Raw genomic sequence first — 53,254 nt, forward strand, 5'->3', positions numbered from 1 at the left:
CGGTGACAAAGGGCAGCCTTGGCGGAGTCCAACCCTCACTGAGAACGAATCCGACTTACTGCCGGAAATGCGGACCAAACTCTGGCATCGATGATACAGGGACCGAACCGCCCTTATCAGTTGGCTCGGTACCCCGTACTCCCGAAGCACCCCCCAGAGAACCTCCCGAGGGACACGGTCGAACGCCTTCTCCAAGTCCACAAAACACATGTGGACTGGTTGGGCGAACTCCCATGCACCCTCGAGGATCCTGCTGAGGGTGAAGAGCTGGTCCACTGTTCCACGGCCAGGACGAAAGCCACACTGTTCCTCCTGAATCCGAGGTTCGACCTCCCGACGGACCCTCCTCTCCAGCACCCCTGAATAGACCTTCCCAGGGAGGCTGAGGAGTGTAATTCCCCTGTAATTGGAACACACCCTCCGGTCCCCCTTCTTAAAGAGGGGAACCACCACCCCAGTCTGCCAATCCAGAGGCACTGTCCCCGATGTCCACGCGATGCTGTAGAGACGTGTCAGCCATGACAGCCCCACAACATCCAGAGCCCTTAAGAAATCCGGGCGGATCTCATCCACCCCCGGGGCCTTGCCACCGAGGAGTTTTTTAACTACCTCAGTGACTTCAACCCCAGAGATTGGAGAGTCCGCCTCAGAGTCCCCAGGCCCTGCCTCCACAATGGAAGGCGTGTCGGTGGAATTGAGGAGGTCTTCGAAGTATTCTCCCCACCGACACACGACGTCCCTAGTCGAGGTCAGCAGCACGCCATCTCCACTGTAAACAGTGTTGACGTTGCACTGCTTCCCCCTCCTGAGACGCCGGATGGTGGACCAGAATTTCCTCGAAGCCGTCCGGAAGTCATTCTCCATGGCCTCGCCAAACTCCTCCCACGCCCGGGTTTTTGCCTCAGCAACCGCCGAAGCCGCGTTCCGCTTGGCCATCCGGTACCTGTCAGCTGCCTCGGGAGTCCCGCAGGCCAAAACGGCCCGATAGGACTCCTTCTTCAGCTTGACGGCATCCCTTACCGCCGGTGTCCACCAGCGGGTTCGGGGATTGCCGCCACGACAGGCACCAATGACCTTACGGCCGCAGCTCCGGTCGGCCGCCTCAACAATGGAGGCGCGGAACAAGGTCCACTCGGACTCAATGTCCCCCGCCTCCCCCGGCACCTGGGAAAAGTTCTGCCGGAGGTGGGAGTTGAAGCTCTTCCTGACAGGGGATTCCGCCAGACGTTCCCAGCAGACCCTCACAGAACGTTTGGGTCTGCCAGGTCGGACCGGCATCTTCCCCCACCATCGGAGCCAACCCACCACCAGGTGGTGATCAGTTGACAGCTCCGCCCCTCTCTTCGCCCGAGTGTCCAAAACATGCGGCCGCAAATCCGATGACACGACTACAAAGTCGATCATCGAACTGCGGCCTAGGGTGTCCTGGTGCCAAGTGCACACATGGACACCCTTATGTTTGAACATGGTGTTCATTATAGAAAATCCGTGTCGAGCACAGAATTCCAATAATAGAACACCGCTCGGGTTCAGATCGGGGGGGCCGTTCCTCCCAATCACGCCCTTCCAGGTCTCACTGTCATTGCCCACGTGAGCATTGAAGTCACCCAGTAGAACGATGGAGTCCCCAGAAGGAGCGCTCTCCAGCACCTCCTCCTTATTGGAATTGTTCTTTTTTTTTTTTGCAGATTAAAAAGAATGGCAACATTTTTTATTTTTTCACAAGTGGATTTAAATGGCCGATGAGGGGCATTGAACTCCAACATGTCAAGTGCTGCAATGTTCCAACTGCAGACAGAATAATAGAAAATATGAACTGTTTTTGTCTTTCAGACATTAACCCGCTCAATTATTCTCCAAAGAATAACGTAAAGCTCGAAACTAGCATCAAATAAAGTTGATCAGAGCTTGTCGCGGGTGAGAGGCGCCGCCGTGTGGTCACATAAGCAAACTACATGTTAAGATAAAAATAAAGTACAGTGCCGCACTGCACTATAGTGCAATAAAATTAAGTAAAATAAAACAAATGTAACTTAAAATGTAAAACCTGAACACATGATAAAAGCTAACTAAACCCAAACGTTGAGATTGAGTCTTAAGTTCGAACTGGTACGTCTTCTTGAAATGACCTTAATACCTTCGTTTTGACGTCTTGCAGTAGCCGCAATGTTACACAGTTGCTAAATTCGAAAAATAGGACAAAAATGAATTCAATGATCGCTTGGGTGTAGAAATGAAACATTGCCGAAGCAGGAGTAAAACAACTCTGATAGAAAGCAAGTAAAAGTGTCAAACAGCTTAAAGATATAAAGAAAAGCGTTTGCAAAGAGTCTAAACCATATGTGTGTCAAACTCAAGACCCGCGAGATCATTTTATATTATTGTTACTAATGGCCCGACGATATGAAGCGATGATAACACAATAAACTACAGATCCCATAATGCAGTGCTTTCGCTGCCTTGCCGAGCGTTTTTCCGCGGCAATCAGGACAAGTGCTTGTTGCTGCAAGTTATTGCGAAGCTAGCCCCTCATGATGCCGAAGAGAAAAGTTGATTCTGAAAACAAAGCCTTTAAAAAGGTTGAGTATATGTTTACTGACATTGCCGGTAAGCCCGTTTGTCTCATGTGTGGCGCTAATGTGGCTGTATTGAAAGATTTTAATCTAAGACGGCACTATGAAACAAAACATCTGGATAACCTGAAAGACCTGAATGCAGAGCAGAATGACAGAAGGTAGAAGAGTTAAAGAAAAGGTAAAGAAGAAGCTGATATTCCAGCAGACGTTTTTCACCCGTTCAAAATCACAAAGTGAAGCTGCTGTGAAAGCGAATTTTATCGTGGCAGAGGAGATCGCCAAAGCAGGTTGTTATTGCTGAAAAGCACAAATTGGTGGAGAAGAAAGATCTCAGCAACCTCGACGATAGGGGTGTAAATCGCGGGTTTTGTCACGATACGATATATCGATATAAAGAACTACGATACGATATTTGCCAATATCTTAAAGCCTGCTGCGATTCATTCACGATATATCGCGATATAGTCCTCTACGATCGATGTATACATTTTTTTTAATAAAAACCATAGAACAATATCCTGATTTATAACAATTCATACGCAAAATCAACAAGGTACTGCAAACTCTTTATTTAGGAAATTACAAGAGTATTGTAGTATACAAATTGCTTACTTTAACACTGAACTTTGATGTCGTGTTTTTTCTTTAAATGTGCGGCGAGATTTGTGCTCCCTGAATATTTGATCACCGCATGGCAGGATTTACAAACTGCACGTGTCTTGTTCGTTGAGCCATCTTTTCTTTGGAATCCAAAGTGCTTCCAAACGAATGACTTGAAGCCTAAAGGGGAGCCAATTTCCTCGTCTTTTTGGACACTAGCCATAGCACCAGCCCAGGAGCCGCGTACTAGTTGTCGACTCCCCTTTCACGTGCAGCAACGCCGCGCACTGCTCCCTGCTCCCTGCTCCCGGAAAGAGGAAGCAAGCAACAATGAACTGGATTTCAAAATAAAGTCGCGTCTAATGTCCGGGGTCAAACACGGCGATATAAATCGATGTTTACCTTTAGCATCGATGCCAATAAATCGTAGAGCATTATATGGATTAATCGATGTGTATCGATGTATCGTTACACCCCTACTCAACGACCGTCTGCAGCTGGAGGTGAGCAAGCTGAGGGAGGAAACTCCACACAGGTAGGGCCAGAGGTGGAATCGAACCAGCACCCACCTAACTGTGAGGCGGACGTGCTACCCAGTGCCCCACCGAGCCGCCCTTAGGATCCATCCGTTGCATAGTTTCTTTGAACCATTGCAAAGAGTGAGTTGTTTTTTTTTATGTGTATTTACAAAGGAACCTTTGTTTGACTTTGAAGAAACCTCTATGCAGTTTCTTTGATAAGTGCAATCAGGCATTGGTGTAATGCATGACACTGAGTCTTTCCTGGATCAGCAGAAGCAAGCTCGAGATGGCGACCCCAGAAAACATTCCTCAAGGTGCAAACAACGCCCTCTCCCAGGAGGTGGAAGATCTCCGCAAGCTCAACGACCTTCTGGGCATTTACGTCGACAACGCCCGTTCCCGGGAAGTGGGGAACGCCGGCTTGCTTTTGCGCATCACTGAATCCGAAACAGAGGTGTCCCGGCAGCTGACGGGCCTGAAGGCCGTTTTCGAGACGGAGCTGGCGGATGCCCGTGCGACTCTGGACTCTGAGGCCAAAGAGCGTGCACGTCTGGAGCTGGAGGTGAGCAAGCTGAGGGAGGAAATCAAGGAGCTGAAAGCAAGGTGAGGCCCGGCCATTTTATCAAAAATATGCCAACAACAAAATAGATGCTGGATATTAGTGCTGACATAATTGCTTTGCTGCTGGGGCCACACCCCAAGGAAAATCCTCCTCGTGACTAATTGCAGCTCAACATTGGACTTCCAGTTAACCATCCCATAGTCCAGGGGCGGGCAAACTTTTTGACTTGCGGGCCGAATTGGGTTCTAAATTTTGACCGGGGGGCCGAACCAGGAGCAGATGGATGTAGTGTTTGTGTGTAAAGGTCATATAAATGACATGTAAAGGTCATTGCATAAAAGCTTTTTACTTTTAGCATGGATTTTTTGAAAACAAATGCATTTATTAACAGCATTAAAAAAATATTTCACCAAAAAACTACTATCAGTGATTCTTATTAAATACGACATTTTTATGATGTATAACATTTTCCATCACTTCAGCGCCTGCAGGTCAGATTTATGAAATATGTTTATCTAATGAGGCAACATCACATCCAACGGCAAACATTCTGACCAAATACATCATCTTGAAGAATCAGTGAAAGAATACATCTAAATAAAGAAATCAATAGTATTGTTGGTTTCCCTTTTTTGCCAGTGCATCATAGTCTGGAGTAAAATTTGTTGTGGTAATTCTTAGGATAGAGCCGAGGTGTCGGTCCGTTAACCTAGATCTGTGACCGGCTTTGTTGACGTTCATGTGGCTGAACGTCACGTCGCGTACGTCGAGCCAAATTGGCCACTCTCTTTTAAACACTCGGCACTGTGTCCACCTTGCTTTTTCTTGGGCGACTCATTTTAATAGAAGGATTCCAGGGGAAGGTTTGTGGGTGGCTTTAGCGTAAAACTGTATCTGAAAACTCAGCACGCGAATTACGAGAATATTGACGTCACAGCCTACACTCAAAATTCGGCACTGATAGATGAAATGACTACGTACTACTGAGTACGCACATGTACTTGTGAGTGTGCACCGAGCTTTCTGACGGCTCCCGGGAGTAAATGCGCGGGCGGGCGGGCGCTTTCCCATCTACTGGGGAAACATAGTAATTGTAGGGAAAATGACCCCCCCAAACATTTATAATACACTTTATTCAGGTTTGGCGGGCCGGATTAAACGGCCCCGTGGGCCGGATGTGGCCCGCGGGCCGTAGTTTGCCCATGTCTGCCATAGTCGCATATCAACATAAATAGCACATTTGACTGCGTCCATCCATTTTCCATATTCCCAGTTTATTACACGATTATCATCACTATCGCTTATTTTTAATTCATGAGAATAAAGCTGAGTCATTCTCACGTCTCACATAGGAGTTGCGCAAGGTCAAACGCCGGCACGAGTCTCGCATGGTGGAGTTTGAAAACGCCCCCCAGGAAGATTATGAAAGTAAACTGCCCGAAGCCTTGATGAAGATGCAAAGCCAGCATGAACTTCAAATTAAACTCTACCTTCAAAAAGAGGTAACCATTTATCATTTGGACCTTAGAATCTGTCTCAGCTGCAAAAGTTTAAAAGGTCTGTGTTGACACTAGCTTGCAGCCCGTGATGCAAAAGTGAAAGATCTGGACGAGGCTCTGTCTCCAAAGAGGGGACACCATGCGTAGCCTCCTCAGGGAGAAAGACCGAGAAATGGCCGACATGTGGGAGCGGATGCACCAGCAGCTGGATGAGTATCAGGAGCAAATGGAGTTGGAAAACGCCCCCCAGGAAGATTATGTAAGCAAACGGATGAATTCTGCAGCAAACTTGAATACGATGGGAGCAGAAGATCCAATCTGGAGCTTCACCTGCCAGTTCCCCAAATTCTGATCCTAATAGTTGAAATTGATCTCAACAGGTTAGTCGTTACTGGAAAATGTGCAAATTTCGTAAGATGTTCCCCTGTGACACATCCACTGACCTCATCAACTGTATTGCGGAGTCTGACATATTTGCCGTACGAGTCCACCTCATCCAGAGTGACCTGCTGCTCATCCACAGTGACCTGCTGCTCATCCACAGTGACCTGCTGGGCGATTTTAGGACGAGGCACATTGCATCCGCCCGAGCTCAAACCCTCGCTGTCCTTCGGACGTTTCCTCTTTTTGCTGGCCGACATGGTTTGGCGTACCCTGGGGACAAACGTGGAGACATTAATTGCTATGAGAGCAAACGTTGTGGTATGTTCTAAAGCTGTAAAAAGACCTCTCCTCCTTGTTCTGGGTCCGCTCCCTCTCTGTAGACAGAGCCTCCTCCAGATCTTTCACTTTTTGGCCGGCTTCCAACTCCACCATGCGAGACTCGTGCTGGCTTTGGACCATGCGCAAGTCCTACGTGAGACGTGAGAATGACTCAGCTTTATTTTCATTAATTAAATAAGCGATAGTGATGGTAATTACCGACCGCGGAATGCAGCTTCTTTTCAAACTCCAGCTCATCTTTAAGGATTTGAATGTGATGCGACTTCCTGAGCAAAAACAGTATTAAACCCTCGACGCAGTCAAATGCGCTATTTATATTGATGTGCGACTATGGGATGGTTAACTGAAAGTCCAATTGAGCTGCAATTAGTCACGAGGAGGATTTTCCTTGGGGTGTGGCCCCAGCAGCAAAGCAATTATGTCAGCACTAATATCCACTATCCATTTTGTTGTTGGCATATTTTTGATAAAATGGCCGGGCGGGCCTCACCTTGCTTCCAGCTCGTCAAAATCAATCTTCAGCTTGGACAACTTCACCTGCAGACGTTCACGCTCTGTGGCCTCTGAGTCCAGAGCCGCACGGGCTTTCGCCAGATTGGATTCTTTCTTCGTGTCCCTGTGATGACAGATATACACATAAACTGAGAATATGGAAAATTTCGGGCAGTCGGAGAAATCAGCGTGAACAAACAAATACATACAGCCGAGTTAAAAAAACACCAGAACAATCAAGTCAAGTCAAGTTTATTTGTATAGCCCTAAATCACAAGCAGTCTCAAAGGGCTTCACATAGACAGAAATTGACAATTATTCTCAAAGCATCCCCTGATCTTAAGCTCCCAAAAGGGCAAGGAAAAACTTAAAAACCCCTACCAGGGGAAAATGAGAAACCTTGAGAAGGGACCACAGATGGAAGGATCCCCCTTTCAGGATCACCAGGTTGAAATGGATGCAGAGAGGGCACAAATGATACAACATGAAAATCAATTAAATAAAAAGTGGATGTCCATGTCATAGCAGAGGGCTGCCGAAGGAGCCCTCAATTGTCCTGGCAGTGTCTTCGAGGAGGTTGAGCTGCAGTTCCCCCATCCTGAATTGGCCCACGAGAATCCAGATAGCCGCTGTCAGCATGGGTGCCACCTAACCACCTCCCCGGCCGGGGAGGGGGGAGGGAGGGGGTGGAGAGGGAGACAAAACAAACTCCAGCCGAATCGGCCACTACAGGTTAGTTAAAGGCCATGTCATAGAAATGTGTCTTTAAACGTGTCTTAAATGTTTCTACTGAGGTAGCAGTCCTAATATCCATTGGTAGGGCATTCCAAAGCTCTGGAGCCCGAATAGAAAATGCTCTAGAGCCTGCAGACATTTTCTTGGCCCTCGGTGTCGCTAAAAGGGTAGCGTTTTGCGAACGAAGGTTACGAGACGGAACATAAGGAACAACTAGGTCGACGAGATATGAAGGCGCTAAGCCATGCAGCGATTTATAGGTTAGTAGAAGAACCTTGAAGTCACATCTTAAATGGACCGGGAGCCAATGTAAGTTGGCTAGTATTATCACCATGACAATTGCGAACACACAGAAAGAAAATAAATAACTGGAACATCACTCAAACACCGGTGATCCCATCGTGAGTCCCACATATGGGACGGTTAACTGAAAGTCCAATTGAGCTGCAATTAGTCACGAGGAGGATTTTCCTTGGGGTGTGGCCCCAGCAGCAAAGCAATTGTGTCAGCACTAATATCCACTATCCATTTTGTTGTTGGCATATTTTTGATAAAATGGCCGGGCGGGCCTCACCTTGCTTCCAGCTCGTCAAAATCAATCTTCAGCTTGGACAACTTCACCTCCAGACGTTCACGCTCTGTGGCCTCTGAGTCCAGAGCCGCACGGGCTTTCGCCATATCGGATTCTTTCTTCGTGTCCCTGAGATGACAGATATACACATAAACTGAGAATATGGAAAATTTCGGGCAGTCGGAGAAATCAGCGTGAACAAACAAATACATACAGCCGAGTTAAAAAAACACCAGAACAATCACCATGACAATTGCGAACACACAGAAAGAAAATAAATAAGTGGAACATCACTCAAACACCGGTGATCCCAACATCACCACAACAAATTCAATGTCGGTCACACCCTGAACGTATTTCTTTTCCTGGGCCGCAATGTGACTTTTGACACAATACCTACGCCGCCACCACGTTTTGTAGCCAAGTCAGGACAGTTTGTGTAAGAATCACTTCGGTTCCTGCAAAACATCGTGTAGCCTTCCAAGCAAGCACGTCCATCGGCCACTGATCCTTGGAGGTGTGTCTCTGTGAAGCACAAAACATCAGCGAAAAGCAGTTCGTGATGAGACACGATATCTTGCACGTGACAAGACAGCCCTTCGGTGTTATGATGGACGACAACCAGGTGATTTGCCCGATCTACCGACGGCATCACGTGAAGGAGGGGCATGACGCTCTCCAAAGAATCCTCTGCCATCTCAGCAAGAGCAGCAGTGATTTGTGGATTTGCATGAAGCCTTCTCTCATCCATATGCAGAATATGCAGACCACTGAGCGAAGTCACTCTACTCAGAGCTACGTACCCCATGCCGTGTTCGAAAACACCTTTCAGCGAAACTGCAGCCTGTGACGTTGTCATGCCTTGTACCTTGTGGATCGTGCAGGCAAAAGCAAGCTTGATGGGAAACTGTCGGCGCGTCACTCCAGCCTTGTTCAGCTTCTCCTCCAGTCTGTCAATGTACACGGGGTTAGCAGCACGCGCTGTGTTACTCACATGATCGAGTTCCAACCCAAGTTTCTGGACACGGGCTTCATTTGGATAGTTCACCAATTTGACAACTTTTGCAAACATCCCGTTGCACAGACCTGATTGAACATCAACGTTCCGTGTGATCATAACACGAGCACCCAAGGCAACTTTGATTGAGTCTGGTAGCTCATTCTTAGCGCCTTGCACAGGGGAAGCTTGCCTTGCCATTCTGCCAGTTCCTTTGTCTTTCTTGTAGTCATCCGCGTCAATCTGCACAATGTCCTTATGAAACAGTTCCAGCATCGCAGAGTTATGGCCATCCACCTGTTTATTGGTGGCAAAAACATGCAGAATATGCTTTGGACACATTTCTGGGGAAGTGTACCTCGTGGCAAGGAGAGCTCTGTCCATTTCCGACAGTTCATCTGACTTTTCTTTGACGCGGAGTCGGTTCAGCAGTTCGGCAAAGGCGACATCGTCTTTCTGCCTCATGATGGCGGTGAGCGTGATCTTTTTGAAGTCGTCACGCCAGTGGTCCAGCCGCGTAGGATCGTACACGCACAGAGGTTTGGACTGTCTCACGGGAGGGAGCTGAAAGAAATCTCCAACAGCAAGAACAGACATGCCACCGAAAGGTAAATTAATTCCTTTGATTTGTTTCAACCTGGCATTCACGTAGGCAAAGAGGTCTTTCGACACCATGGAAATCTCATCGATGATGAGTATTTCGGCGATGGACAGCTCGGCTCTGACTTCGTCCAGTTTATTGCCCAGCCCGTGGTACGGGGGTTTGAGACTTCTCGGCAGTTTGAGTAGACAATGCAACGTTGCCCCGGAAATGTTGAACGCCGCCGTGCCAGTGAAAGCTGCGAGAACAACCGTTTGCTTGGAAATGTCGGCCTCCTCAGCCAGTCGTGGTAGTCTCTGCAGTATTTTGGTAGCCTCTGCGTGGATACACTTGATCAGATGCGATTTGCCGGTCCCGGCGCCACCGTTGATGTGGTAGAAGAACTGCTCAATGGGCTTTGAGCTACACACACGTTTTATGCACCAATCTCTGACCTTGTAGAAGACGGACGCTTGCTTTTGGTTCAGGTTACGATACATGTCGTGTAACACTGCGGGATCGATGGCTGCAGCCTCTGTCACGATGGACATTTGCGTTGTTTTGGACCTGACGTTATAGTCCGGGACATTTTCCTCCACGTTGTCGTTCGGTTCATCTCTCGCGTTCATTTCCTCAACGCATTCGAGTCTTTGCAACTCACTCTCGGGAGCCAGGTGGCACCATTCGTTTATGACGAGCCCACTCTCCTCCACCTCTTGGATGGCGTTGTCAATGTCTCGACTGTATTTCTCATACCTTTCTCTGTTCCTTCTGACAATTTGGCACACGCGCTCCACAGAGTCGTTATACGGTAACTGTACACAGGCGTTATCATGAAACAACTGATAGGAAGGACAGCGTTCAGATTTTAATTGGCAATCAGCACGATGAGGCAGGTACAGCTTGAGCAAGGAGCAGTAATATTCCTCCGGATTCTTTTGTTCAGAGTATTTGCAGTATTTGATGACCGCATGTTTTTCTGTTCTTTTCTGGACAAAGCCCATGTCGTTCAGCAGAGGCAAAACATTCTTACCTTTGGCTTGTTTGCCATAAACAATTCTGCACATTGATGCAAAATCAGCCAAGCACATGACTTCAAATTCCTCTGTTTGAGGTCTGGATTTGTATTTTTCCGGCAGGCCAGTCATCCACACTTCATGAGATTCCTGCGTTTTGCCCTCAAGGAGCGAGAGAGGATAACTCATTTTCAGCGCATTGTCACTCGTTTGTACAAATACCACCACCATGCGGGAGGACTGTTTCATATGCAAGCCGCACGCACGTGCGACGCATTCCTGAGCACTCACTTCTCTTTTCTTGGAGTACGCTTGCATAATTTGCTTCATTTCATCGCTCTCGTTGACATTTGCGCAGCGGGAGTTTTCAATGACCGATTTCAGGTATTGGCTCAGACCGTGTTCAGCCTTGCTGATGTAGCTGCAGATGTATGCGATGCAAGAGTAGGCAGTCAGGATGTATTGGATGTCCAGGTTTCCATCCCAGGCAAGAAGCAAATGGCGGTTGTAGTTGTTGACCCAGCAGTCTTTCGGTTCTCGCTTAAGCACGACAGAACTCGACGAGGCCGTCATGCGCAAACAGTTCATGTACTCGTCACCGGTGAGCTTACATTTAGCCAGTAGCTGAGGCAAAGTCAGGGATGCCGTTTCAGGCTCATTCAGCAGATTTAGCACGGGAACAAGCTTGGCATTCGACGCCAACCGATCGTCATTGCGTTGATCTCGATTGTCGTCGTCGACGGGCGCAGGTCTGACGATCATTGTTTCATCGCACGGTTGTTTGGGGAATCCAAAGCGGCAATTTGCACCTTGGTGTTTGACGCACGATTTGGAGTGACTTTTGCTGTGCATCTGAACCTCTGTGACCTTTTTGTACAATTCCGGTTCCTTCTGCGGGTCTGGCAGCTCGGCCGAGATGTAGCGAGACACAAAATGACAGATGGCTCCATCCGTGGCTTCCTCAAATACAGGGGCACCTCGAACCCATATGAGGCAATGAATGTGAGGACTTCCTCTGTGTTGAAACTCCAGTCGGTAAAAGTAGTCGACGACCTCACCAATCGGTTGCGCCGGAGAGAGGATCAAATCTCTGAACAGAGCTTCCACACGCTTGTCAAACATGCGCATCGTCGTCACAGGATTGCTGCGTAGGATCTCACACTTGGTAGCCCAGTCAAGTTGGGCGAAATTCACTACTTCACCTTGTTGCGCTTTGATGGCGGTGATGACCTCTTCCCAACGCATTTCGGCAGCAGAAAATGTGCAAAAGAACGTGGGTGTGCCCAGCTGCCGGATCATAGCAAAAAGATCTTTGGTGGTTTTCTCCCAATAGGCCGGCGTACCTCTCAGCGGTGTCATGAATCGGACAGCATCTTTGCTGCGCACCAGTTTCTCAACTTCACGTTTGTCCTGAAGCATGGCATTGTTTACCCTTCGACCATCCCTGGTAAAAGGCTTACCTTTGCGCAGCTGTATTGTCATGCTCGACGTTGCCTGGTAAATTTCAGTCACAAACTGGGCAAAGAACAAGTAGTTGGTATCTCGAGCAAAGCGTTCATCCACGCAACACAGACGGGTTTTGAAATATTTGCTTGGTGTGAGTTTTATTGCTCTCTCTTCATCGAGGGTGTTCTGACCAGTGGGAAACTGCACCGGAAAAGCCATGGCCTCAAGCTTGGGAGTCTTGAAAAAACTTACTGGGTTGTTTCTTTCTGCAGGAGCAACACAATAAATGCCCTCTGTAAAACTCATAATTTCCTCTGCCACATCATTGGGTTGGAGACATGATTCAAGTATCACTCCACCATTTGGTTGATCACCGTCTTCCGAATTTTCTTGTTGCTGTTTGTTACTACTGTTGTCATGTTGAGAGTCACTGTTCATCCCACACAGAGCATCACTTTCAAATCTGTACATCTCCTCCAGAGCTTCCTCATTGTACTCACTGTCGCTCATTTGCGCTTCATCGGAGCTGCTCTCATCATCAGTGAGGGTTGGGTCGCAAAGGTCCGCATCGTCGCGAATGGTTATGTCTCTGTACTGTGGATGGACTTGTTTCAGTTTCATCAGAGCGCTCATTAGCTTAGACCAAGTGACAGTTTGAAAAAACTGATGGCCTTTGTAGCAAAGCCGTCTCTTCAGTTTCACTCTCAACATCTGTGACTTACTTCTTAGTCTGGGCAAGACATTGACCGTCTCTTGTACTTCCGATGGCACGCACACCACATTTCCACGAATGGCTCGTTGTTGACCTTTGGGAAGAGGTACAATTTTGGCAAATGATATGCATTTGGAAATGAGGTGTCTCTCCAGTATGTTCAATCCACACAGTTCCTTTGGAATATCAGAGAGTGTGAGATTGTTCGCAACAGCAAGTGCAGGCATTTTACCATCTTTGAGGTGACTATAGCAAGTGTGACATATCCACTCCAGTTTTCTTTCAGCTGGTACGCTGCACGAGGCCTGACATTCATCATCACAGATATGGACAAATTGTCCCGTGAGACAACTTGCAACAATATGTCTGTTTTTCTTATAAAATCTACGTTGACAAGCGCGTACTTGGTTCGGAAACAATGCTCTGTGGCAAACAGTGCAGACAAATGTGGGGCCATTCTTAATTTGGGCTTTGAATACCTCAACAGCTTTCATGAGCACACAGTCATTTCGCTCCCTACATAGTCGGTTTATGACTTAGTATTTTTTCAAAAGCGTACTTACTCTGCGCATTGTTTTGGTCTTCAGTGAATCAGATTTTTTTGCCATTATGCGCCTCATGATTTCCTGATGTTTTAATCGGAATTCAGGGTTGTTTAAATAACGGCGTGTCATGTAAGAGCGCTGCCTGTTTCGAAACCCAACATCGTCACGGTAACGTTCTGTGATGTAAGCGCGTCGTCTCATCGTAAAACACTCATCTGTCCTATAACGACGTGAGAAACGGGAAAGGTTTTTCTTCTTAAACTCATGATCCGTCTGACAACGTTGTGTAAAATAGGACTTTTGTTTGGCACAAAAACGCTTGTCCTGTTGATAACGGGTTCTAATATAACCCAATTTCCTTTGTCTTACCTCTGCAATTTGACTGTACTGTTCCCTCTCTTTAGAGTTTTTCATCATTCTCTTTAGTTCCTGTTTTTTACGTCTCACTTCCAATTTTTCTTTTAACTTTTCTTGTGCTTTTATTTGTCGTAGGAACTTTTCTCTACGAGATTTTGGAATTTTTGTCACATTTGCCAGCTGTTTACCTGTAGTGAAAACCACTCCACTGTCGTTATCGGTAAATTCTTGGTGGTGACGTTCACCTGAACACCGTCTAGTGTCGCTCGTCTCAACAATGAGACAATCTCAGCAACAGGTCTGCTTGCGGCAACACGGATTTGCGTCATCCACTGCTTCTGTGTCAGCGTTTTCTCTCGTGTGTCTGTCTGTGCATTAAAACTGAGAGATGAATAGAATTCAAGTCGACGTTGCAATGTGATCAACTGCAATTTTCAAAACCGCAAAGGCTGCAATTTGAAAAAGAAAATGTGCGTATATTTATTTATTGAATGACTACCATTTCAGTCAAACTGTTTTCTAAGTTGTATTTGAGGTAGTGCCCTTTTTTTGTATTGAAGTTAATGTATCGCTTGTGTTTGGTAAATATGTAGAAAGAGAACCTTAAAAAAAATGGCAGATTAAGTCAAAAACAACAATGACATATGTATCGTTGGCTGTTTTTGCTTCGTTTCAGTTTACTTTGGGGTTGAAGAAGGATGACGTGCACCTGCATCAACAACCTCCACCCGAAGACCACGACGAGTTGGCCACCTGAAAGTCAATTTGGTCTGAGATATTTATTTGTTATTGTTACGACATTGTCTTGAAGTCTGTTCCATGTTTTTGTCAATAAATGTCTGACAGTAAAGCCCATAAGTGGCCTTACGATATTTCAGTTTTGCAAATATATATATATATATATATACGATGTCTTTGAATCTCAGAAAAAGAGATTTCTGTAGTTCAATCTAATAAGTGAAATTCTCAAAAGACACCTGCCAAAGTGTTATAAATCAAGCAGTTCAATTCACAAGTAAGCAAATAGTTTTATTCATGTTTTAAAAATACATTCCGTTTAAAAAATAAATATAATTATCATGACTTCAAGTATAAAAACAATAATATGTAATAAATATCTTCTTTAAATAATTCATACGACTGTTTGCAATAAATAAGGTCTTAGATTCACAATGGCTTTTTTGAATGAGCAATAAATAAGTTATCTACAGAATAAAAAATTTAAAAAACTCAGTGCGTCATGCAAAAACAAATACATCATCAATCCGTCAGTGGGTTACGACACGTCAGTGCAGATCCAACAACTTAATTCACTTCATGTTTTGCCCAACATTTCCGACGGGCTTCAGTGGCGGACGTGACTACCGCAATAAACTAAACATGGCGAAGACCTTGGCATGTTTTCCCCTTCGCCGTTCTTTGCGCCTCAGCGCCCTCTCGCCGTCAACAATGAAGATGTAGAGCTTCCGCAGGATGTTGTGCGCCGTCATCTTTCTGTGGAAAGCATCGGGGTGGTACAGTGACCTCAATAGGCTCTCTTCCTCATTGCTACTCAGGCCTGTGACCTCTTCTGGTTTTTTCATCTGCCGGACAAGAGTAAGCAACACAATGTCAAAATAGGTATTATAGTAACAGCAAAATTCATTTCCTATCCTTAAATTGTCACACTGGCCAACCTTTTGTTTGATATTGTAGAGCAGGAGTTCAGAGTAGTGTTTGGCCTCAGACAGAATTTTACTGCCGGGATATTCCTTCTCCACGTGCTTGAGAAGAATTATGTAAGTGGACAGACCTTGGGCCAGCCTGTGCAGGCAAGCCTCCTGGAAAAAAGAATATTTAGGTTAGTTAAAAAACTAATATCTATTCAACCTACGCATAAAAGTCAAGCCGATGCTAGCAAACAATTATGGAAAGTGTCAGTGTCTGTATTTTCTCCCACCTCTGGTGGTTTTCCATTTCTGGTTCTTACCTTGCTAAAGTTGGAGCTGGGGCAGTTTGCTGGAAACTGAGGTGCTTTGTAGTGCTCCAGTAAATGAAAGTTGACATTGTTTTGGAATTCATCATCAAACTGATATTGAAATTAGTCACAAGTCAGATATGTTTTACAGCCAGGAGAAGACAATGAAGGTGCTTTCTGAATTTCCACTTACAGCTTTCTGGTGTTCTTTAGGGGTACCCAGAACCGAGTCCCAAACATGAGCAGAGGTCAGCAGGTCAGAGGGCGCCGTTTCCTCCTCACTTGAGGTGTCGCTTGATGGCAAGACGGTGGTCGCTTCTGTCAACGGAGCGCCATTGGCTCGCAGTACTAGAAAAGCCACCAAGCCCACCGCGAGAATTTGCGTGTCTAATGCGGAAGCAGAAGAAAATCATGAATGAATGGCAAAAGAGGAAGAAAATTCAGGAAACATTCATCACTGACTTACACATGTTGGGCATGTTGCGTCGAGATTACTCTTGCCTTGACCGCCTGCTCTCGTGGAACATGTCTTGACTTCTCATTGCACAGCCGTTATATATTCTACTGACCGCAGGGATTTCCGAATACCTTACGGTTTCAATTATATACTGATGAAACCGATATTACACTCTTTTTTTTTGGTGCATACAGCAGAATGTAATTACACAGAATGAAAAAAGACGAATTCAATCATTTTTAAAGAACAACAACTTTATTTCAATTATTTCAATTAGATTTCACAACAGGTCGGAGCAGATTTTATTTAAAAAAAGCCCATTTAATTGTATTGTTATACAATATTTTTATAATGTGACCATGTCAAAAGTCAAAGTCTGCTTTATTGTCAATCCCTTCATATGTCAAGACACACAAGAAACCGAAATTCCATTTCCTCTATCCCACGGTGGAAGTGGAATTTCCATCATCATCTTCCAAACGTGCGCCAGTGGCTTTGCTCATCCTTATTTCCTGGAAGAAAAACGGACGTCAAAATAGAAATATTGCTTCTTGTCGCTTGAAAGATGTGTCACCTCTCCGTTGGCGTTGATCAAGGTAAAGTGGACCTGGCCTACGGGTCCCCAGTTGGACTGTGTCTCCCAGACTAGATCAGAGGGAGGATTGTGGTTTCGGCCAGCGTCAGCCGCCCAGATCTGATGCATGTAAAGGTCATTGAAATATTGAGCACCTTGTATCTGAGATCTTCCAGATAAGATTGATTACCGTGACACTCTCGTGGGCCTTCAGGATGAATTCTGCGGCAAACTTGAATACGATGGGAGCAGAAGATCCAATCTGGAGCTTCACCTGCCAGTTCCCCAAATTCTGATCCTAATAGTTTAAATTGATCTTAACAAGTTAGTCGTTACTGGAAAATGTGCAAATTTCGTAAGATGTTCCACTGTGACACATCCACTGACCTCATCAACTGTATTGCGGAGTCTGACATATTTGCCGTACGAGTCCACCTCATCCAGAGTGACCTGCTGCTCATCCACAGTGACCTGCTGCTCATCCACAGTGACCTGCTGGGCGATTTTAGGACGAGGCACATTGCATCCGCCCGAGCTCAAACCCTCGCTGTCCTTCGGACGTTTCCTCTTTTTGCTGGCCGACATGGTTTGGCGTACCCTGGGGACAAACGTGGAGACATTAATTGCTATGAGAGCAAACGTTGTGGTATGTTCTAAAGCTGTAAAAAGACCTCTCCTCCTTGTTCTGGGTCCGCTCCCTCTCTGTAGACAGAGCCTCCTCCAGATCTTTCACTTTTTGGCCGGCTTCCAACTCCACCATGCGAGACTCGTGCTGGCTTTGGACCATGCGCAAGTCCTACGTGATACGTGAGAATGACTCAGCTTTATTTTCATTAATTAAATAAGCGATAGTGATGGTAATTACCGACCGCGGAATGCAGCTTCTTTTCAAACTCCAGCTCATCTTTAAGGATTTGAATGTGATGCGACTTCCTGAGCAAAAACAGTATTAAACCCTCGACGCAGTCAAATGCGCTATTTATATTGATGTGCGACTACGGGATGGTTAACTGAAAGTCCAATTGAGCTGCAATTAGTCACGAGGAGGATTTTCCTTGGGGTGTGGCCCCAGCAGCAAAGCAATTATGTCAGCACTAATATCCACTATCCATTTTGTTGTTGGCATATTTTTGATAAAATGGCCGGGCGGGCCTCACCTTGCTTCCAGCTCGTCAAAATCAATCTTCAGCTTGGACAACTTCACCTGCAGACGTTCACGCTCTGTGGCCTCTGAGTCCAGAGCCGCACGGGCTTTCGCCAGATTGGATTCTTTCTTCGTGTCCCTGTGATGACAGATATACACATAAACTGAGAATTCGGAAAATTTCGGGCAGTCGGAGAAATCAGCGTGAACAAACTAATACATACAGCCGAGTTAAAAAAACACCAGAACAATCAAGTCAAGTCAAGTTTATTTGTATAGCCCTAAATCACAAGCAGTCTCAAAGGGCTTCACATAGACAGAAATTGACAATTATTCTCAAAGCATCCCCTGATCTTAAGCTCCCAAAAGGGCAAGGAAAAACTTAAAAACCCCTACCAGGGGAAAATGAGAAACCTTGAGAAGGGACCACAGATGGAAGGATCCCCCTTTCAGGATCACCAGGTTGAAATGGATGCAGAGAGGGCACAAATGATACAACATGAAAATCAATTAAATAAAAAGTGGATGTCCATGTCATAGCAGAGGGCTGCCGAAGGAGCCCTCAATTGTCCTGGCAGTGTCTTCGAGGAGGTTGAGCTGCAGTTCCCCCATCCTGAATTGGCCCACGAGAATCCAGATAGCCGCTGTCAGCATGGGTGCCACCTAACCACCTCCCCGGCCGGGGAGGGGGGAGGGAGGGGGTGGAGAGGGAGAGAAAACAAACTCCAGCCGAATCGGCCACTACAGGTTAGTTAAAGGCCATGTCATAGAAATGTCTCTTTAAACGTGTCTTAAATGTTTCTACTGAGGTAGCAGTCCTAATATCCATTGGTAGGGCATTCCAAAGCTCTGGAGCCCGAATAGAAAATGCTCTAGAGCCTGCAGACATTTTCTTGGCCCTCGGTGTCGCTAAAATGGTAGCGTTTTGCGAACGAAGGTTACGAGACGGAACATAAGGAACAACTAGGTCGACGAGATATGAAGGCGCTAAGCCATGCAGCGATTTATAGGTTAGTAGAAGAACCTTGAAGTCACATCTTAAATGGACCGGGAGCCAATGTAAGTTGGCTAGTATTATCACCATGACAATTGCGAACACACAGAAAGAAAATAAATAACTGGAACATCACTCAAACACCGGTGATCCCATCGTGAGTCCCACATATGGGATGGTTAACTGAAAGTCCAATTGAGCTGCAATTAGTCACGAGGAGGATTTTCCTTGGGGTGTGGCCCCAGCAGCAAAGCAATTGTGTCAGCACTAATATCCACTATCCATTTTGTTGTTGGCATATTTTTGATAAAATGGCCGGGCGGGCCTCACCTTGCTTCCAGCTCGTCAAAATCAATCTTCAGCTTGGACAACTTCACCTGCAGACGTTCACGCTCTGTGGCCTCTGAGTCCAGAGCCGCACGGGCTTTCGCCAGATCGGATTCTTTCTTCGTGTCCCTGAGATGACAGATATACACATAAACTGAGAATATGGAAAATTTCGGGCAGTCGGAGAAATCAGCGTGAACAAACAAATACATACAGCCGAGTTAAAAAAACACCAGAACAATCACCATGACAATTGCGAACACACAGAAAGAAAATAAATAACTGGAACATCACTCAAACACCGGTGATCCCAACATCACCACAACAAATTCAATGTCGGTCACACCCTGAAGTATTTCTTTTCCTGGGCCGCGATGTGACTTTTGACACAAATACCTACGCCGCCACCACGTTTTGTAGCCAAGTCAGGACAGTTTGTGTAAGAATCACTTCGGTTCCTGCAAAACATCGTGTAGCCTTCCAAGCAAGCACGTCCATCGGCCACTGATCCTTGGAGGTGTGTCTCTGTGAAGCACAAAACATCAGCGAAAAGCAGTTCGTGATGAGACACGATATCTTGCACGTGACAAGACAGCCCTTCGGTGTTATGATGGACGACAACCAGGTGATTTGCCCGATCTACCGACGGCATCACGTGAAGGAGGGGCATGACGCTCTCCAAAGAATCCTCTGCCATCTCAGCAAGAGCAGCAGTGATTTGTGGATTTGCATGAAGCCTTCTCTCATCCATATGCAGAATATGCAGACCACTGAGCGAAGTCACTCTACTCAGAGCTACGTACCCCATGCCGTGTTCGAAAACACCTTTCAGCGAAACTGCAGCCTGTGACGTTGTCATGCCTTGTACCTTGTGGATCGTGCAGGCAAAAGCAAGCTTGATGGGAAACTGACAATGTACACGGGGTTAGCAGCACGCGCTGTGTTACTCACATGATCGAGTTCCAACCCAAGTTTCTGGACACGGGCTTCATTTGGATAGTTCACCAATTTGACAACTTTTGCAAACATCCCTGTCAGGTTTATTTCAATGACTGAATAATTATTAAGAGAAGAGCAACAGCAAACAAACCAGAAGTGAGACAGAATATTAAGTCTTTTCTCGCGAGGAGAACGATAGAGAGAGGAAACTCGGTTACAATCTCCATCAATTCTGAGTTCTCCCTCCACGTGCTCCTCTATTTAATGTTTTGGTTGCCCTGGTTACAGAGGCGTTGCTACACTAAAGGGAGGGGAGATTGTGTCTGTAGCAACGCTGATTAGCTAAGGAATGTAGTGTGGTGTGAATTAGCACTTCATTGTCGGCCCGTGACCCCCGCAGAGTTTGTCCATCTGTTCTTCTCCATTTGTTGGCAGAGTCGTCCGCGAGCGAGATCGATAACTTCAATTGCCGCTTTCCTGTGGAACAATGCAACTAAACCTTGGCTAGACTTTATCTACTTAGTAAATTAACACGCAATAACAATTAGTAACTTGTCCTAAACACTAAAACAAATGTTAAGTAAATGTAAGGTAACTGGTATGCAGAAGAGAAAACCTTTGACCTCAAGTAAAAACATAGCAAGGGAAGTTTTACGACATTGTGTAGGATGCAACAAACTAAGTTATTTATTACTGGTTATATACATTCCAACCTAATCCTACGATCAAGATAGTTAGGAAACCCTGACTTTAATGGTCGCTTGGAGGTTCATCTGGGGTGCAGGACAGCAATGAGGCATGTTGTCTAACAAAGTGGTCTTTGTTAGAAAGGAACTGTCCTTCCGTGGTACATCATAAAAACAGCAAGGCCAAACAGCAAGCATATAATGCAGTAATATTTCGGTAAGGCATTGATTAGAGAACGCATGATAACATATATATACATTTTTCTAACAATTCCCTCCTGTTTATCATAAGTTCTCAGAGTCCATCTTATCACCTAAAAGCGGCCATTTCAAAAAAGATTTTCAGCCGTAGGATCACAATTCATAAGAACAAATTTAAACCCGGGAGGAGATCGAACCTTAATAATCAATGTCAGAGTCGGGAAACAAATCGGACAGGTTTACCAGAGGAGCCTCAAAGATGGAGCCATCGCTAGAGCGACAACCCTCGTCAGTCGCAAAGTCTTCCCCTTGGAGCAACGGAAAAGTCTCAGCCGCTGGAGAGATAGCAGTTGTAATTAACCTGTCAATTAGAGATCGGAGACACGGAATACAACAACATCCACACAAGGTCAAAACAGCAGAAAAAACGGCAAGGGAGACTAGGACCGAGGACACCAGGGTACGGTACTTTCCGAACACGTTTAGCCAGTCGTTCCAAACCTCCGTGTTCACTCCACTGTGTTCCTTCATTTTCCCATTCAAGGTCCTCAGGCCCTCAAGGGCCTGGGACAGGCTTCCACCAGCGGCAGTATTATTTGGAATGAATGTGCAGCATTGCTCACCAAACATGGCGCAGACACCACCCTCTTTTGAGAGTAGCATATCAAGGGCCATTCGGTTCTGGAAAGCCATGAGGGAAGTCGCGGCCAGTTGGGAGTAGACCGCCCTGAAACCCGCCTCGGTCCAATTTCCAAGCCTCTGCACGTTGTAATGGATGTAGTTGATCCTGTCGACATTTTTGTTAAGAGTACACCACCAACACAGGGTGGATTCAAAACCAGCTGCTATCTGATTCACCAGCTTACACTTATCCGGTACTCCTCTGGGAACACCAATTGCATCAATTTCGGTCAGATCATCGTCGGCTGTCAAATTCAAAGATATTTTGGTTTTTACCAGCTTTTTCTTTTTTCAGGTCTTGGGATGTTGATACATATACAATTTAGCTTGACTACATTCTCTGAAAAAAATGGCTTCTTTTTTCTTTCTTCAATGGATATTACTATAAAGAATGCCCTGTCACACATTTCATAATCCAATATACGTGATAGATTTCACACAATCTTTGATCAATGGTGACGGTACAACATAAGGCAATGGTCACAAACCCATACATATGACATATTAAATTTTGTTTGTCTTTACAGCTTGTTTTGCCATTAGCAATCAATTGCTTCGTTTAGCAGTTTACTCTAATACTAGTTACCTGAAACAAATTATCCACATTCACTTTAGATATATTCATCCCATTCTTTAACATCTACAGCGGTTGTTGACAAAGTACACATATAAACATCATACTTTCATGGCAGTCCAGATCTGACACAGCAGATCATCCTGCAAAGGTCAAATTGATCTTTTAAATCGCTACAATGCAGCATAATTTTTTTTGGAGTGATCAATATAAGTTGTTCACTCATCTCTCCCCTACTCATTAGGACTTAGTTCCCACAAATACCATATTGCTGAAGTTAACAAAGTGGCAACAAAGATAGCCACCTTACATGCAATAACGTCATTGTTCCATTTTCTTGTTCCCGGCATTTCTCTAAGAGGTAAGGCTCCCTTTGGGTCACTTTTTCCCGATTGAACGTTACCTCAAAAGAAATTACCCTTTTGTAATTTGCAAGGACCACCTCAACTGACCTTTCTGCTATTTTAATGACAGTTGATGTAATTATCAATATTCAATGTGGCCCTTCCCCCGTGGAAGAACACCAGCGTTTTGTTTTCAATGCTCTTAATGAGAACGTGCTTTGTTCTTTTTGCCTTTAAAATATTAATTATAAATATAAAATGTAAATGCCAAATTTGAATCATCCTTAGTTTCCCACTTGGTTTTAAAACATGGTAATCTATATTGTCGCCCAAACAATTTTTCATACGGGGTTAAACCCACAGTACTTGTAATATTTAGTACAGTTTGACCAGGTCTAAACATTTTGTCCATGATCTTCCATTTTTCCCATGCACATTTTCACACTTTATACCAGTTCTGTCACGAGAATTAATTTCCGAAATCCCATATCTCGGTATTATTTCTTTACATAACGTTTTTTGCCACTGTTAAGGCATTCAGTGTTTATGTTGAAGCCAATTCAAACCATTTTGAGAATGCATCTTTAATGACCAGGCAGTATAACCCTGTGGATTGCATGTTAAACAAGCTCTTCAAAAAAAATTTTTTTATAACTGCTTAACTGTTTTGAATATGAATCAAATTCACATGATGTATAAAGCTGACTGAACTGCCCCATTATCCCTCCTCTTGAGCCATGCGACACACAACCATGGCTCAATATTGCTGCCCGCTTGTATAGGTTTTTTGGAGGATAGGTCAGTCTTCTGGTCATTTATAGATGCCATTCTCTACTCTTGCCCCTCTCTTTGTCCATGATTGACTTCCAATCTATGGACTTTGTCGCTGCACATCTTTAAAAATGTATCAGTAATTCAATCCGCTTCTTGTGTGTATAAAATTTGAAGCGTCTTTTGCACTGCAGCTATGCGGTTCCGTCCGCAAGCTTGTTACCTCTTGACACCTTATCAGTCTCGTGCGTGCCCTGCACACGTGCACATAGCTATTTGTCGTGGCAATTGGACTGCTTCCACAACTAGCCTAGTTGTAGTTTCTTGTAGTTTCTTTTCAATCAGTTTCTCATCGTTTATCACAAGAATCTTAGTAATTTGAACAAAAGTCAAAAAGTATGTTTTATTTTACTCAATTGTACGATTTAGAGAATCCATATGTAGTAAAGCGTTGTATTACTACATATGATTTCATCTTCATTTAATTTTGACACACCTTTCAAAATGCTTCTCAGTGTCCCAGTGCACACATGCTTTGCGTGTGTAACTGGTTGTCTCAACCCGTGTTCCACATCCTAATCTTTCCTTCCTCAAGGTGTCAAACCAATCCACTAATTGGAAAAGATAAAAATCAACAAATTAACCATCAGTAAATTAATATAATAGTTAATTGTTGTTGTTTCTTAACTTTAACTAACTCAATCACTCTCTTATCCTCAAATGTAAAAACTTGTGTAGTCCTTACACAACCAATCGACTATTTCTTCTAAATTTAGCTTTGAAATGTTGTTATTTAATAATTTTGCTTCATCCAATTCCAGAAAGCAAGTTCTTTCCAGCTCTCAAATTTGGTTTCATCAGGGATAGGCATTAATGCAGTGTGGACCAGTTCCTGCCCACAAAAAATTGCTTGCCTTTCTGTTCTTCTTATTTTCACAAAATTGCTTTTGTTTTGCGGTGCAAATCATATAGACTACAATCTAGTAAATTCTTTTGTGCACCTACATTAGCCAATTTCAACACATAACACTGACGGCACACAGACAACACAAAAACTTACAGCAGAGACACAGCTCACAAACGATACAAACAAACAACGCTGCGCAAACGTCATCCTCTATTTTGACGTTTCGGTTATACTTTTGTTTTCTCATCAGTGCCTTTTATCCTTCATGCAAATATTGTCACATCTTCCTCAAGCATCACCCTGCTTCAAATATTCAAACATTCTCTGAGAAACTCACACTTTCCTTGCTTCGCCCGCAGCCACAGCACCGCTCGTGCGAGGGGTGGGGGCGCAGCATCAATGTTGATTAGTCACAGGCTGGCCATTTCCTGCAACAACCATGATGCCGGCCCACCGCCCACACGAGCATAGCAAAGGCCCACGCGGACAGCCCCGCCCCGCGACAACGCGCGAGCGCAGGCACGCTTATCAGTTTCACCTTCTCAAAGGGCAGGCCAACTCTGCTGTTGCCCTCCCCTATCATGTTCACCTTCAACATCTTTCAGTCTTCTACACAACATTTGCTGTCTCATTCTCGTCCTATCAAGCCACCATTCTAGTCACTTTCTGCCACACACGTCTTATTTTCTCTACTGCCACACACTGCTCATCTTAGTTTCTCCAACAAACTTAAACACATCATCGTCCACTTCTCAATTTCCCTATTATTGCTCAACAGCCTCCAGAACATTCTCCATTACTGATTTCTTCCATAGAACACACATCTCACTCGCACTCATACACACACCCAATCATGAGGATCCTCCGCGCGCACACGCACACACACACCAGCACAAAAGGATGACGCACAACATATAAGAACACATAGAAGCACTAAGAACATCTTTTTGCTCGTATTACTTGTCTGATTTATTCTCTATTTCACTTTTAGAAACTACGTGTAATTCTTTTCTATTTATTTAGCAAATTTTAACTTCAATGTTTCTTTATCTTACTTTATCCTTTTAACATAAATATCTCCTTATATTTAAGCTAATTTTCTCCTTAATTTTGGCAGCCAGGTTCCCACTTCATTACATGGAAACCTGATCTGATTTGATTTTGGCCTAGTCATAGTGTTTCTGTTAATTTGTGCAGTCACGTGCCATGTGACCGTTTTCTCCGCAATTCCAGCATTTTATTGGAGGTTGCACAACTCCTCTTCCTCGGCCTCTAAAGCCTCCTTTAGACATTGCTCGCCCTCTCTGGCCTTTCTGTCCTCTGCCTGCATTTTGGTAAAAAGTGTCACTATCCTGGTCTACCAGAAAAGTGTGTTTTGAAGCTTTCATTTGTTTTCGTTTTTGTTTGTTTATTACTACTTTTTCCGCATGGAGGGCATGATTTATGTATTCCTCCAAAGTTCCGGTGTTCATTCCTATATGATTATTGATCACCCTAATTTGTATTGCAGGCTTGGACCCTACATGGATGGCATTTTTTAATTGTTGCTGATAAGCACCTTGAGGCGCATTATCTTCCACCAGTCCACTGTGTGTTTTAAACACTTTTGTCATGCGCACTCGATACTCATCAAAGGTTTCATTATCATTTTGCTTTGTTCTGCCTATTTCTGTATAATTTGCTCTGATTTCCTTTGACCAATCCATTTCTAGCGGGCTTTTCTGCCTAGTGGCTCTGTCCGTCATCCCATAAGGAGGAGGTGATTCCTCAATTTTGTGTGTGTCCTGCATTTGCGGATACAACTTCGCAATGATCTTTAGTTTTGAATTTGTAGCATGTGTTTTCTCTTCTTGCTCTTGTACTGCTTCTAGTTCTCCCTCAAATTCATATTTTTTAACCCATTTATCAAAATCTTTTTTTAATCGGTTGGGATCCTGCCTTTCAACTATTTTCCAATCTTTGCATTTTAGTTCATGTCGGGGTAGGGACTTTCGCTTATTATTTAAGTTTCCCATGGTTTATTTTTCTAAATTTTGGAGTTGGTAGTTTGAATGGCACCTACAGTGTCCTAAAACCAACTTTATTCACAGGACAGTGGTTAAAAATTCAATGTGTGGTAAGTCTCCTTTCACCTCCCCCAAAAGGAGCCACCGTTTACAATCCTGTGTGTTTATATATAGGAGCGCTCAAATGAGATCACTCTCAGTCAAACCGTACACAAGCATACCACGCGCGTTTTCTTTTTAAGAACAGAGGAGTCTGCCCCTCCTGCTGCGGAATTTAACTAACATAAAACGTTAGGGGGCTCCACATCCGCCCCTGCAGAATTTAACTGTTTCTAGTTGTACTTGATAGGGTCTAGAATTCTCAAGGTTTTTTTGTTTTGTTTTTTTAATAACAGAGGAGTCCGCCCCTCCTGCTGCAGAATTTAACTAGCTTGAAAGCTAGGGGGCTCCACATCCGCCCCTGCGGAATTTAACTGTTTCTATTTAGTAGAATTAATATTCATACTCACGGTCTGCTGATTCTCTTCCTCGGAAGATCTCGTCAACCCTCCCGGTGTCCAGCCGGACTGATCGAGACAGTCCCGTCAAAGGGCTTTTGTTTTACCTCGGCCGAGGATTGTCACCTGCGTCGAAGAGCCCGCTGGAACCGTTCAAGGCGTGTCGAGATCCCGGACGAGCCCCCAATTTCTGTCAGGTTTATTTCAATGACTGAATAATTATTAAGAGAAGAGCAACAGCAAACAAACCAGAAGTGAGACAGAATATTAAGTCTTTTCTCGCGAGGAGAACGATAGAGAGAGGAAACTCGGTTACAATCTCCATCAATTCTGAGTTCTCCCTCCACGTGCTCCTCTATTTAATGTTTTGGTTGCCCTGGTTACAGAGGCGTTGCTACACTAAAGGGAGGGGAGATTGTGTCTGTAGCAACGCTGATTAGCTAAGGAATGTAGTGTGGTGTGAATTAGCACTTCATTGTCGGCCCGTGACCCCCGCAGAGTTTGTCCATCTGTTCTTCTCCATTTGTTGGCAGAGTCGTCCGCGAGCGAGATCGATAACTTCAATTGCCGCTTTCCTGTGGAACAATGCAACTAAACCTTGGCTAGACTTTATCTACTTAGTAAATTAACACGCAATAACAATTAGTAACTTGTCCTAAACACTAAAACAAATGTTAAGTAAATGTAAGGTAACTGGTATGCAGAAGAGAAAACCTTTGACCTCAAGTAAAAACATAGCAAGGGAAGTTTTACGACATTGTGTAGGATGCAACAAACTAAGTTATTTATTACTGGTTATATACATTCCAACCTAATCCTACGATCAAGATAGTTAGGAAACCCTGACTTTAATGGTCGCTTGGAGGTTCATCTGGGGTGCAGGACAGCAATGAGGCATGTTGTCTAACAAAGTGGTCTTTGTTAGAAAGGAACTGTCCTTCCGTGGTACATCATAAAAACAGCAAGGCCAAACAGCAAGCATATAATGCAGTAATATTTCGGTAAGGCATTGATTAGAGAACGCATGATAACATATATATACATTTTTCTAACAATCCCGTTGCACAGACCTGATTGAACATCAACGTTCCGTGTGATCATAACACGAGCACCCAAGGCAACTTTGATTGAGTCCGGGAGCTCATTCTTAGCGCCTTGCACAGGGGAAGCTTGCCTTGCCATTCTGCCAGTTCCTTTGTCTTTCTTGCAGTCATCCGCGTCAATCTGCACAATGTCCTTATGAAACAGTTCCAGCAACGCAGAGTTATGGCCATCCACCTGTTTATTGGTGGCAAAAACATGCAGAATATGCTTTGGACACATTTCTGGGGAAGTGTACCTCGTGGCAAGGAGAGCTCTGTCCATTTCCGACAGTTCATCTGACTTTTCTTTGACGCGGAGTCGGTTCAGCAGTTCGGCAAAGGCGACATCGTCTTTCTGCCTCATGATGGCGGTGAGCGTGATCTTTTTGAAGTCGTCACGCCAGTGGTCCAGCCGCGTAGGATCGTACACGCACAGAGGTTTGGACTGTCTCACGGGAGGGAGCTGAAAGAAATCTCCAACAGCAAGAACAGACATGCCACCGAAAGGTAAATTAATTCCTTTGATTTGTTTCAACCTGGCATTCACGTAGGCAAAGAGGTCTTTCGACACCATGGAAATCTCATCGATGATGAGTATTTCGGCGATGGACAGCTCGGCTCTGACTTCGTCCAGTTTATTGCCCAGCCCGTGGTACGGGGGTTTGAGACTTCTCGGCAGTTTGAGTAGACAATGCAACGTTGCCCCGGAAATGTTGAACGCCGCCGTGCCAGTGAAAGCTGCGAGAACAACCGTTTGCTTGGAAATGTCGGCCTCCTCAGCCAGTCGTGGTAGTCTCTGCAGTATTTTGGTAGCCTCAGCGTGGATACACTTGATGAGATGAGATTTGCCGGTCCCGGCGCCACCGTTGATGTGGTAGAAGAACTGCTCAATGGGCTTTGAGCTACACACACGTTTTATGCACCAATCTCTGACCTTGTAGAAGACGGACGCTTGCTTTTGGTTCAGGTTACGATACATGTCGCGTAACACTGCGGGATCGATGGCTGCAGCCTCTGTCACGATGGACATTTGCGTTGTTTTGGACCTGACGTTATAGTCCGGGACATTTTCCTCCACGTTGTCGTTCGGTTCATCTCTCGCGTTCATTTCCTCAACGCATTCGAGTCTTTGCAACTCACTCTCGGGAGCCAGGTGGCACCATTCGTTTATGACGAGCCCACTCTCCTCCACCTCTTGGATGGCGTTGTCAATGTCTCGACTGTATTTCTCATACCTTTCTCTGTTCCTTCTGACAATTTGGCACACGCGCTCCACAGAGTCGTTATACGGTAACTGTACACAGGCGTTATCATGAAACAACTGATAGGAAGGACAGCGTTCAGATTTTAATTGGCAATCAGCACGATGAGGCAGGTACAGCTTGAGCAAGGAGCAGTAATATTCCTACGGATTCTTTTGTTCAGAGTATTTGCAGTATTTGATGACCGCATGTTTTTTTGTTCTTTTCTGGACAAAGCCCATGTCGTTCAGCAGAGACAAAACATTCTTACCTTTGGCTTGTTTGCCATAAACAATTCTGCACATTGATGCAAAATCAGCCAAGCACATGACTTCAAATTCCTCTGTTTGAGGTCTGGATTTGTATTTTTCCGGTAGGCCAGTCATCCACACTTCATGAGATTCCTGCGTTTTGCCCTCAAGGAGTGAGAGAGAACTCATTTTCAGCGCATTGTCACTCGTTTGTACAAATACCACCACCATGCGGGAGGACTGTTTCATATGCAAGCCGCACGCACGTGCGACGCATTCCTGAGCACTCACTTCTCTTTTCTTGGAGTACGCTTGCATAATTTGCTTCATTTCATCGCTCTCGTTGACATTTGCGCAGCGGGAGTTTTCAATGACCGATTTCAGGTATTGGCTCAGACCGTGTTCAGCCTTGCTGATGTAGCTGCAGATGTATGCGATGCAAGAGTAGGCATTCAGGATGTATTGGATGTCCAGGTTTCCATCCCAGGCAAGAAGCAAATGGCGGTTGTAGTTGTTGACCCAGCAGTCTTTCGGTTCTCGCTTAAGCACGACAGAACTCGACGAGGCCGTCATGCGCAAACAGTTCATGTACTCGTCACCGGTGAGCTTACATTTAGCCAGTAGCTGAGGCAAAGTCAGGGATGCCGTTTCAGGCTCATTCAGCAGATTTAGCACGAGAACAAGCTTGGCATTCGACGCCAACCGATCGTCATTGCGTTGATCTCGATTGTCGTCGTCGACGGGCGCAGGTCTGACGATTATTGTTTCATCGCACGGTTGTTTGGGGAATCCAAAGCGGCAATTTGCACCTTGGTGTTTGACGCACGATTTGGAGTGACTTTTGCTGTGCATCTGAACCTCTGTGACCTTTTTGTACAATTCCGGTTCCTTCTGCGGGTCCGGCAGCTCGGCCGAGATGTAGCGAGACACAAAATGACAGATGGCTCCATCCGTGGCTTCCTCAAATACAGGGGCACCTCGAACCCATATGAGGCAATGAATGTGAGGACTTCCTCTGTGTTGAAACTCCAGTCGGTAAAAGTAGTCGACGACCTCACCAATCGGTTGCGCCGGAGAGAGGATCAAATCTCTGAACAGAGCTTCCACACGCTTGTCAAACATGCGCATCGTCGTCACAGGATTGCTGCGTAGGATCTCACACTTGGTAGCCCAGTCAAGTTGGGCGAAATTCACTACTTCACCTTGTTGCGCTTTGATGGCGGTGATGACCTCTTCCCAACGCATTTCGGCAGCAGAAAATGTGCAAAAGAACGTGGGTGTGCCCAGCTGCCGGATCATAGCAAAAAGATCTTTGGTGGTTTTCTCCCAATAGGCCGGCGTACCTCTCAGCGGTGTCATGAATCGGACAGCATCTTTGCTGCGCACCAGTTTCTCAACTTCACGTTTGTCCTGAAGCATGGCATTGTTTATCCTTCGACCATCCCTGGTAAAAGGCTTACCTTTGCGCAGCTGTATTGTCATGCTCGACGTTGCCTGGTAAATTTCAGTCACAAACTGGGCAAAGAACAAGTAGTTGGTATCTCGAGCAAAGCGTTCATCCACGCAACACAGACGGGTTTTGAAATATTTGCTTGGTGTGAGTTTTATTGCTCTCTCTTCATCGAGGGTGTTCTGACCAGTGGGAAACTGCACCGGAAAAGCCATGGCCTCAAGCTTGGGAGTCTTGAAAAAACTTACTGGGTTGTTTCTTTCTGCAGGAGCAACACAATAAATGCCCTCTGTAAAACTCATAATTTCCTCTGCCACATCATTGGGTTGGAGACACGATTCAAGTATCACTCCACCATTTGGTTGATCACCGTCTTCCGAATTTCCTTGTTGCTGTTTGTTACCACTGTTGTCATGTTGAGAGTCACTGTTCATCCCACACAGAGCATCACTTTCAAATCTGTACATCTCCTCCAGAGCTTCCTCATTGTACTCACTGTCGCTCATTTGCGCTTCATCGGAGCTGCTCTCATCGTCAGTGAGGGTTGGGTCGCAAAGGTCCGCATCGTCGCGAATGGTTATGTCTCTGTACTGTGGATGGACTTGTTTCAGTTTCATCAGAGCGCTCATTAGCTTAGACCAAGTGACAGTTTGAAAAAACTGATGGCCTTTGTAGCAAAGCCGTCTCTTCAGTTTCACTCTCAACATCTGTGACTTACTTCTTAGTCTGGGCAAGACATTGACCGTCTCTTGTACTTCCGATGGCACGCACACCACATTTCCACGAATGGCTCGTTGTTGACCTTTGGGAAGAGGTACAATTTTGGCAAATGATATGTATTTGGAAATGAGGTGTCTCTCCAGTATGTTCAATCCACACAGTTCCTTTGGAATATCAGAGAGTGTGAGATTGTTCGCAACAGCAAGTGCAGGCATTTTACCATCTTTGAGGTGACTATAGCAAGTGTGACATATCCACTCCAGTTTTCTTTCAGCTGGTACGCTGCACGAGGCCTGACATTCATCATCACAGATATGGACAAATTGTCCCGTGAGACAACTTGCAACAACATGTCTGTTTTTCTTATAAAATCTACGTTGACAAGCGCGTACTTGGTTCGGAAACAATGCTCTGTGGCAAACAGTGCAGACAAATGTGGGGCCATTCTTAATTTGGGCTTTGAATACCTCAACAGCTTTCATGAGCACACAGTCATTTCGCTCCCTACATAGTCGGTTTATGACTTAGTATTTTTTCAAAAGCGTACTTACTCTGCGCATTGTTTTGGTCTTCAGTGAATCAGATTTTTTTGCCATTATGCGCCTCATGATTTCCTGATGTTTTAATCGGAATTCAGGGTTGTTTAAATAACGGCGTGTCATGTAAGAGCGCTGCCTGTTTCGAAACCCAACGTCGTCACGGTAACGTTCTGTGATGTAAGCGCGTCGTCTCATCGTAAAACACTCATCTGTCCTATAACGACGTGAGAAACGGGAAAGGTTTTTCTTCTTAAACTCATGATCCGTCTGACAACGTTGTGTAAAATAGGACTTTTGTTTGGCACAAAAACGCTTGTCCTGTTGATAACGGGTTCTAATATAACCCAATTTCCTTTGTCTTACCTCTGCAATTTGACTGTACTGTTCCCTCTCTTTAGAGTTTTTCATGATTCTCTTTAGTTCCTGTTTTTTACGTCTCACTTCCAATTTTTCTTTTAACTTTTCTTGTGCTTTTATTTGTCGTAGGAACTTTTCTCTACGAGATTTTGGAATTTTTGTCACATTTGCCAGCTGTTTACCTGTAGTGAAAACCACTCCACTGTCGTTATCGGTAAATTCTTGGTGGTGACGTTCACCTGAACACCGTCTAGTGTCGCTCGTCTCAACACATGAGACAATCTCAGCAACAGGTCTGCTTGCGGCAACACTGATTTGCGTCATCCACTGCTTCTGTGTCAGCGTTTTCTCTCGTGTGTCTGTCTGTGCATTAAAACTGAGAGATGAATAGAATTCAAGTCGACGTTGCAATGTGATCAACTGCAATTTTCAAAACCGCAAAGGCTGCAATTTGAAAAAGAAAATGTGCGTATATTTATTTATTGAATGACTACCATTTCAGTCAAACTGTTTTCTAAGTTGTATTTGAGGTAGTGCCCTTTTTTGTATTGAAGTTAATGTATCGCTTGTGTTTGGTAAATATGTAGAAAGAGAACCTTAAAAAAAATGGCAGATTAAGTCAAAAACAACAATGACATATGTATCGTTGGCTGTTTTTGCTTCGTTTCAGTTTACTTTGGGGTTGAAGAAGGATGACGTGCACCTGCATCAACAACCTCCACCCGAAGACCACGACGAGTTGGCCACCTGAAAGTCAATTTGGTCTGAGATATTTATTTGTTATTGTTACGACATTGTCTTGAAGTCTGTTCCATGTTCTTGTCAATAAATGTCTGACAGTAAAGCCCATAAGTGGCCTTACGATATTTCAGTTTTGCAAATATATATATATATATATACGATGTCTTTGAATCTCAGAAAAAGAGATTTCTGTAGTTCAATCTAATAAGTGAAATTCTCAAAAGACACCTGCCAAAGTGTTATAAATCAAGCAGTTTAATTCACAAGTAAGCAAATAGTTTTATTCATGTTTTAAAAATACATTCCGTTTAAAAAATAAATATAATTATCATGCCTTCAAGTATAAAAACAATAATATGTAATAAATATCTTCTTTAAATAATTCATACGACTGTTTGCAATAAATAAGGTCTTAGATTCACAATGGCTTTTTTGAATGAGCAATAAATAGGTTATCTACAGAATAAAAAATTTAAAAAACTCAGTGCAAAAACAAATACATCATCAATCCGTCAGTGGGTTACGACACGTCAGTGCAGATCCAACAACTTAATTCACTTCATGTTTTGCCCAACATTTCCGACGGGCTTCAGTGGCGGACGTGACTACCGCAATAAACTAAACATGGCGAAGACCTTGGCATGTTTTCCCCTTCGCCGTTCTTTGCGCCTCAGCGCCCTCTCGCCGTCAACAATGAAGATGTAGAGCTTCCGCAGGATGTTGTGCGCCGTCATCTTTCTGTGGAAAGCATCGGGGTGGTACAGTGACCTCAATAGGCTCTCCTCCTCATTGCTACTCAGGCCTGTGACCGCTTCTGGTTTTTTCATCTGCCGGACAAGAGTAAGCAACACAATGTCAAAATAGGTATTATAGTAACAGCAAAATTCATTTCCTATCCTTAAATTGTCACACTGGCCAACCTTTTGTTTGATATTGTAGAGCAGGAGTTCAGAGTAGTGTTTGGCCTCAGACAGAATTTTACTGCCGGGATATTCCTTCTCCACGTGCTTGAGAAGAATTATGTAAGTGGACAGACCTTGGGCCAGCCTGTGCAGGCAAGCCTCCTGGAAAAAAGAATATTTAGGTCAGTTAAAAAACAAATATCTATTCAACCTACGCATAAAAGTCAAGCCGATGCTAGCAAACAATTATGGAAAAAGTCAGTGTCTGTATTTTCTCCCACCTCTGGTGGTTTTCCATTTCTGGTTCTTACCTTGCTAAAGTTGGAGCTGGGGCAGTTTGCTGGAAACTGAGGTGCTTTGTAGTGCTCCAGTAAATGAAAGTTGACATTGTTTTGGAATTCATCATCAAACTGATATTGAAATTAGTCACAAGTCAGATATGTTTTACAGCCAGGAGAAGACAATGAAGATGCTTTCTGAATTTCCACTTACAGCTTTCTGGTGTTCTTTAGCGGTACCCAGAACCGAGTCCCAAACATGAGCAGAGGTCAGCAGGTCAGAGGGCGCCGTTTCCTCCTCTCTTGAGGTGTCGCTTGATGGCAAGACGGTGGTCGCTTCTGTCAACGGAGCGCCATTGGCTCGCAGTACTAGAAAAGCCACCAAGCCCACCGCGAGAATTTGCGTGTCTAATGCGGAAGCAGAAGAAAATCATGAATGAATGGCAAAAGAGGAAGAAAATTCAGGAAACATTCATCACTGACTTACACATGTTGGGCATGTTGCGTCGAGATTACTCTTGCCTTGACCGCCTGCTCTCGTGGAACATGTCTTGACTTCTCATTGCACAGCCGTTATATATTCTACTGACCGCAGGGATTTCCGAATACCTTACGGTTTCAATTATATACTGATGAAACCGGTATTACACTCTTTTTTTTTTGGTGCATACAGCAGAATGTAATTACACAGAATGAAAAAAGACGAATTCAATCATTTTTAAAGAACAACAACTTTATTTCAATTATTTCAATTAGATTTCACAACAGGTCGGAGCAGATTTTATTTAAAAAAAGCCCATTTAATTGTATTGTTATACAATATTTTTATAATGTGACCATGTCAAAAGTCAAAGTCTGCTTTATTGTCAATCCCTTCATATGTCAAGACACACAAGAAACCGAAATTCCATTTCCTCTATCCCACGGTGGAAGTGGAATTTCCATCATCATCTTCCAAACGTGCGCCAGTGGCTTTGCTCATCCTTATTTCCTGGAAGAAAAACGGACGTCAAAATAGAAATATTGCTTCTTATCGCTTGAAAGATGTGTCACCTCTCCGTTGGCGTTGATCAAGGTAAAGTGGACCTGGCCTACGGGTCCCCAGTTGGACTGTGTCTCCCAGACTAGATCAGAGGGAGGATTGTGGTTTCGGCCAGCGTCAGCCGCCCAGATCTGATGCATGTAAAGGTCATTGAAATATTGAGCACCTTCTATCTGAGATCTTCCAGATAAGATTGATTACCGTGACACTCTCGTGGGCCTTCAGGATGAATTCTGCGGCAAACTTGAATACGATGGGAGCAGAAGATCCAATCTGGAGCTTCACCTGCCAGTCCCCCAAATTCTGATCCTAATAGTTGAAATTGATCTCAACAGGTTAGTCGTTACTGGAAAATGTGCAAATTTCGTAAGATGTTCCCCTGTGACACATCCACTGACCTCATCAACTGTATTGCGGAGTCTGACATATTTGAGTCCACCTCATCCAGAGTGACCTGCTGCTCATCCACAGTGACCTGCTGCTCATCCACAGTGACCTGCTGGGCGATTTTAGGACGAGGCACATTGCATCCGCCCGAGCTCAAACCCTCGCTGTCCTTCGGACGTTTCCTCTTTTTGCTGGCCGTCATGGTTTGGCGTACCCTGGGGACAAACGTGGAGACATTAATTGCTATGAGAGCAAACGTTGTGGTATGTTCTAAAGCTGTAAAAAGACCTCTCCTCCTTGTTCTGGGTCCGCTCCCTCTCTGTAGACAGAGCCTCCTCCAGATCTTTCACTTTTTGGCCGGCTTCCAACTCCACCATGCGAGACTCGTGCTGGCTTTGGACCATGCGCAAGTCCTACGTGAGACGTGAAAATGACTCAGCTTTATTTTCATTAATTAAATAAGCGATAGTGATGGTAATTACCGACCGCGGAATGCAGCTTATTTTCAAACTCCAGCTCATCTTTAAGGATTTGAATGTGATGCGACTTCCTGAGCAAAAACAGTATTAAACCCTCGACGCAGTCAAATGCGCTATTTATATTGATGTGCGACTATGGGATGGTTAACTGAAAGTCCAATTGAGCTGCAATTAGTCACGAGGAGGATTTTCCTTGGGGTGTGGCCCCAGCAGCAAAGCAATTATGTCAGCACTAATATCCACTATCCATTTTGTTGTTGGCATATTTTTGATAAAATGGCCGGGCGGGCCTCACCGTGCTTCCAGCTCGTCAAAATCAATCTTCAGCTTGGACAACTCCACCTGCAGACGTTCACGCTCTGTGGCCTCTGAGACCAGAGCCGCACGGGCTTTCGCCAGATTGGATTCTTTCTTCGTGTCCCTGAGATGACAGATATACACATAAACTGGGAATATGGAAAATTTCGGGCAGTCGGAGAAATCAGCGTGAACAAACAAATACATACAGCCGAGTTAAAAAAACACCAGAACAATCACCATGACAACTGCGAACACACAGAAAGAAAATAAATAACTGGAACATCACTCAAACACCGGTGATCCCATCGAGAGTCCCACATATGGGATGGTTAACTGAAAGTCCAATTGAGCTGCAATTAGTCACGAGGAGGATTTTCCTTGGGGTGTGGCCCCAGCAGCAAAGCAATTATGTCAGCACTAATATCCACTATCCATTTTGTTGTTGGCATATTTTTGATAAAATGGCCGGGCGGGCCTCACCTTGCTTCCAGCTCGTCAAAATCAATCCTCAGCTTGGACAACTCCACCTGCAGACGTTCACGCTCTGTGGCCTCTAAGACCAGAGCCGCACGGGCTTTCGCCAGCTCCGTCTCGTAAATGGCCCTCAGCTCATTGTATGCATCTTGAGGAGTGTTTTCTGGGGTTGCCATTTTTCGAATTTGCTTCTGTTGATCCAGAAAAGACTCTGTCAGTATCATGCCATTACACCAAATGCAACATGCACTTATCAAAGAAACGTCATAGAGGTTTCTTCAAAGTCAAAGTTTCCTTTGTAACTAGAATTTTGCAATTTCTGGAGAAATTGCGTGTGAAGGCGAAATGTATGAATAACTTCTTCGGGGAATGCTGCCGAACGATGTGGAAACGTGTTGAATTACTTGAGAAATGTAGAATATTTGGAGAATTTGTGGTGAATTTCAAAATAAAAGATGTGAAGTTTTTGGTAAGTTGTGGAATAGGTAAAAAAAAATGTGGGATAGGTAGAAAAATGATGAACAGTTGAAAGTTGGAATGGGTTGAATCGGTTGAAAAATGTAGAAATGAGAAGGGGAAAAGGAAATATTGGAGAATTGGGTGTGAATTTCAAAATAAAAGACGTGAAGTTTTTAGTAAGTTGTGGAATAGGTAGAAAAATGATGAACAGTTGAAAGTTGGAATGGGTTGAATCGGTTGAAAAATGTAGAAATGAGAAGGGAAAAAGCAATTGGGTGTGAATTTCAAAATAAAAGATGTGAAGTTTTTGGTAAGTGGGAAGTTGTGGAATAGGTAGAAAAATGATGAACAGTGTAAAGTTGGAATGGGTTGAATCGGTTGAAAAATGTAGAAATGAGAAGAGAAAAAGGAATTGGGTGTGAATTTCAAAATAAAATATGTGAAGTTTTTGGTAAGTGGGAAGTTGTGGAATAGGTAGAAAAATAATGAACAGTTGAAAGTTGGAATGGGTTGAATCGGTTGAAAAATGTAGAAATGAGAAGGGAAAAAGGAATTGGGTGTGAATTTCAAAATAAAAGATGTGAAATTTTTGGTAAGTGGGAAATTGTGGAATAGGTAGAAAAATGATGAACAGTTGAAAGTTGGAATGGGTGGAATCGGTTGAAAAATGTAGAAATGAGAAGGGAAAAAGGAATTGGGAATGAATTTGAAAATAAAAGATGTGAAGTATTTGGTAAGTTGTGGAATAGGTAGAAAAATGATGAACAGTTGAAAGTTGGAATGGGTTGAATCGGTTGAAAAATGTAGAAATTAGAGTAGAAAAAGGAAACTTTAGAGAATTTGGGTTGAATTTCAAAATAAAAGATGTGAAGTTTTAGGTTGAATTTCAAAATAAAAGATGTGACGTTTTTGGTAAGTGGGAAGTTGTGGAATAGGTAGGCAAAAGATGAATAGTTGAAAGTTGGAACGAGTTGAATCGGTGGAAAAATGTATAAGTTAGAAGTGAAAAACGAAATTTTATGAAATTTTGCAAAATTTTATGCAAATTTTAAAAGTGAAAACGTGAAAATTTTGAATTTGGCAAGTTTGGGAATGTCCCCAATGTGATTTGAATGTGTTGAATTATGTGAATATCAAACTGGAACAATGTAAATGTGAAATGTTGAATCTGCCATTAAGAATGAATGGGGCAAAAATCGCCATAAATTTGTGAATTATGCGAAAACGGAAAATTTTTGGAACGAGAAAAATGTGAGCACCCATGCCATGAATTTTTGGAATAAGTGAAAAGTGGAATGGAGTGAATCGGTTGAAGTATGTGGAACTAGTTAAGCGCCAAAGAAAGCTAACGGAAAGCTAGCGCAAAATGTTGTAGAATAACAATAGTGTGAAGGCCTTCACCTTCACACTAATAATAATAAAGGACAGGAATAACAATAGTGTGAAGGTCTTCACCTTCACACTAATAAAGGACAGGAATAACAATAGTGTGAAGGTCTTCACCTTCACACTAATAAAGTACAGGAATAACAATAGTGTGAAGGTCTTCACCTTCACACTAACTAGAATTTGCAATTCCTGAAGGAATTGCGTGTGAAGGTGAAGAAGTTGAATAAATATTTAAGGAATGCTGCAGAATGATGTTGAAACGAGTTGAATCGGTTGAAAAATGTAGAAATGAGAAGGGAAAAAGGAACTGGGTGTGAATTTCAAAATAAAAGATGTGAAATTTTTGGTAAGTTGTGGAATAGGTAGAAAAATGATGAACAGTTGAAAGTTGGAATGGGTTGAATCGGTTGAAAAATGTAGAAATGAGAAGGGAAAAAGGAATTGGGAGTGAATTTCAAAATAAAAGATGTGAAGTATTTGGTAAGTTGTGGAATAGGTAGAAAAATGATGAACAGTTGAAAGTTGGAATGGGTTGAATCGGTTGAAAAATGTTGAAATAAGAGTAGAAAAACAAAATTTTAGAGAATTTTGGTTGAATTCCAAAATAAAAGATGTGAGGTTTTTGGTAAGTGGGAAGTTGTGGAATAGGTAGGCAAAAGATAAAGAGTTGAAAGTTGGAATGGGTTGAATCGGTTGAAAAATGTAGAAATGAGAACGGAAAAAGGAATTGGGTCTGAATTTCAAAATAAAAGATGTGAAATTTTTGGTAAGTTGGAAATTGTGGAATAGGTAGAAAAATGATGAACAGTTGAAAGTTGGAATGGGTTGAATCGGTTGAAAAATGTAGAAATTAGAGTAGAAAAATGGAATTTGAGAGAATTTGGGTTGAATTTCAAAATAAAAGATGTGACGTTTTCGGTAAGTGGGAAGTTGTGGAATAGGTAGGCAAAAGATGAACAGTTGAAAGTTGGAACAAGTTGAATCGGTGGAAAAATGTAGAAATTAGAAGTGTTATGAATATTATATGTACAAATTTAAAGTAACCAGTTTGATATCATATTGTTTGCTCATTTGTAGTATGTTAATTGAGTAAAATAAGAGCTCTCTCAAAGCTAAACTACATCCACTAACCTTCCCAAATGGAATCTGAAACATATGAAAATAGAAGGCCACAAACTAATGCACAAACGCATTACATAAAAGAGATAGTCAGTGTTAACAAATCAATAAAACAAACACATCAGTGTCCTTTGTTGTTCGAAAAGTGAACATGTAACATTTATTTATCACCATTCATTCATGCATTCAATAAATTGCAAACATTCAATTGTTTTGAACAATTCATTCATTCATTCATTCATGCATTCATTCACACATTCAATCTTTGTCACGTCACCCTGCACACGGGTGACAGTAATGGGCATCCCATCTTGTGGGATATGGGGGGGCTGGCTGAAGGTTTTTTGCCAGATATCAAGTTTGATGACTGTCACTTCCCCCGAATCCGACACAACCTCCACCACCTCTTCCCCATAGAGTATACCAACGACGGTAATGATGAGGCTGGAGTTGGAGGCCTGTTGAATAAAATAAAAATGTAATTAATTTTTATGAATGGAAAACAACGTTTACCAAAGGCTAATCATGCCTCCAAATAAAGCAAGTGGGAGCAGTAAAGCCATCCTAAAACACAAAGACGTTCTTAAAGCAATGCGACAGTGACGCACCGCCCGGCGCGCTGCGGGCGGTCGCGCGATCGGACCAAATTAGGCTCCCTGCTCAGTGAGGTACACTTCAATTTGAGAAAGTACATCAAGACGTTACAAATATTTTCTAAATTTCAGCGACGGCTCTGTCACAATAATGCGACCAGCGCGGAGCAGTTGCGCGGTCGGCTGCGCGTCGGGCGGAACGCTGCAATTGCGCGATGGGACATAAAGTTGATCTTGGAAAAGGGAACAATAAGCAATAAGCAAGCACCTTTTCAATTCCACTGCTATGAACCCATTTACTAACCTTTACATCCGTGTACGTTGTCGAGTGGAGCATGACTCCCGACTCGGTCGCCTGGGCACTCAGGTGGGTGAACACGAAGGAACCCCCTACCTTCAGCTCTACGAGGTTAGCCTCCCGCCAAAGTCCAATTTTGACAGTGGCTTCATCCTGCGGTAGTTTTAAAATGCGTATAAGTATGTGTGCAAAGTGCTACAACAGGGGAAGTACAAATGGCTACTTACTTTTTTGAGCGTCAAATGTCGAAATGGTGCCAGGTGGTTCCCTCGCTGGCGCACCATGCGGATAGGACGCATCTAAAGTGGACCAAATTGATATCCCAATTACAATAATTGTTTTTGACAATGAGCGTGTCATGTGTCTGTGTACACGACCTTAACGATGACAAAAAAAAAACAAAAAAACTTTTGGTACCTTAGTACTACACAGAGGATTTCAATGATTTTGTGTGTGCATGCGCATGTATGTACATTATTGCACATGCATCATGTCTTCACAGGTGTACACAAATACATGTGTGTATATGTGCATTTGTGGGTGCAGGTAACTTACATCGGTTATCACGCCATCCAGTGACACCATCTCCTCAGGTAGTTTATTCACTACCTCCTGAGGAGATGATGCCACTGAGTTGGGGTATACCAGGGCCCTGGCCTCTTCTTCCAGCTGCGGGCTGGTTTGCACTTCGGCCGCCATGAAGATTTTTGAGGCGGGTTTGGTGAGGAGCCCTTGCCCCCGTTGGTCCACACCGAAGTTTAAAAAAATGTAACTGTTGCCCTCTGTGATGAGGGCAGCCAAGTGTTCAAACAGAACTATTTTATAGGCTTTCTCGCCGTCACAGAGGGCAACAGTTACATTATTGTGCTGGCCGTGCATTGACAAGGTGCCATCAGCTGCACAAATCCAGCTCCTTGCACGCAGAGCACTCCTCATTGCCACTACTTTCCCGCGAATCATATTTGTCGCCATTCTGAAAGAGAAAAATAAGAGAGAAATTGACTTGTTTCGTTTGTAGATGACAAATGGCAAATTATTCATTTAATAATAACTATTATAATACATCTGACTGACTTTGCGATGAATTTATTAACTACCACAAGGTATCATTGCCATATTAATATAGGATAAAAATAAATGAATGCCACGTACAATAAAAAAAAAAAAATTAAATGTTATACTGAAAAGAAAGAGTTTCCCAGCAATGATTTTTAACATCCACTAGATGTCAGTGCAGAGTGACAAAGTCAATAGTTCATGGGTGTGTAGCACTGGGCAATGATTCAATACTACTGATCTTACTCGGTTAGTACATATCAGTGCTTACAGTTACAATGTCATCTGCTATATAAATTTGGAAGCACATTTCATAATGGCGCCTGTGCATTTTTTGGGGGGCTAACCTAAAACAAAGATTTTAATAAAAGAACACCGTAAACCATTTTTATCCATTTACGTGTGGCGACTACGAGGTGTCGTCTGAAATAAATGAATTACGCGTCGTGTATCTATCCATAAATGTCCTTACTCTGTAACGCAAAGTGCATGCATTGTGTTTGTGGCGCATCCATCTTGTTACATGGCGGCAAATGCACACGGCGGACGATAGTGTACAATACTTAAACGCAAGAGCAATAAAATGGGGAATCCTCCGTCATAAATAGGAACGCAGAACAATCATGTATTTTCGACTGACTAGTTAATTAATAATTACAAGTTAATTTGCTATATGCGCATTTCGTAATGGCGGCCTTTCTTTTTTTTTTTTTTTGCTCGACGCAAACCAAGATGTGGATGCCTCGGTCACGAATAATGTTCACGTTCATCAACCGATGGAATTAATCCATACTAAATTCACCGAGAAACAACTCCGAAAAAGTCCGTCGTGAGAACAGGAGACTATTTTTTTCTATATGTACAGTTAATGAGTAATAACATGTAATAGCACAGTAATAGAACTAGAAATAGAAATAGAGTTTCTGGTTGAATTTCTTTGCAGGATTTCAGAATAGCCTCCCAGAGCTGCTGTTTGGAAGTGAACTGCCTCCCACCCTCGTAGATCTTCTGCTTGACGATGCTCCAAAAGTTTTCAATAGGATTGAGGTCAGGGGAGGATGGGGGCCACACCATCAGCTTCTCTCCCTTTAGTCCCATAGCAGCCAAAGACGGAGGTATTTCTTGCAGCATGAGATGGTGCATTGTCATGCATGAAGATGATTTTGCTACGGAAAGCACGGTTCTTCCTGTTGTACCATGGACGAAAGTGGTCAGTCAGAAACTCCACGTACTTTATAGACGTCATTTTCACGCCTTCAGGGACCCTAAAGGGGCCAAGCAGCTCTCTCCCCATGATTCCGGCCCAAAACATGACTCCGCCACCTCCTTGCTGACGCCGCAGCCTTGTTGGGCTATGGTGGCCGTCCACCAACCATCCACGACTCCATCCATCTGTAAAGTCAAGTCAAATCAAGTTTATTTGTATATCCCTAAATCACAAGCAGTCTCAAAGGGCTTCACATAGACAGAAATTGACAATTATTCTCAATTTCTACACCTACCTGGATCATCCAAGGTTGCACGGCACTCATCAGTGAACAGGACTGTCTGAAAATTAGTCTTCATGTAATCCTGGGCCCACTGCAGCCGTTTCTGCTTGTTCGCGTTGTTTAGGGGTGGCCGAATGGAGGGTTTCCGCATAACTGCAAGACTCTGGAGGATCCTACACCTCGACCTTCGTGGGACTTCACCGGCACATGCAGCGTCGAATATTTGTTTGCTCGTCTGTAGTGGCATGCTAGCAGCCGCCCTCTTGATTCGACGTTTTTGTCTTGCAGAACTCTTCCTCGTCGTGCCTTTATCTGCACGAACCCGCGTGTGCTCCGAATCAGCGACGAATGTCTTTACAGTTTGATGGTCATGCTTAAGTTTTCGTGAAATATCGAATGTCTGCATACCTTGTCCAAGGCATTGAATGATTTCACGCTTCTCGACAGCAGAGAGATCCTTTTTCCTCCCCATGGTTGAACGAAATGGCCGAACGCTTAAAAACGCGGAACTTAAATAGACTTTCCTTAATTGCGCTCACCTGGCAGACTATCATGTGACTATCACATGACTGAGGTTGATTTCAGTCATTTAAAGAGACATACAATACCGAGAGTTTACTTGAAAAACAAAAAATGTAATCTTTATGACACTTAAATACATTTTGCATAATAATTTGGAACACGGGACCGTGTTCCAAATTATTATGCAAATGATATTTATCTCAGATTTTCCTAAATAGCTTCCTTGAAATCGTAGCCGCCCTCCGAGCTCTCCTGCCCGGCGTGGGTTTGCGTCAGCGCCCGGTAACATTATGGAAGCTAAAAGAAAGAAAAAAGAAACAAATCTAAGAGCAAGTGCTGGTGTATTTACTCGTCGTGTCCACCGGAGGGAGGCAACTCCCCGCCGCAGCTGCAGAGGCAGCTTTGAAAAGTCATCCCGGCCCAGTGGAGGTCTGCGCGGGGGGGGTCTTCCTTGAAATCTTAGCCGCCCTCCGAGCTCTCCTGCCCGGCGTGGGTTTGCGTCGGCGCCCGGTAACATTATGGAAGCTAAAAGAAAGAAAAAAGAAACAAATCTAAGAGCAAGTGCTGGTGTCATTTACTCGTCGTGTCGACCGGAGGGAGGCCACTCCCCGCCGCAGCTGAACAGTCATCCCGGCCCAGTGGAGGTCTGCGCAGGGGGGGGGTCTTCCTTGAAATCTTAGCCGCCCTCCGAGCTCTCCTGCCCGGCGTGGGTTTGCGTCAGCGCCCTAGTGTCATTTACTCGTCGTGTCGACCGGAGGGAGGCCACTCCCCGCCGCAGCTGAACAGTCATCCCGGCCCAGTGGAGGTCTGCGCAGGGGGGGTCTTCCTTGAAATCTTAGCCGCCCTCCGAGCTCTCCTGCCCGGCGTGGGTTTGCGTTAGCGCCCGGTAACATTATGGAAGCTAAAAGAAAGAAAAAAGAAACAAATCTAAGAGCAAGTGCTCGTGTCATTTACTCGTCGTGTCGACCGGAGGGAGGCCACTCCCCGCCGCAGCTGAACAGTCATCCCGGCCCAGTGGAGGTCTGCGCAGAGGGGGTCTTCCTTGAAATCATAGCCGCCCTCCGAGCTCTCCTGCCCGGCGTGGGTTTGCGTCAGCGCCCTGGTTTCATTTACTCGTCGTGTCGACCGGAGGGAGGCCACTCCCCGCCGCAGCTGAACAGTCATCCCGGCCCAGTGGAGGTCTGCGCAGGGGGGGTCTTCCTTGAAATCATAGCCGCCCTCCGAGCTCTCCTGCCCGGCGTGGGTTTGCGTCAGCGCCCTGGTGTCATTTACTCGTCGTGTCGACCGGAGGGAGGCCACTCCCCGCCGCAGCTGAACAGTCATCCCGGCCCAGTGGAGGTCTGCGCAGGGGGGGTCTTCCTTGAAATCTTAGCCGCGCTCCGAGCTCTCCTGCCCGGCTTGGGTTTGCGTCAGCGCCCTAGTGTCATTTACTCGTCGTGTCGACCGGAGGGAGGCCACTCCCCGCCGCAGCTGAACAGTCATCCTGGCCCAGTGGAGGTCTGCGCAGGGGGGGTCTTCCTTGAAATCTTAGCCGCCCTCCGAGCTCTCCTGCCCGGCGTGGGTTTGCGTTAGCGCCCGGTAACATTATGGAAGCTAAAAGAAAGAAAAAAGAAACAAATCTAAGAGCAAGTGCTGGTGTCATTTACTCGTCGTGTCGACCGGAGGGAGGCCACTCCCCGCCGCAGCTGAACAGTCATCCCGGCCCAGTGGAGGTCTGCGCAGGGGGGGTCTTCCTTGAAATCTTAGCCGCCCTCCGAGCTCTCCTGCCCGGCGTGGGTTTGCGTCAGCGCCCTGGTGTCATTTACTCATCGTGTCGACCGGAGGGAGGCCACTCCCCGCCGCAGCTGAACAGTCATCCCGGCCCAGTGGAGGTCTGCGCAGGGGGGGTCTTCCTTGAAATCATAGCCGCCCTCCGAGCTCTCCTGCCCGGCGTGGGTTTGTGTCAGCGCCCTGGTGTCATTTACTCGTCGTGTCGACCGGAGGGAGGCCACTCCCCGCCGCAGCTGAACAGTCATCCCGGCCCAGTGGAGGTCTGCGCAGGGGGGGTCTTCCTTGAAATCTTAGCCGCCCTCCGAGCTCTCCTGCCCGGCTTGGGTTTGCGTCAGCGCCCTAGTGTCATTTACTCGTCGTGTCGACCGGAGGGAGGCCACTCCCCGCCGCAGCTGAACAGTCATCCTGGCCCAGTGGAGGTCTGCGCAGGGGGGGTCTTCCTTGAAATCTTAGCCGCCCTCCGAGCTCTCCTGCCCGGCGTGGGTTTGCGTTAGCGGCCGGTAACATTATGGAAGCTAAAAGAAAGAAAAAAGAAACAAATCTAAGAGCAAGTGCTGGTGTCATTTACTCGTCGTGTCGACCGGAGGGAGGCCACTCCCCGCCGCAGCTGAACAGTCATCCCGGCCCAGTGGAGGTCTGCGCAGGGGGGGTCTTCCTTGAAATCTTAGCCGCCCTCCGAGCTCTCCTGCCCGGCGTGGGTTTGCGTCAGCGCCCTGGTGTCATTTACTCGTCGTGTCGACCGGAGGGAGGCCACTCCCCGCCGCAGCTGAACAGTCATCCCGGCCCAGTGGAGGTCTGCGCAGGGGGGGTCTTCCTTGAAATCTTAGCCGCCATCCGAGCTCTCCTGCCCGGCGTGGGTTTGCGTCAGCGCCCTGGTGTCATTTACTCGTCGTGTCGACCGGAGGGAGGCCACTCCCCGCCGCAGCTGAACAGTCATCCCGGCCCAGTGGAGGTCTGCGCAGGGGGGGTCTTCCTTGAAATCTTAGCCGCCCGCCGAGCTCTCCTGCCCGGCGTGGGTTTGCGTCAGCGCCCTGGTGTCATTTACTCGTCGTGTCGACCGGAGGGAGGCCACTCCCCGCCGCAGCTGAACAGTCATCCCGGCCCAGTGGAGGTCTGCGCAGGGGGGGTCTTCCTTGAAATCTCAGCCGCCCTCCGAGCTCTCCTGCCCGGCGTGGGTTTGCGTTAGCGCCCGGTAACATTATGGAAGCTAAAAGAAAGAAAAAAGAAACAAATCTAAGAGCAAGCGCTGGTGTCATTTACTCGTCGTGTCGACCGGAGGGAGGCCACTCCCCGCCGCAGCTGAACAGTCATCCCGGCCCAGTGGAGGTCTGCGCAGGGGGGGTCTTCCTTGAAATCTTAGCCGCCCTCCGAGCTCTCCTGCCCGGCGTGGGTTTGCGTCAGCGCCCTGGTGTCATTTACTCGTCGTGTCGACCGGAGGGAGGCCACTCCCCGCCGCAGCTGAACAGTCATCCCGGCCCAGTGGAGGTCTGCGCAGGGGGGGTCTTCCTTGAAATCTTAGCCGCCCTCCGAGCTCTCCTGCACGGCGTGGGTTTGCGTCAGCGCCCGGTAACATTATGGAAGCTTTAAAAAAAAAAAAAAAACGGAAGTCCGAAAGAAGCTCCATAATTGGTTAAAAATTCTTAGCCGCGTCCCTGGAAGCCTAATCGGGCATAAAAAGTTAGGCGGAACGGCCCTGAAGCTCCACACGGAAGTCCGAAAAAAGCTCCATGATTGGTTAAAAATGCTTAGCCGCGTCCCTGGAAGCCTAATCGGGCGTAAAAAGTTAGGCAAAACGGCCCTGAAGCTCCACACGGAAGTCCGAAAAAAGCTCCATGATTGGTTAAAAATGCTTAGCCGCGTCCCTGGAAGCCTAATCGGGCGTAAAAAGTTAGGCGGAACGGCCCTAAAGCTCCACACGGAAGTCCAAAAAAAGCTCCATGATTGGTTAAAAATGCTTAGCCGCATCCCTGGAAGCCTAATTGGGCGTAAAAAGTTAGGCGGAACGACCCTGAAGCTCCACACGGAAGTCCGAAAAAAGCTCCATGATTTGTTAAAAATGCTTAGCCGCGTCCCTGGAAGCCTAATCGGGCGTAAAAAGTTAGGCGGAACGGCCCTGAAGCTCCACACGGAAGTCCCAAAAAAAGCTCCATAAGACCAGCGGGCCGTCGAAAATGCTTAGCCGAGGCTCTGGAAGCCTCGCCGGGCATCGCTCGCGGCAGCCGGGGTAGCTTTTAGGTACCAGGGGCGAGCGCTCGGGTACCAGGGGCGAGCGCTGAGGTACCAGGAGCGACCGCTCAGGTACCAGGGGTAAGCTCTGATGCAGTACCGGCTTTGGTCTGTTGGTGCGCCAGAGTACGATGAGTTGGTCCCCCTAGTTACTGTACTCATCCCCTTTACCCCCTAATCGCAAAATACAGTCGGTACGTATGCGCAGAAGAGTTTTGTTTCTTTTTGAAAATTTTTTATAAGTGCCAGCGGATGCTGGCACACGAACTGTCCGAGCTACGACGGTTCCCCGGTCGGACAGCGACGGTGAAAAAGCGGTCCTGGAGGTCCGAAAAAAAATTGCGAATATTTTCTAAGTGTCACCGAGGGCTGACACGCAATCTATCCGAGGCGCGCTGGTTCCCCGGTCAGATCCGAATGGTGAAAATTCGGCCTCTCCACCATGGAGGTCGGTGAGAATTTCAGAATATTTTCTAAGTGCGAGCGTGGGCTGCCGCACAAGCTGTCCGAGTGGCGACCGTTCCCCGGTCGGCCACGAATGGTGAAAATTCGGCCTCTCCACCACGGAGGTCGGTGAGAATTTCAGAATATTTTCTAAGTGCGAGCGTGGGCTGCCGCACAAGCTGTCCGAGTGGCGACGGTTCCCCGGTCGGCCACGAATGGTGAAAATTCGGCCTCTCCACCACGGAGGTCGGTGAGAATTTCAGAATATTTTCTAAGTGCGAGCGTGGGCTGCCGCACAAGCTGTCCGAGTGGCGACGGTTCCCCGGTCGGCCACGAATGGTGAAAATTCGGCCTCTCCACCACGGAGGTCGGTGAGAATTTCAGAATATTTTCTAAGTGCGAGCGTGGGCTGCCGCACAAGCTGTCCGAGTGGCGACGGTTCCCCGGTCGGCCACGAATGGTGAAAATTCGGCCTCTCCACCACGGAGGTCGGTGAGAATTTCAGAATATTTTCTAAGTGCCAGCGTGGGCTGCCGCACAAGCTGTCCGAATTGCGACGGTTCTCCTTTCGGACCCGAATCGCGAAAATTCGGCCTCTCCACCACGGAAGTCGGTGAGAATTTCAGAATATTTTCTAAGTGCCAGCGTGGGCTGCCGCACAAGCTGTCCGAATTGCGACGGTTCTCCTTTCGGACCCGAATCGCGAAAATTCGGCCTCTCCACCACGGAAGTCGGTGAGAATTTCAGAATATTTTCTAAGTGCCAGCGTGGGCTGCCGCACAAGCTGTCCGAATTGCGACGGTTCTCCTTTCGGACCCAAATCGCAAAAATTCGGCCTCTCCACCACGGAAGTCGGTGAGAATTTCAGAATATTTTCTAAGTGCCAGCGTGGGCTGCCGCACAATCTGTCCGAATTGCGACGGTTCCCCTGTCGGCCACAAATGGCGAAAAATCAGCCTCTCCTTCTGGAGCTCGCGCCAACTTTGGCGAAAAATTTCTAAGTGCCAACGGCTCTTGCGCCGTAATGTGTCCGCTTTGTCTGGTTCCCTCGGCCGGCCACAAATGGCGAAAAATCAGCCTCTCCTTCTGGAGCTCGCGCCAACTTTGGCCAAAAATTTCTAAGTGCCAACGGCTCTTGCGCCGTAAAGTGTCCGCTTTGTCTGGTTTCCTCGGTCGGCCACAAATGGCGAAAAATCAGCCTCTCCTTCTGGAGCTCGCGCCAACTTTGGCGAAAAATTTCTAAGTGCCAACGGCTCTTGCGCCGTAATGTGTCCGCTTTGTCTGGTTCCCTCGGTCGGCCACAAATGGCGAAAAATCAGCCTCTCCTTCTGGAGCTCACGCCAACTTTGGCGAAAAATTTCTAAGTGCCAACGGCTCTTGCGCCGTAATGTGTCCGCTTTGTCTGGTTCCCTCGGTCGGCCACAAATGGCGAAAAATCAGCCTCTCCTTCTGGAGCTCGCGCCAACTTTGGCGAAAAATTTCTAAGTGCCAACGGCTCTTGCGCCGTAAAGTGTCCGCTTTGTCTGGTTCCCTCGGTCGGCCACAAATGGCGAAAAATCAGCCTCTCCTTCTGGAGCTCGCGCCAACTTTGGCGAAAAATTTCTAAGTGCCAACGGCTCTTGCGCCGTAATGTGTCCGCTTTGTCTGGTTCCCTCGGCCGGCCACAAATGGCGAAAAATCAGCCTCTCCTTCTGGAGCTCGCGCCAACTTTGGCGAAAAATTTCTAAGTGCCAACGGCTCTTGCGCCGTAATGTGTCCGCTTTGTCTGGTTCCCTCGGCCGGCCACAAATGGCGAAAAATCAGCCTCTCCTTCTGGAGCTCGCGCCAACTTTGGCGAAAAATTTCTAAGTGCCAACGGCTCTTGCGCCGTAATGTGTCCGCTTTGTCTGGTTCCCTCGGTCGGCCACAAATGGCGAAAAATCAGCCTCTCCTTCTGGAGCTCGCGCCAACTTTGGCGAAAAATTTCTAAGTGCCAACGGCTCTTCGCCGTAATGTGTCCGCTTTGGCTGGTTCCCTCGGTCGGCCACAAATAGCGAAAAATCAGCCTCTCCTTCTGGAGCTCGCGCCAACTTGGGCGAAAATTTTCTAAGTGCCAACGGCTCCTGCGCCGTAAAGTGTCCGCTTTGTCTGGTTCCCTCGGTCGGCCGCAAATAGCGCAAAATCAGCCTCTCGCCCTTCAGGTACCAGGCGTTGGGGTACCAGGGGTAAGTGCAGTACCAGCTTTGGTCTGTTGGTGCGCCAGAGTACGATGAGTTGGTCCCCCTAGTCACTGTACTCATTACCTTTACCCCCAAATCGCAAAATATAGTCAGAACGAGTGTGGGGAACACAAGTTTTGGCCCCGAGAACCAGGCGGCTGGTGTCTCTAGCGATGTGTTCCCCCCCAAAAAGTGTTCACATGCTCGGACAGCGAACCTAGGAGCTACCGCAAAGCACTCTGGAAGTGCAAGAGCGAAAACTTTTCTAAGTACAAAAACTCTCGAAAATCTTCAAAGTGTCACAGTGCTCGAAAATTTTCAAAGTGCTACATGCTTTCCATCCAAGGAAGGAATAGTGGAGGACCGGCCGCCTCCTTAAACACAAGCCGGTGGAACGACGGGGAGGACCGGCCGCCTCCTTAAACACAGGCCGGTGGAACGTTTGGCAGATTTCTTCTCGTGGAGGACCGGCCGCCTCCTTAAACACAGGCCGGCGGAACGACGGGGAGGACCGGCCGCCTCCTTAAACACAGGCCGGTTGGAACGGTTGGCAGAATTCTTCTCGTGGAGGACCGGCCGCCTCCTTAAACACAGGCCGGCGGAACGACGGGGAGGACCGGCCGCCTCCTTAAACACAGGCCGGTTGGAACGGTTGGCAGAATCGCGTGACGGCCGCCTGCTCCCGGCGTCCGCACGTGAACAAACACCCCCTCCCGGGGACGGCCGTCTGCTCCCGACCGCTGTCCTTCACCCCCTCACCTTCCGGACCCCCGTCTGCTCCCGGCGGGCGAAAATCTGCGAATGTTATACATCCAAGAAAGGAAGGAGGGAACCGGCCGCCTCACTAAACATAGGCCGGGCGAAAATCTGCGAATGTTATACATCCAAGAAAGGAAGGAGGGAACCGGCCGCCTCACTAAACATAGGCCGGGCGAAAATCTGCGAATGTTATACATCCAAGGAGGGAGGACCGGCCGCCTCACTAAACATAGGCCGGGCGAAAATCTGCGAATGTTATACATCCAAGAAAGGAAGGAGGGAACCGGCCGCCTCACTAAACATAGGCCGGGCAAAAATCTGCGAATGTTATACATCCAAGGAGGGAGGACCGGCCGCCTCCTTAAACCACCGGCCGGGCGAAAATCTGCGAATGTTATCCATCCAAGGACGGAGGACCGGCCGCCTCCTTAAACACAGGCCGGTTGGAACGGTTGGCAGAATCGCGTGACGGCCGCCTACTCCCGGCGTCCGCACGTGAATGAACACCCCCTCCCGGGGACGGCCGTCTGCTCCCGGCCGCCGTCCTTCACCCCCCTCAGCTTCCGGACCCCCGTCTGCTCCCGGCGGGCCTCCGAGTACCCTCCCCTTCTCCCGAACTGACCGACTGGCACTCATGACCCGCCTTGGTAGGGCCCCCACCGGCCCCGGCTCGCGCCGGCGTTGGGTGGACGGTTCCTCCCCACTTGCGGGTCGCACTCTAGCGCCTCGGCCGCCGCGAGAGCGTGCGCTACGCGCCGCCCCCGCAGGCCTTGGCGCGACCGTACGGCAGCGAGACCGAGACGCCCCGAATCACCCACCTAGAGGAAATCAACGTAGGCCGAGCGCGCGATCCGATTGCGGCACGCCGCGTGGGCGTCCGCCGGCCGCGCCGGTCTACCGCGAATGCTGTTTCTCAAACCCTTGCCTAACCAGACGGCACCGCGGGATGTGTTGTCGCAACTCTGCTCGACTATGCGAATAGCCTTTCCCGACTACCGCGTTGCGGGAGGCGTCTTTCGTGCCGCCGGTGGCGTATGACCTTCCGCGAGAGGCGTGCGGGCTTGGGGGGGCCGCAACGACCGAGTCTGACTCGGACGGGGCGCAGCTTCCCTCCCGGTCGCAGTAATAAGCGCCGAACGCAGCGTTGGTCACCAGCCACCCCGGCGGGTTCGTCGGGAGCGCCGGTACCCTTCCGTAGCTAGTTGCCAGCTGGCCACAGCGGGCCGCACCGACCGAGTCTGACTCGGACGGGGCGCAGCTTCCCGTCTGGGTGACAGCGGCGCTGACAACGGCGGGGCGGCCGGAACCCCTTCGACCCCCCGGCTCCCACCAGTGTCGATCCAACTCCGCATCCTGGCCGTAGCGCGAGACCGGCGGGCCGCAACGACCGAGTCTGACGCGGACGGGGCGCAGCTTCCCGCTTGGGCCTCGGCGCGCGTGCCTCGCGCGGGCAAGTCGCCGGCACAGCGCCGCGCCCCCGACCCCCGCTTTACGGAAACGAAGCGAGCCTCAGCGGGCCGCAACGACCGAGTCTGACTCGGACGGGGCGCAGCTTCCCGCCTGGGTCATCGCACGTTCGCCCAGCTCGGGCCTGGAAGGCCGACGCCTTTCCCCCGGACCACCGCCGTGCCCGCACGGTTCATCCTCGGCCCCCGCTGGCCAAGCCCGACCGACGTGCCACCCCCGTTGCCGAGTTC

At 46.5% G+C, this 53,254-nt stretch overlaps 2 protein-coding genes across 2 annotated transcripts; both read right to left on the reverse strand.

The window, feature by feature from the left end:
- Positions 1 to 6,027: 6,027 nt before the first annotated feature.
- On the reverse strand, positions 6,028 to 38,141 carry LOC133144986 (lamin-A-like). Its single transcript, XM_061268038.1, has 9 exons — positions 37,241 to 38,141; positions 36,756 to 36,881; positions 19,389 to 19,514; positions 18,078 to 18,203; positions 8,283 to 8,408; positions 6,972 to 7,097; positions 6,684 to 6,747; positions 6,202 to 6,610; positions 6,028 to 6,112 (listed from the first exon to the last, which is right to left on the reverse strand). Exons 1-8 carry the CDS (start codon positions 37,456 to 37,458, stop codon positions 6,434 to 6,436), a joined length of 1,089 nt encoding a protein of 362 aa, XP_061124022.1. The 5' UTR covers positions 37,459 to 38,141; the 3' UTR covers positions 6,028 to 6,112; positions 6,202 to 6,433.
- On the reverse strand, positions 16,711 to 17,536 carry LOC133144987 (lamin-A-like). The gene is made up of 4 exons (XM_061268039.1): positions 17,308 to 17,536; positions 17,111 to 17,218; positions 16,921 to 17,040; positions 16,711 to 16,858 (listed from the first exon to the last, which is right to left on the reverse strand). The coding sequence occupies exons 1-4, from the start codon at positions 17,503 to 17,505 to the stop codon at positions 16,784 to 16,786; spliced, it is 501 nt and encodes a 166-aa protein (XP_061124023.1). The 5' UTR covers positions 17,506 to 17,536; the 3' UTR covers positions 16,711 to 16,783.
- Positions 38,142 to 53,254: the final 15,113 nt, after the last annotated feature.

The sequence above is a fragment of the Syngnathus typhle genome, linkage group LG20, assembly GCF_033458585.1.
Source record: "Syngnathus typhle isolate RoL2023-S1 ecotype Sweden linkage group LG20, RoL_Styp_1.0, whole genome shotgun sequence".
Lineage (NCBI taxonomy): Eukaryota > Metazoa > Chordata > Actinopteri > Syngnathiformes > Syngnathidae > Syngnathus > Syngnathus typhle.

What these genes read in the sequence shown, in the direction of transcription:
- LOC133144987 (XM_061268039.1), bottom strand. Translation starts at nt 17,505, where the DNA reads ATGTCGGCCAGCAAAAAGAGGAAACGTCCGAAGGACAGCGAGGGTTTG. An exon ending in AGGCCCACGAGAGTGTCACG is followed by an intron (nt 17,041 to 17,110) that starts GTAATCAATCTT and finishes TACATGCATCAG; the next exon opens with ATCTGGGCGGCTGACGCTGG. An exon ending in TGATCAACGCCAACGGAGAG is followed by an intron (nt 16,859 to 16,920) that starts GTGACACATCTT and finishes TTTTTCTTCCAG; the next exon opens with GAAATAAGGATGAGCAAAGC.
- LOC133144986 (XM_061268038.1), bottom strand. Translation starts at nt 37,458, where the DNA reads ATGATACTGACAGAGTCTTTTCTGGATCAACAGAAGCAAATTCGAAAA. An exon ending in TTTGACGAGCTGGAAGCAAG is followed by an intron (nt 36,882 to 37,240) that starts GTGAGGCCCGCC and finishes CTGTCATCTCAG; the next exon opens with GGACACGAAGAAAGAATCCA. An exon ending in TTTGACGAGCTGGAAGCAAG is followed by an intron (nt 6,748 to 6,971) that starts GTGAGGCCCGCC and finishes GTTTTTGCTCAG; the next exon opens with GAAGTCGCATCACATTCAAA.